The sequence below is a fragment of the Mastigoproctus giganteus genome, chromosome 5, assembly GCF_048544385.1.
Source record: "Mastigoproctus giganteus isolate SK-2022 chromosome 5, ASM4854438v1, whole genome shotgun sequence".
NCBI lineage: Eukaryota > Metazoa > Arthropoda > Arachnida > Uropygi > Thelyphonidae > Mastigoproctus > Mastigoproctus giganteus.
In genome coordinates this window covers 123,682,626-123,754,714 of record NC_143579.1, presented here as the reverse complement: position 1 = coordinate 123,754,714, position 72,089 = coordinate 123,682,626, and the positions used below count along the sequence as shown (strand labels likewise).

The 72,089-nt window shown below is 38.4% G+C and overlaps 1 pseudogene across 2 annotated transcripts; it reads right to left on the bottom strand.

The window, feature by feature from the left end:
- Positions 1-20,509: 20,509 nt before the first annotated feature.
- LOC150085680 (hexosaminidase D pseudogene) lies at positions 20,510-62,597 on the bottom strand (annotated as a pseudogene). Of its 2 annotated transcripts, none has more exons than XR_016546974.1 (2): positions 62,341-62,597; positions 20,510-22,907 (listed from the first exon to the last, which is right to left on the bottom strand). The product of XR_016546974.1 is annotated as a hexosaminidase D pseudogene, transcript variant X1 (transcript). The 2 variants fall into 2 exon arrangements; XR_016546975.1 differs by lacking the exon at positions 62,341-62,597 and adding an exon at positions 62,289-62,333.
- Positions 62,598-72,089: the final 9,492 nt, after the last annotated feature.

Genomic DNA, 72,089 nt, shown 5'->3' with positions numbered 1-72,089 from the left:
CAGAAGTGATTTATCACCTTATGCTGGAGAGTGAAGCAACACTTACTTCATTCCAACGATGCTGCAACCGCTATTAAATATCTTCAAAACCACTGTTTATCCAGTTATTTTATATGCTGCAGAAATTTGGGCATCTGCTTCAGCCTCATTTCAAAAAGTGGTGTTCGCATGTGAATGCTGAACCCCAAAATGGGCCACAAATAAGCATCGCTGAACCCCTCATATGGCTGAGCAGCTAAATGTACCCAGGCTCCCGAAGGTAATTGACATCAGACATTTAATGATTGCAGTAACAGTGTTTACAGGAGTGATAAATGCACCTGAACGTCTCGGATTTCTGTCAGTGGCACAACCCTCCACCATCCTTGAGGTCTGACCCCCACACTAATCCTCAAATACAACTGTCTGAAACTTTTTTTTAATTGTTTCCTACCTGCCCAGGCACTCGCTAAAATTCAGGCACTGCTCTGTCTTGGAATTAACTTGCAGAAAATGGTACCAATTACAAATACCATTGTATTCTCCTAGAGTGGATTGCATCTGTTCAACTGGAATAAATTCTTCCAAATTTTGTGGCTTAAACTATGCCAGATTACTAAACATCAGCACTAGCAAGCCACCTCTGCAATCCCTACCACGCTGTGCATTTGAACGACAACAATCCATGGTTTGATTTTGATTCAACTTCCCTGCCATTGTTTTTAATTGTTCTTGATTTGTGCTACAATGTTCATTTTTTTTTTTTCTATTTTCCTACTTATTATAATTGCCCATGTAATTTTTCCTTTTCCCAATTTTTAATCAGATGTGTCATTTTCTACCTTAATGTAAAACTGCTGGCCACATCTCCTTGATGAGTATTACTGTTCATAGTACTATGTACCATACTTAGCAGCAATAAAGAAATTTAATTATTAACATCAACTTTTGCCCTTGGAAGACATACACAGGTCTTTAAAACATCAATTTTTGTTCCTGGCACACACACAACCTGGTCTTATTCCACCTATCCTTTTTTGCACATATATTTTCTGTTTCCCTAACAACAATATCACCAAAAATAACTATGTCCTGTGGGACCAAGCACATTCTGCCTTTCAGGTTGCCTGATGTGCAAGCTATGGAGCTGAGGTGGGCAGGTGAAAGCTTGATGGGGCCCCCTATTTAATTCCTTCAAGGGCATCCACCCTGTTCAAGCTTTCATAAATGCCTATCAAAATGCTGAGTTGATGTCTAATATCATCACACTGTTTATATTGAAGCCACAAAGCCCCTCCCCCAACCAGATGCATCATATCCCATTCCAGGAGTTCACAAACATCAAACAAGCAGTACATTTCATAAGGCCATAATCTGGAGGCCAACTACCTTCCTCAGTTTTCCACCAAGCCACAGCACTCCTACTATTTTGAATTACTGAATTCCTATACTACGAATTACTGAGTTTACATTATCAAGATTATACTATACCATTACTTTTTTAAAGTTATAAATTAATTATAACTGGTAATAAAATTATCTGTTAATGCCAATGTACCTTATTCAAGATACCTATTTACCACAATTAAAAAACTAGAATTTCCATATGACACACAATATCTACCCTGATTTTTGTGCTTGAACAATCACGCCTTTTAAATTGACTTCTGTTAAGTGTTTTTCTTTTCAGGACAGCATTACTGTGCACCATTACAGTACTAGTTATAAGATATGATATTTGCACCAGATCACCGATACAAAGGTTCTACATAAATTAAGTCATAGCTTACAAAATCTCTAGCTAAATTTCAAAATAAACTAACAAACGTGACTAGGACTATGTGTCTAAATCCACTATACTGTCACCAGGACTGGCTTTAAGCTGGAGGGTGGCCTGGTTCCAACAGCTATTTTTTTTTTTTGGTAGTTGTTGGCGCATCGGCTTCTGTAGTCATAATGCACCTCCCAAGGGGTTTTTGCAGTACTTTGATCCAAGCCCAAGGCGGGATTCGAACCAACGACCTTTTGTTGCCAGGCAGGCACTTTACCCACCCGGTCGGCCGGTTCCAACAGCTAATCACTAGGCCCATCTTTACAGGCGATAAACACTAGTCTATATATATATATGACAGATTGTGCCACATAAACATGTATTCATTATGCACAGAAATGACAATTTATATCAGCAGTTCCCAAACTTTTTTGGCCACTGCACCCTTGGTTCCATAAACTCATCCCCAGTGCTCCCTACCCTAGCCAATAAAAAGCATTATTCAGACTAGCGGTTTGCACAACCCACTAAGGAAGATAAAAACACAATAAAGTTCAAAACAGTAACAATTAATTGCAGATTTATTCAAAATCTGATTAAAACGTTTTAGTTTAATTAATTCAACAAAATTGATGAACTTAATAAATTAATTAAGGTTGCCAAGCTCTGTAGCCCACATAATCTTGAGTCTTTCATCATACAGTCGTCCCTCCACCAATCTCACCATTCAAGTTGCTCATCTTTGGACCCTTTCAAGAATTAATAAATTTATTAAGTTCATAATTTAATAAAATAGCAAATGCTTAAAAATTCAAACCTCACCTTGAATAAATCTGCATGGTTTAATTAGAAAGGATTGGTTAATATTTAAGTTGAATAGTTGAGTTAAAAAGACGTAATCCAACGAAAGTCCCCTTAAAGACTATTGGCCCACTATATTATTTATTTAATTTCACTTTTTTTCCCTACTTTAATGACAACCAAGGATTAGATGTGTAAAAACGTGTTTCCTTGCGTCTATTCTAATTTCCAAAATAATACTTCATTTTTGTCCCTCCCTTAGTCTTTTTAACTCAACTATTCAACCTAAATATTAACCAACCCTTTCTAATTAAACCATGCAGATTTATTCAAGGTGAGTACCGCTTTTTTAAGCATTTGCTATTTTATTATTAGTCCATCTACACGGTATTTTAAGATATCTAAAGCTTTGCATTGCCATCTTTAATAGATATTTTTACGTTATAATCAACACCTTATCTGCACCGCTCCTAATTCTTTAATTTTTTAATCTTTAATTCTTAATTTTTAATTTCTTCAAAAATTTCTTATCCTCTTCCTGATGCCTTCAGACATGTCTAAACATAAAAAAAACACAACTTTCTAATATACTCATTAAATATTTCTCCAATAAGCTGCACATCTCCTTCTCACAAAAATGTCTTTATCACAATATTATTCCTAAATTTGGCTGGCTTTTTCCTAAAAATAGTTGCAAAAAATACCCCCCACATTATTCACCGGACATCCATTATGATCATTCGAGAAGAACTAAGAAAAAGATTCAACAAAAAACAATCTTTTAAACAGCATACACCAACTTAGATTTCACCTTAAAAAAAAATGATACCTCATGCCTGGACTGAATTTACCAATTATAATAATATATGTATTAACGCTACCATCCAAAACACAGAACAAAGACATAACAAAAAATGGATTACCTTAACACCAAGATCCTCCCCAAAAATCACCACCGTTAATCTATCTTCCAAATCATTCACACCTTCCGAATTTTCTGGCCTGGAATATGGCTTTAATTTTGCCGTTAAAGATCAACACTACCCTATTAAAGACTGTATAGTAGAACTCCAATCCAAGCTTGAACATCACCCTGACAAATGGCACCTAATACACCAAACTAATAGTATCATAAACTCCAAACTCACAACCCACTCTAACATGAAGAAGCAACAACTCCTGGATATACACAAACTTAGCAAAACTGCCAATGTCATCATTCAAAAAGAAGATAAGGGAGATACGATTGTCATACTAGACAAAGATACTTACACTGAAAAAATAGATTCTATCCTAGCAGATCAAGACACATATATAAGTAACAACAACCACAACATTACAAAACTCAAAAACAGACTAGACAATTCTTAGGAAATTCAGACAAAATAAAGAAATTAACCTTTTCACATTACAACAAATAGGAATCCGCAACAATATCCTTCCCCATATGTTCAGGATCATTAAGTTACATAAACCTGACCATCCATTAAGACCAATAGTTTCATATAACAAATCAGCTTTCGCTAATTTATCTACCTTTCTAGTCAAATTCATATCCCCTCTTACTAGATTTTCCACCTTTAAAATTAACAACACCAATCAAGGCTTCCAAAAAATCAACAATATCATAATATCCGACAGTGACATATTAGCGTCCTTTGACGTCACATCCCTTTATACCAATGTCCATATACCATTCACCCTACAAGCTCTACGTGAGTTTCTAGCAGCCGATGACACCTTAACAGAACGCACCTTTCTCTCCATAGACCACATCCTTGAACTCACTATACTTTTATTAGATGCCAGATACTTCAGATTTAACAATAAAATTTTTCAACAAATATTTGGCTTACCGATGGGCTTAGGTATCTCGGCCCCCTTGTACGAAATTTACCTGGCAGCCATCAAGAACCAAATTCTACACCCCCTTTCCCTCTGAATTAAAATTATACATACGCTACGCTGATGACATCCTTGTAATAGGCAATAGACCTAGCATCGACAATCTCTTTTCAAAATTTAATTCTGTACATGACAGGCTTAAATTTACCCTTGAAACTGGACTAAACCAGATCAATTTTCTCAACCTCACCATCTACAAAACAGGCACAAAACAAAGTACAAAAATTTTCAGGAAAAACACACATACCAGTAAATACTTACATTTCACTTCACATCACCCCCTTAACACTTAAAAAGCCGTCTTATACAACCAAATCTACAACGCTCTAAAATTTAGCTCTTCACAAGAAGACCTATACAACAAAATCCAATATCTCACCGATAAATTCATAGCCAGAGGTTACCCCCACAACTTATCTTACATACAATTGCCATCGCCAAAAATTAAAATTAATAACCCAATCAGACATAACAATACAAACATCCGCAGAGTCCTTCCCTATCACAGTGAACTAGTAGGACAGGTCCAGCGTATATTCAGCAATACTGATATCTCTCTCGTCTTTTCCGCTTACAATAAACTCGGATCTTTCTTCAGCTCTTACAAAGACACACATAAATATCCTACCAGCGATCTTAATAATATAATATACCTTATTAATTGCCAGCCAAACTGCAACACCTGTTACATTGGAAGCACTACTACAAAATATGGCTCATTAAAAACCTCTAACACCCACGCATATTACCACCACTACAGTCTTACGACTAACCAAACCGTTACAGAACTCACAACTCACGCTAAAACCCATAACCACACCCCTCTTATCGATTCTGCCATTTCTATTATTAAACTCAAATCCAGCTATAGGATTCTCCAATATGAAGCACTAGCCATCAAGTGGTATCGACACCATTCCAATCATAAAGTCTTAAACACTAAACTTCCCTTCAACCTTTCACCGATTTGGAACCTCTCGCGGTTGAGGTTACCACATGTCAAAAAGTGCATCACGAGAGTATAAAAATTTTCTTAAATATTGCGTGCATTCTCTACCCACTCAATTGCCAACTGAAGATGTTGTAATCCAACGAAAGTCCCTGTAATGACTATTGGCCCACTATATTATTTATTTAATTTCAACTATTTTTCCCTACTTTAATGACAACCAAGGATTAGATGTGTACACACCTGCTTCCTTGCACCTATTCTAATTTCTGAAATAACACTTTATTTTTGCCCCTCCCTTAGTCTTTTTAACTCAACTATTCAATCTAAATATTAACCAAGCCTTTCTAATTAAACCAAGCAGATTTATTCAAGGTAAGTACCTTTTTTAAGCATTTGCTGTTTTATTATTAGTCCATCTTCATGGTATTTTAAGATATCTAAAGCTTTGCATTGTTCATAATTTAATTAATAATAAATTAATTTATGGATAATTAAAAATTGTTTCTGGATTTCATGTCTGGCAGTGGGGAGTAGGCCCTCCCAATACCATTACAAGTTATTCTTAAATTTTCAGTATATATAACTTTAAAATTGGCCAATCAGTACTTTGATCATAGACACAATACACATTCTGATTGTTACTACTGTTATCTCTAAATTATCCTCAGGGATAATTAAAAAAGTAACATTATGTTACTTTTTTAATTAACCCTGATGTATCCCCATTAAAAACAAAAGTTTCCATATTTTATCACTTGGAGGTGCTAGCAATCCAAGCCTTTCAGTAGTTTCATTTGACGGGATAACAATGCTGTGCTTGGTCTTGACCTGTTCATTTCACAGGTTGTTTTTGTGTAAATCACATCTGGGGTATGTCATGCTTGTACCCCACAGAGACAATTAAAGGGTTTTTTTATTACATTTTCTTCAGTTCTAAAGCTTTGCATTGTTCATAATTTAATTAATAATAAATTATTGATAAATTAATTTATGAATAATTAAAAATTGTTTCTGGATTTCATGTCTGGCAGTGGGGAGTAGGCCCTCCCAATACCATTACAAGTTATTCTTAAATTTTCAGTATATATAACTTTAAAATTGGCCAATCAGTACTTTGATCATACAGACACAATACACATTCTGATTGTTACTACTGTTATCTATAAATTATCCTCAGGGATAATTAAAAAGGTAACATTATGTTACTTTTTTAATTAGCCCTGATGTATCACCCATTAAAAACAAAAGTTTCCATATTTTATTTTTGTTTTTATTTTATATTTTACTTTTTGTTCTCTATTTGAAATGTTAATAATATTCCTTTACCTCTCTATACTTATTCCTTTTTTTTTTTTTAATAAGGAATCGTGAGTGTTAAAGGTGTATTCGACCTGTGAAAGAACATAGATGAGGTTCATTGAATTTTATTTAAATCAGATATATAGTACTGGTATTCGCCATATAGTGCAAGCCAGCCACAGGCTTTGGCTGCCTGCAAAAAAAAGAAAAAAAAAAACACCCAACCAAGTAGATAAAAAAAACACAAATTATATGCTTCCCTCCCCACATAGGTAAATATCCAGTTGACCATTGAATTTATTCAAACTGTCATCCTGAACTATCTGTGAGGGCAACTTGTTCCAGCAATCAACGACTCGCTGGGTAAAAGAAAACTTCTTCAATCTAATCTAAACCTCAACCCCTGTAATTTGAATTTATGACCCCTAATTCTGGAATTCTTTATACCAGTGAGAATTCTGCCTTCATTCATTTTACTAATCCCTCTCAGAGCCTTGTAAACCTCAATCATGTCACCTCTGAGGTGCCTGGTTGCCAAGCTCTGTAGCCCACAAAATTGGAGGTGCCTCCGTAGCCAGGTGGGAAGGAGCAGCAGTGCATAGCACACACTTCTTGATTAGACCGGGGTTCGAGCCCATCACCACCAAATATGGAGGATGCGGAAAGGTCAGGGAATGACCACCGCATATCCCAGAGCAATATGGCCTTAGTTGCTAATGCTCCTAAAAACCAAATAACAAACATAATCGGAGTCTTTCATCATACGGTCATCCTTCTGCTGATCTCACTATTAAAGTTGCCCCTGTCTTTGGACCCTTTCAAGATACTTCAACAATGAAGAGGAAGAGGGCTTTGAAGGTGGTGAAGAGGATGGATTAATCTCCGATTTTCAAAATATGATCAAGAATCAAGGACAAAAGAAGAATCTGAATGTATTCCCCAACCTTCTTCATTGACTTTTGAGGCTCTTGTTTGTTTGTTTGTTTTTTGGTTTTTAGGAGCATTAGCAACCAAGGCCATATTGCTCTGTGAATATGCGGTGGTCATTCCTGACCTTTCCGCATCCTCCATATTTGGTGGTGACAGGCTCGAACCCAGGTCCAATCAAGAAGCGTGTGCTACGCACTGCTGCTCCTTCCCACCTGGCTATGGAGGTGCCTTGAGGCTCATGTACATGTTTCTAACATGACAGATCATGAAGAATACAAACTCAATGACAAGGTACAGGGTTCAAAAAAACTGAAAACTAAATAGTTCCCACAAAATTATATGGGAAAACTGACTTCATATGGAGTGGAGAAAAGGAGAAGAGTTCTCGCACTTCCAGAAAAAAACTTGGTGACTCACCTGCCAGAAAACAAAGGAGAAGTGAAGAAAATAAATACTAGATTTCGTGTCTGGTCATTATTCTTTATGGAGGATATTCTACATTATCTAATCTTGTACACTAACCATGAAATCCTTTCTCAGAGATCAAAGCACATTACAGACTAACCTAAAGAAGATATATATGAAGTTGAAACAGAAGAAGAAAGATGTCGGGTTATGCCAGTTTGACCAAACTTGACACAGGAAACAAACGTGACAGAAATTTGAGCTCTAATTGGCTTGTATTACTATGCAGGAGTAATGAAGCAATGACTAGGGAATTATTCCACTCCCAGGTATTCAGGGAATGGAATAATTCCCTGGAATTATTCCAAACTGCTATTCAGTTATTCAGTTTTTCAACACAACTATGAGTGAAATTGACTTCGTCGTCTTAACAAACTGTCTGCAGTTTGATAATAAGTCTACAAGACAACAATGATATGTAAATGATCGTTTGGCCCCTTGTCGTGATATTTTTGAAAAATTAGTAAAATAGATGCATAAACTTTATTCTCCATCTGAATATACCATACTCAACGATCAGCTGGTGGGTTTTAGGGGGAGATGTCCACTCAAAATGTACATCCTTTCAAAGCCTGATGAATATGGCCTAAAAACTGTTATGTGCTACAATGCAAAAATCAATTGTGTCATAAATGGCAAAGTGTACATGGGAAAAAATTCAACACCACTGGGGACCTTGCCAATCCCCAAACATTACACGACAAAATTGACCTCTTCATTTCATGAACAAGTGGATCTGGTTTTTTAGGAGCATTAGCAACTAAGGCCATATTGCTCCGGGGATATACAGTGGTCATTCCCTGACCTTTCTGCATCCTCTGTATTTGGTGGATCACGGGCTTGAATCCCGGTCTAATCAAGAAGCGTGTGCTACGCACTGCTGCTCCTGCCCACCTGGCTACGGAGGCACCAGGATCTGGTTTATATCAGTCCAGATCCACTTGTGTATAATCTCACTGCCTCTACTCCGCCAGCTAGTAATCAGTAGGAGTTATTTGGGTTTTTTTTAGGAGCATTAGCAACTAAGGCCATATGGCTCTGGGATATGCGGTAGTCATTCCTTGACCTTTCCGCATTCTCCATATTTGGTGGTGACGGGCTCGAACCCCGGTCTAATCAAGAAGCGTGAACTACACACTGCTGCTCCTTCCCACCTGGCTACGGAGGCATCAGTAATCGGTAGGAATAAAGTAGTATTTGTGCAGGAGCACTGTCAAAGCCACAATATTTCAAGCAGCTAGGTATATCCTTGCTGTGTGTATATATACCATATCCAAAAATTTCAATATGTGATAAGTGCTCTACCCTAGTTTTTACTTTATCTATTGAATGTATCATGAATAGTCAAACTTTTTTTTTTTTTCTTATAACAACCCCAAACACAAAAGGTATTAGAACCTAGAGTACTTAGTACCATACACGGGTTGAAGGTGAACACTGAAGATATTAACATTAAATTTGAATTTCTGAATTTGAATTTTTGAATACATATGAAGGAAGGCTGTTCAAGAAAACAGAAGTTGAAGGAATAAATCTGGAAGAAGAAAAGTTGGTCAGTAAATGGATGCTGACTGGTTTTTTGAAGAGAATGGAGAACCTATAAATGCTGGGTCAGGTGAATCGAAGCCTTCCATCTTTTTTTATCTTCCCAAATCTTATCTTCTATCATTCTCTCCCACTCAATTCCCTTTGTTTCCACATACATGGAAGTATGTACAGAAAAAGGCATGCAGCAGAAACCGATATCTATGAGACAGAGAGCAGAGAGACCGTGTAAGAGACAGGTCATTAATTAACATTGAAGATTTTAAACCAGAGAGGATCGAAAAGAGAAGAATCCAAATTAGTTTGGCAAGTCATTTAACAGGGACTATCAGATTAGTAAGTCTTTAACAGGGCATACACACAAGTACACCTTGGAAGTGGAAGGAATTATAGAGTGAAAAATTAGGGCAACTGAGATGAGCAGCGATTGAAGCAACCAATAATAGGAATTCTATCAAAAATTTGCTCATATCCATCCACTTCCTAAAAAAGGGTGACAAATCCCTCCAGTCCAATTATTGTTTTATTATTACAGTATACTATGAACTTACCTCTACTCTTTCGAAGATAATGGAGAAATCCATTAATGCCAACTCCAGAACCATCCTAAAACCTTCCATCTAATCAACAATCACAATATATTACTCAGCTAAGGAAAAATTCAATGGAAATGTTTGGTGAAACTGATATTTGCTGCTGAAATTTCTAAAGACTTTTGATCATGTTTCACATTAAGGTCTTCTAAACAATCTTCCATCTTTTGGATTGCTGACTGTGTTCTGCAATTGAGTTGTTTATTTGGGGATTTATTAGGTGCATCGGCATCTGTGGCCATAGTGCACCACTGCATTTGAATATCCACTTTTCTCTCTGTATCTGGCTCTTTATTTTCTAACTTCTCCACTATTGCTGATGTTCCCCACGATTCAGTACTTCTCCCACACTTTTCCTCTTGTATATTAATGACCTTCTTCCACTGACTAGAAATCCTATACATAAGTTTTGCTGATGATAACACATTGTGTTCTACCTTCCAGTTTGAAAACCTTGCCTTGCACAAACAGCTTCAACTTCTTGAATAACTACCACCAACAATTCCTTAAATGTTGATCTACAGGTAATTCAAAAATAGCTTAGTTAATTTCAATCATTCTAAAACACAGTACAGTCATATCTCACAAAAAGGAGTCTACAGCTCCTATCTTATCTTCAATGATACTCTGATTTCTAAACAAGATCCCGTACTCTGTTAGGGATTATCCTGACTTCTAACCTCTCTTGACATAAAAACATCACAAATATTGCTTCATCTGCATCTAAAAACTGGTTTTCTGTTTTGCTCTCAGTATTACTTTTCTTCTAAACAACTCTTTCTCTCTCCCCACCCAAATCTCAAATTTACCTTACCATGAAATACTGTTCCAAAACTTCTCTCGGGCTTCTAGACTCCATTCAAAAGAAGTCAGGTTAATTAATGACACACCTCTTAGATCTCTCCACTTTGTCTCATAGACATTCTATTTTTGTTGCATGCCTTTTCTATAGCTACTTCTATGGGCACTGTTCTGAATTGGCTCCAATTCGGAAGAATCTTTCAGACACACTCTCTTCCAAACCAGTCAAAACTCATGCTGCAGTCAGAATCCATTTATTATCTAACTGCAAACTCACAGAAACAACTTTTCTTTCTCATTTTTCTCTTCAACTTCTGTTTCCTGGAACAATCTTCCTTTATATATCCATAGACTAATTTTCCTGAAAATTACAGTCTATGGATATTCATGTCTAATGTCAACAAGTATCTTCAGTCTTCTCAACCTCCAAATCAAGCAAAGGGTTAAAATTGAGCTGTAAGAAGGCAAGGCAAGTGAGGCACTTGCCTCAGGTGCACAAAGCTGGAGGGGGGGGGCAGAAAAAGAGAAATTAAGTAAACTTAATTTAAAAAACTTTTTAAATATTATTACTTTATGAAAAATTATAATCACATAATATGTACATTGCACCATGACAAATGTACAATGTAAATGGAAAATAAATAGAATACATCCTAGAGTAATTATAAAGTATAAAAAGCTTTTTATGATTCCTCACTGCTGTGCAAGTCCAGCAACAGCAGCATTTTTGCTTCCAAGAATGATTTCCATTTTGTAGCACACACTTCTTAATCAGACCGGGGTTCAAGCCCCTGACCACCAAATATGGAGGATGCAGAAAGGTCAGGGAATGACCACTGCATATCCCCGGAGCAATATGGCCTTAGTTGCTAATGCTCCTAAAAAAAAAACAAATTAACATAAAAAAGGAGATCAGACTAAGAATATGTTCCCTGTGATATATTAATTTTGTTTACAGTTTACATAAATTTAATACATTTATTTATGTAGTTTTATTTCAGTCTATCGAACAAGATCCTGCATTATGAACAGTATGAATTGTAAATGTTTGAGTGGGAGAGAGTACTGTAAATGATAAAAACACACTGCAGTAGAAAATGAAAAATGCATTCAATGATGGGAATATGCCAATAGCTGACATCTGCGACATCATAAGTTCGGCACCAGTATCTAATAGTAACAATGTAAATTATACAACATTAGATTTACAACTTTCTCCAGTGCAACTTTCCTAACAGTGGGGTAATTTTCCTTGGTGATTTTAATGTTCACAACTCCAGCTGGCTTGCGTTTTCTAATCACACTGACCCAGCTGGTCGAGATGCTGAGGCTTTTGCAATTACTAATGAGCTTGCATAGATTGTTCATTTACCTACAAGAATACCAGACAATCCTAACCATACAGCCAACACGCTTGATCTTTTTCTCACAAACAACCCTTCTAAGTAGATGGTCGAAGGGAGTAGTCCTTTTATGTACCTCAGATCACAACTGGTGATTGTCTCTTCTCCAATGGAGCCTTTATCTCATAATTATTCCCAACCTCGTATTGTTTGGTATTATAAGAATGCAAAATGGGATGACCTGCAAGATTTCTTTTCCTTGGTCAGATTACTGTTTCAAAAATTCTGATGTCAACGTTTGCTCAGATCGTATCAGTGAAATTATTCTTGTAGGAATGGAATCTTTTATTCCACACTCCGCATTAAAATCTTGTCCTTTATCTAAACCTTGGTTTTCCAATAAATGTGCTAAGGCTGTTCAAGAGAAGAATGTTGCATATTGTAATTGGCTTGTTTCCAATTCTTCAGTTTCATATTCTGCCTACAAAAAAGCTCGCCACAATTGTAAAGCAGTTATTAATCAGTCCAAACCAGATTTCGAACAGGCTAAGAGTAGAAAACTTGCTTCTTGCCCGGATGGTAGCCGAGAATTCTGGTCTTTTGCCAAAGCTACTGGCCGCAACTTTTGCCAATCTCTGCTCCCACCTCTGTCAAAACCAGATGGTTCTGTTGTCACTTCGGCCAAGGATAAAGCTGACCTGCTAGCATCCCATTTTTCTTCCAAATCATGTATTAATGATAATGGTAAAACACCTCCCACCATTCCTAGTACACTCCATTCAATGCCTCCTGTGGTCTTCCATCAAAAGGATGTTAGAAGGATTTTGATGAATCCTGATGCTAAGAAAGCTCCAGGTCCTGATGGTATTTCTCCACTTGATCTCAAAATCTGTGCTCCTGAACTTTCTCCTGTTCTTTGCAACCTTTTTTTCACTTTCTTCTTCCAAAGGTGTTTTTCCTTCTGCTTGTAAATTTGCTCATATCCAGCTAGTTCCTAAAAAGGGTGACAAATCCCTCCCATCCAACTATCGTCTCATTGCAATTACTTCTACTCTTTCTAAAGTAATGGAGAAATCAATTAACCACCAACTCTTAAACTACCTAGAAACCTTTCATCTGATCAACGATCGCCAGTATGGATTCTGTCAGTGTCGATCCACTGGTGATATTCTGGCTTATGTTATGGACAAATTCAATGGCAAAGTTCAGTGAAACAGAAGCAGTTGCTCTTGACATCTCAAAGGCTTTCGATCGTGTTTGGCATAAAGGTCTTCTAAACAAGCTTCCATCTTAAGTTTGCCAACTGTTTTTTTGTAATCGGTTATTCAGTTTTCTCTCTAATCGCTACTGAGGGTGATGGTAGATGGCTCTCTGTCTTCTAACTTCTCCACTAATGCTGGTGTCCCCCCCCCAAAGTTCAGTTGTATATTAATGACCTTCTTCCATCGACTGGAAATCCTATCCATAGTTTTGCCGATGATAGCACATTGCATTCCACTTTCAATTTTGAGAAACCTTGCCCTGCGCTCAATCAGTTTCAACTTCTTGAATATCTGCTATCAATTCCTTAAATGCCGATCTCCAGGTAATTCTCCAGTGGGACAAAGACAACTTAGTTGATTTCAATCCTTCTAAAACTCAGTATCGTCTTATATCTCGCAAAAAGGATTCTTCTGCTCCTATGCTTATCTTTGGTGACACTCCGATTTCTAGGCAAGTTGATATATCTCTTTTGGGGATTACCCTGACTTCTAATCTCTCTTGGCACAAGCATATTACAAATATTTCTCTCTCTGCATCTAATAAACTTGGTTTTCTCCTTTGCTCTTGGCATTACTTTTCTTCAAAACAGCTGTTCACTCTGTGCAAATTGCAACCCCCCCCCACCACCATGGAATATTGTTCTCACATCTGGGGTGGTGCCCCCAAAACCCCTCTCAGGCTTCTAGATGCCATTCAGAAAAGGGCAGTTAAGTTAATTGATGACTCCTCTCTAACAGAGTCTCCCCACGCTGTCTCATAGACATACTGTTTCTGCTGAATGCCTTTTCTATAGATACTTCCATGGGCACTGTTCTTCTGAATTGGCTTCTATTATTCCTGCAGTCTCTTTCTCTTTTTCTCTCGTCCAAACACGTGCCACCACTAGACAACATCCATTTACTGTTCAACTTCAAACTCACAGAATTAACTTTTCATCTTCCTCGTTTATTCATTCAGCTGCTGTTTTCTGGAACAACCTTCCTTTGTACATATTTCCTGAAAATTACAGTCTACAGAAGTTCAAGTCTAATGTCAACAAATATCTTCTTTCATCTTCTCAACCTCCAACCCAAGCATGGTACCAAGTACTATAGGTTCTAATACCTCTCATATTTGAGGTTTTCATAAAAAATAAATAAAATTAAATTAAATTATTGTTGCTATTAACCAGCAACTGGATTGTGAGGTTACAACTTCGCCTTCAGTACTGATTATTGACAATGATGAGACACTAGACACCTTCACTATCATGCCTAAAACTAATATGAATGGTTGCAATCAGCAAAATAATTCCTCTGCAAGGCAAATCAGTGAAATAAATTTTAACAATCCATCATTCTGACCCAGTATAAACAACAAAATAAGATGCCACCTTATTGAACATGGACCTGATCAGGGAAAATCTGCAGATTTCCATGAATCAACATCAGAAGATAGAAGAAAATTTTCAGGAGACTGAGTTTTTAAAAAGCTTTTTTAATGATGAAACAACAGAGCATTCCCATACATGTTATTTAATCATTGCTTTACCATGCCTAATACTGCAATCAGAAAGTAGGATTTAATGACTGGAAAAGTTTAAACTGTGTTGTTAAACATGAAAATTCAACCAATCATCGTGAAAATTTCTGTAAATAGAAATCCTAAACAAAAATGGAGACAAATTCTAAAAATAATTCTTGATGCCATGATGTTTGGTGGCAAAAACAATTTACCACTTAGAGGATCATGTAGCAATAGCAAAAACTCTAATTTAGGAAAAAATTCTTAATCTATTGGAACTTATATGTCATTATGATGTTCAACACTAAACTGCATATTGTTAACTCACAAAATAGGTTCTGTGAGTTATTTTTCATGGCTATACAAAATGAATTTATTGGCTCACTGGCAAATCAAGTTTTTAATTTTTTTTTTTTTATGAAAACCCCAAACACGAAAGGTATCAAAAACCTATAGTACTTAGTACCATGCATGGGTTGAATTATGTCCAAAATAAAAAAAAAGCTAAATATTATTCCACTTCTGGACTGCACACCAGACATCTCATCAAGAGCAATTGTCCCGTGTATTATGAGATACATGACAATCGATAATGGAATTTCATCTACAGCAAAAAGTTTCATAGACTTAATTGAAACAAAAAAAAAAGAAAACAGGAAGTCGATTAGCCGGAAAAAAAAATAAAGGAGTTCAAAAATGATGGGCTTTATTTTCAAACATGAGCGCAAGACTATGATAATGGCACAAATATGTCAGATGTGTACAAGGGCGTCAAAACTGTCATTTTGCAAAAAATAGATTAACAAATTTTGTACCATGTTTGGCCCATTGTCTAAATTTAGTCAGAGTATGTGCAGTTTCCATAAATTCTACTATGGTTTCATTCTTTGCCACTGTACAACTGTTATACATGTTTTTTGTTTTTTTTTCATTCAATCAGTCACTGGGATATTTTAATGGGCATGTTAAAAGTATAACTAAAAGGTCATGCTGATACTAGATGGTCATGAAGAGCTAATGCAATTGAAGCTTAAATTCACAGATTACAGAAATGACCAAGGCTCTAAAAAATGTCAATGATGCATTGAAATGTTCAGAAGCAGTATCAATGGCTAATGGCCTTCTTAAAAAAATTAACTATGAATTTTTGTGCACTTTATCCATATGCCACAATACCCTGACTCATTAACAGAGTGAATAAAGCCCTATAAGCAAAAGTGATCACTGTTTCCCAGGCTTGTAAAATGATCAATAGATTATGAAATATTTTACAAGAGATGCGTGGAAGAGATAATATGGTCAGTATTTTTACAGATTGTAAAAAAAGGCTGAAAATATAGAAGTACTAGCAGAATTTATTAAATCCAGAAAGGTGAAAAGTAAAAAAGGCAGCAACTTTATGAGTGTGAAGACAAATCTAATTTACCAGTTGAACAATCTTTCAAGTACAAATAAAAACTGTATTTGACACCATAACAGTTGAGTTAAATGAGATATCTTCTGATTTTAATTTTCTTTCAAGTGATTCGCTGTTAAAACAGACACTACTAATCTTCAGAAAGCAACTGTGGATTTAAGTCTCAAATGTCACAGTGATTTGAATGCCTCAAAAATTTCATCAGATTCAGAGTTTTAAACATCAGGCATTAGTGTTGTTTCCAAATGTTTCATGTGTAACTAATTCAGACCATGTCCAGTTAATTCATGATATAATTTAGAAATTGCATTAAGAATATTTCTTGTGGCTTCTTGAAAAAGAAGTTTCAGTAAGATCAAATTAATTAAAAACTACCTTCAAGCAACCAAGGATCGAGAGAGATTAAGTCTAGCACTTAACCCGCTATCCACCATGCTCAACAGCAGTAAGTACAGATATAACCTCAACAAATATGTCCATCTTGTTGAACATGAAGTAACAAATACTATTAATTTTGATGTAATTATTGATCATCGTGCCTCATTAAAAATGTGAAAAGCACAATTCTGAAAAATAATCATAACTACAGCTAAACTTTATTTGTGATTATTTAAATAGTTCAAATACTCCAGGCCCATTCGTTACTATTTAAATAGTGTTATGTGCACTGTGATGCACACCTTATATGTAATAGTTGACTTTGTTTGCAGATCTTATGATTAAAATAAATAAATGCACAGTAAACCCTCTATGTAACAGACCCAGATATATCGGATTTTAGATTTAACGGACCAGGAAAATAATACAGTAATGTACATATTAATCTCGACCATATTATTTTTTTTTTAGGTTATACAAAACTTCAGTGTTATTATTAATTAAAAATTAATAATAATTACCTATTTTTATTATTGTTTTGATAATTACCTACTTTTATTTTTATAATCAATTTTTTTTTTTATTCTTTCTGAAAACGTGTTCAAATAGCTGTTTTCCCAGATTACAGATAAGAGCAGACGGTGACTTGCGAGCTGAATGTGACTCGGGACACTAAACTGCAGGTCTACCGACTCACTTTGTTTCTGTCTCAGTCTGCCTCAAGTTATCGTGCGGTCAGGTTCCATACAGAGTGTTTCTGTATTTCTGAATTGTGACTTTATTTATTAAATAATTTTGCAATCCTTACAATTTAAAATGGCATTACATGATAGAGGAGTTAAAGGAAAGCATGTGAACTTAAATGTGGCATAGAAATTAGAGCTAATTGAGAAATTATCACAAGGTGTCTCAGTAACACGTGAAATTTACAGCGTAAAAAAACAGTTTCTGATATCCATAAATCAAAGGCCAAATTGCAACATAATTTAATATTGTACAATACTGTATATTGTATTAAGGCTTGTTTTTTTTACAAGAACAATAAAAAATGCCCCCCCTCCCAGTTACATTTGATTTAACGAACTTTCGGCATTAATGGACACCCCCTTCTCCCCTACTAGTCCATTAAATCAGGAGTTTAATGTATATCTATTATCATTATTATTTTTGTTATTTATGGTTGGTTGGTTTTTTTTTTAACAAAGTAACTACAATAAATTATATGGAGGAGGGAAAATTTTATATTCTTGCCTTGATCACAAAAATAGCTAGTTACGGTTCTGGGTTAAAAGATCTAATACTTTGAATGTCAAATCTTTTTCTAGTTCTTCACTGCTTTTGACCTTGTTACACTAAAATACAATTTCAGCTACCCTTGTGGCAGCTTGAATGGAGAATGAAATATTAAGTACATTTAACAAAACTTTTCAAGGGAACATTTTTCACAAATGCATACTGCTATGAACTTATATTTAAGCTCATATTCATTATGAACTTAATAAGTTCATAACAGTATGCACAAATTCAAGTAGTACACATACAAACTGTGTCAGCATCTCACAAGGATTACTGGCTAAAAAATTAATGATTTTTAATAAAATTCTTATAATAAAACTCATTAGAAAAGGAACTAATCAATCAATTTTTAAAAGTCAGTCAAAATTGACTAAATATAAGGGTTATACAAAATTAAAATTATACTATTTTTGACTTATGTAAAACAAACTGGAATTCCAAAAAAATAAAATGAGAAAATTGATTTGACAACAACCATAAGCCATCTACAAAGAATAAACAAGTATCCCTAACTAAATAGCTTGTTTCAAAAGAAAAGATAGGTTCTTATCAAAGTTATAATTTGTTAAAGAGTTTATTTGATAATATTGTCCAACATGTCTAATAATTTGTCTAATTCCTCCTTAAATTGATTCGAGCTACTCATTTCCACACCATCAGATGAAAGTTTATCCCAACAAACTACCCACTGGCTCTTTATCTTTTCACCAGAAAGGTTTTATATATTTCACTTTTTAGCTCTAAAGAAGTTGCTTATTTCTTAGTTCACTTTACAATAAATAAGAAATAAAGGTAATAATTACTATACTATGTTTTTTTCCACTACTGATTGGCAAATTCGTGCATAAATAACAAAGCTGCTCATTCTGATGAAATGAATTCGGTCAAGGAAGAACCTGCCAATACTGTATTTGTGAAAAGCCTACTATCTTACAAAGTAAATATATTATATATGCCAGCTGATAAAAGCACTGACAATTTGGCAGAAGCTGCAGCACTGACTTCTGATTACAATAAGGTTTGTAAATAAAAGAAAAATTATTCATTTTGTTGTATATAGCAGCAGTTCCCAAACTGTGCAGCACAGCAAACTCACAGGGGCACCACAGGATATTTTAAATTTGAGGGGAACACAGCGATACTCCACATTGTTTGTTTATTTGTTATTTGGTTTTTAGGAGCATTAGCAACAAAGGCCATATTGCTCCGGGATATGCGGTGGTCATTCCCTGACCTTTCCGCATCCTCCGTATTTGGTGGTGATGGGCTCGAACCCCGGTCTAATCAAGAAGTGTGTGCTACGCACTGCTGCTCCTTCCCACCTGGCTACGGAGGCGCCTTGATACTCCACATCTGTCAGACACCACATGAACTACTAGTTCGAGGTAGTTCAAAGTTTCAACATTACTTATTTAGTTGTTTGGACCTAACTACTTAATCAACAAAACTGTTAGGTATTTCTTTTGGACCTAACTACTTAATAAACAAAACTGTTATGTCTTTTGGCCTAGGGGCGCCGTGAAAAAATTACTGAGACACTAAGGGCATCGTGAACCGAGAAAGTTTGGGAATCTCTGCTACACAGAATTAGGATGGATCCAACTAGTTCTAAGCAGCTGAATTATTTCAACATTTTGACAACAAAAATTTCAATCTGAGAGCATGAGAGGAAAGGGGACCACTTTTCATTTATTAATTTATAATGTTGACATATATCAACATTATAAAGATCAGTGACTTGATTTCAGATGCTAACCTTATTTTTGATAATCAAACTGGCTTTTTTTTTAACTTAATTTTGGAATTTCTAATTAATAAGAGAAAGATTATAAGCAAAGAAATTCTATGCATTTTGTTCGAAAAAAAAAAAAAAAAAAAAAGAACAAAAAATGTAAAGCACGTAGCGAACAAGTCTTGAAGTTGTATAGAGAAGTGTTTTTTAATCATTCCATTTTCAGCAAAAGTTAGCCTGAAAATTATAGCTAAATTATAAAAAGTCATTAGATCTAAATTTGTACTACCTCGTACAGTATTTAATTCTAAGTGAAATGATTATTTCTACAAAATGTGAAGTTGAATAAATTCTAGAAATGTACAAAAAAAAAAAAAAAAAAACACATGATGGAAACATTAGTATCAGCCAATACTTAGCCACATTCCTTATAATTTTACCACTACTGATTAAACTGCTAGCAGCAGTACAAAGCATTCCTTAAGTTGCAAATGATAGAGGAAGGGAAAATAAAACAATCACAAAACAGGTCTGTGCACAGTTATGAAATGCATTTTATCTTTCTTGTCCTGTCAAGTATTATAACATCTTCCAAAAAAATTACAGCTTCAACTAGTATTGTCCAATTTAAACATTATTGCACAACTGTACAACACTTTCTGTCCAAGTACAGAGTTGAAGTAGGAGAAGAAATTGGAGCACAGCTCCCACTATATATCAACTACTGGTATCCCAAAACACCAGTATTAAACGAAATAGAGAAATCTGGGGGGGGGGGTTAATTATTCCTGTTAACTGACTAAGCAGGTGCTTTTCCTGGAGTGTTTTCTTCTCCAAGTCCTACCGAAAATTTCTTCAGAGTTTCAAGTGGTGGCAGGGGTCGTCTTGGCCATGTCTTGGCCTTCTTCAAGTTCATGCCATCTTTCCATAATTTCTCCATCTTCGTAATGTATGGAAAAATATTTTGTTCTATCCACTCAGCAACTGTATACTCATCATAAACTTCACGTAGGGCATCTCTTGCTGTGCGAACAAGTGAATTCAAAGGATAATAGATGGAAGAATAGTCTGTCAACCCTTCGTCAATCCGCATAGGACTAGTAAGATTGTGACGAATATTATATTCTGTCAACCACGCTTTGTGTACAGTTACATCATACAAATAATCATTAACTCTCTTAATAGCTTCACTATGGTGCTGTGTCAACCTAAATACAGCAGACCCAGGGAAGAAACAACTAGATGCTCTCTGCCACAAATATGGATCACTGTCAAAATCTACTTGTCCCCTCTGATGTACAGTACACTGCAGAATTTGATGGAACTTGGAGAATAGCTGTTGTTGATTGAAATAGCCATGAGAAACAGTAAGAAGATTAACAATTAGGGAAGGGATTCCAGCAGGAAGTAGCTCACACAGTGCTGCCAGATGATCATACCTTTGCCAGCCAGTAATCACAATGCCTCGAAATGCACTAAATTTTTTGTATTGTTCATTCATAACTTCCAGCCATGCTTCATGATTTTCTAAATGCATTTTGATATTGGGTACAGTTAATGTCTCACCAAAGGCACCTTTAAAGGCACTTGCCGCCCAGATGAAAGGAAAGACCTCACTGTACATCATCCATACATTATATGGAACAAATCGGTAAATATCTTTAACATATGTCCACACCATAGGCTCAACCAATGTTCCCAACTGAAATTCTTTAAGCTTTTCCGTTGGCATCTGTCTTAACATATCATCCCACATAATGGGTATAATGTTATGCTTGCTCCTAACATACTGTGCCACACGGGCCACATGTGAAAGGAAAAGATTGTCACGATCTAATCTCATGCATTTGCTACAGTAACCCAAATGAAATACTTCATCACAGCCAACATGTAGCCACTTTATATGTGGATGAAGAGCAACAACTTGATCAATGAGATGCTGAACAAGGGTAAAAGAATCATTACGTGAAGGGCAAAGTGCCTGAGGATAGTCATCAACCTCACGGAGGTCACGAAATTCTTGGAGCTTCAAGACAAATTCTAGATGGCCAAAAGTTTGTACAAGTGGAATAACCTCCAAATTGTATGTGTGGGCAAGACCTAGAATAGTCTGTATATCCTCTTTGGAGTATGCATTTTTTGCTTGGACTGTCATCAGTGGTCCCCAAAAGGGAAACATATCCTCATATTCTAAAAGAATAGCATTAGCTCCAGCATCTTTAAGAAGAGGAAAGAGTTGTTTATAATAGGTCACTTTAGGAGGAGCACCCTTGAGGTCAAAATGTACCACACGCAAAGGAGGAATAAACAAAGTTCCGTGACTTCTTGCTGCTGAATCTTCACCAGCAACAACCTGCCATTGTTTGCCTTGCCAAGCTTGATTCTGAGACTGATAATTGCCATTCTGGTTCTGCTGCTGCTGTTGTCCTTCTTTATAAATATGATTTCTGGATCCCCAGTTTTCTTGCTGATTAGACTGGTGACTTGTATCCCGTCCTGTTGACTCTTGGTGGGCTTGATTATACTGAACTCTATTGGGATTATTTGATATGGAATTTTTATCGCCATTCAGAGGTCTTGCTATACCTGCTCTTATTTCGGGTACTCCTTTACCATTAGTTACCTGGAAATCTACCGAGTTCTGTGCTTGCTTATTCAACTGCACTAAAGCAGATAGATTTCGGCGTGGAATAAGTGTCTTCTGACTCCTGCTGGTTACTCCATTCATACCAAGAGGAAAATCATGCTTCTCTGCTGGAATGTTCCGTATTACAAGATCGCTGTGGCTCCCCACGGAGCCATATTGTAAACATATGATAAGAACTGTTGTCACCATAACTGCTGCAAGGAGGAAGGATTTACGTCGCCACAAGGACAGCACAAGATGCTGGGGACAGTGCCTTGCCACTTGGATCAGCATTATCTTGACACTTTCTAAAGAAAAAGGAAAACTAGACATTAACGAAACCAGAAATTAATCTGATGAAAATAAGATTCCTATACATGCACATCCAGGACTCAACGAATACAGTTAATCAGTTAAGCAGATTGCTACTCAATCTTTAATTATACATGCAATAATCATAATTTTCTAGTTTATAATATATAATTTTTCATCTGTCAGATGAGACCAAGTATTTGTTGAGCTCTGTATGGATACAGAGGGTAATTACAAATGATGTTGCAAATTTTAAAATTTATTATGGAAAAACAAGCAAAGATGTTAAAAAACAAGATATACACTAATAAAGAAAAGCACAAAGGTTTTTTTTTTTATCTAATAAAGTTCATATATCCTGTTCTTGAAATTAACATTTCTGGATTCAGTGGAATAAAATCTTCATTTCTGATATTTTCTCTCACAGCCAATCCAATTATCAGAAAATTCTCATTCAAAAACATTAATATCATTGATTATATATTGCTTATTGTACGTTACCACAGTATCATTGTGGTAACGTACTGTTATCCCACCTTGCTGAAAAAAAATCATCTGGTCTATCTCCTAGCAGTTGCAGCATCTGCCACATCTCAAGGATATTGCAGTAAGCAGTATCAATTTTTTTTTTTTCTGTTAGGGTGTTATCACAAAATTCTTTTCTGTTATCACAAATCAACAATACCTTGGGAAAAGTTTCTTCATTAACATGAATTTTTTTTTTTTTCTGTTGTATTTGTTAGTATTTCTCTAACATATATTATTTTTTAAATACAGAACATGTTCTAGATATACAGCCCTATACATCTAGAGAAGAGGTCAAAAACCTATGGCCCTGATGCCAAGGGCATGTTACTAGATATTAAACTGAATAGTACTACAAGACTATTATATTTAATCTGAACTGCTTTATGCATTGCTATAAAAGTTACCAAGTTACAATTTAATTTCAAAGTGAAGCACCCTAACTGCATTTAAAAAGCCCACTCTCGGATTCATCACGAGTACACCCCCCCACCTTTTCGGAAATTATCAAAAAGATGATTTTCATATACAGAGAGTATCTGATTTGTTAAATTCATAGTCAGACCAGGAATAAAAATAAAAAAGGTAAACTGCAGCCATTATCAACCCACTGCAGAATGGAAGCCTCCTCAACAATCGTACTGAGGGACATGGACCATAATCTACCACGCTGGTCCAGTGCGGGTTGGCAGATCGACTGTATTTAGCAGTCAGGAGCTTGAACCCCAGTCTACTCAAAGAGCGTGTGCTACTGCACTCCCACTCCTGACCACTCGGCTATGAAGGCTTTACTAATGCTATTCATATTTTATGTAGACAGATGCTCATTTTCCAGTGACTGTTAAATGGGCTTTCCCATTTAACAGTTTATATAGTACCTTTGTACTATATAATATAGTACAAATAGTACCTTTGTACTATTTTTTATATAGTACCTTTGTACTATATAAAAAAATTATTTCTTATACTCTTTACAGTTGTTATATCTGTTCACAGAAAGAATAACCAGCTTAAAGTGGTGTGTCTACATCCAGGAAATGCTTGGCTATTTCAGAACTTTGAAGATATTTAAGCCAGACACTCATCTGGAGTTGTTCCATCTTCTGTACATCTGCTCGAAGTATGCCATCCTGTATTTCTTCTTGAACTCCAATGTTTATTAACTGTGTGATATGCAAATCATATATAACCACTGCAAATAGAAATACTTCAAATACAACAGAAAAAATTCTATTGATTTTGTAGGCAGCATATCCTTGCATCATTCCAGTTTCGAGAGTGGACTGCAAAACACTATGTGCTCTTTGCATTCAAAACCCTAACTTATAAAGCACTTTGTAATCCTTAAACTTAAATTTGTAATTTTAAAATTATACTGTAATTCTAATACTGTTCATCATCATCATCAGCCATTTTCAATCCACTGTAGGATGAAGGCCTCTCCAGCAACTTTCCAGTTCCTTCTGTTTTGTGCAATGGCCATCCATTTACTGCCCACAAACTCTTGAATTTCATCTGTCTATCTCCGTTGTTGTCTTCCAGGTTTTCTTTTAGCTCCTTTTGGATACTATTTTGTTATTTTCTTAGTCCATATGTCATCCTATCTTCGAGCTGTGTGTCCTGCCCAAGTCCATTTCAGCTCTTTAGTTTTGATAAGAATGTTCTTCACTTGTGTTTGCTGCCTAATCCACGTGTTTCTCTTCTTATCCAACAGTCTGATATCAAATATAATTCTTTCCATCCTTTGCTGTGTTGATTCCAGCCACTCTTCCATTCTTTTGGTGGTTGCCCAAGTTTCACTTCCATAAGTCATGGCAGGGAATATATATTGGCTCATTATTTTACATTTCAGACAAATTGGGATATTGCTCCTCAGTATGTGACTATAGGAGCTTAGAGGGGAACAGACATTCTGTATGTTATCCTCTAACAGACTTCCATCAGTCTAAAACACTGATGGACAGAGTGGCAGATCCAGAAATAAATGACAGGAGGGGCACCATTTGTGATAGGGGGACCCATTTTGTGCTTTGCTTGTGCACATATTAATGCAAAGAACAAAACAAATATGACACTCAAACATAATGTGACTAGCAGACACAGGCACACAGCTAAAGCCTGAATTACTTTTAAGTAAACGTTACACACAACCAAACTGCGTGATGCCTCGAACTAGAATGGCAATCACATCAGCATCAGTGTTACTAACTGTAGCCAATTGAAAATAGCTGAGCCACAATTCAAAAATAGATAAATTCCTATGTTAACAATGAAAAAAAGAAAAAAAATTTTGTAGCTAAAGGGAATTTAAATGATTGGTGTATATTCTCAGAAAAGCGATGGGGAGTACGTGTCCCAGTGTCCCTACCCTGAATCCGCCACAGGATGGATCCAATATCTTTCTATTTTAGAAGATTTAGGCGAAGTCCAGCTGGCCTACCTCCCTAAAATCTATTTGTGCACACTTTCTCATTGGTAAGTCCTCTTAAGTCACTTTGGTGACAACAAATGTGTAGAGTGGTTCTCTTCAAGACACCTTGTCAGAGAGTGAAGAGGAAAAGACCAAACCCTCCAGCACATTATGACAACATGATGAAACAAATAGCCCTCAGTCCCCAGTGGCTTTTACTCTCCCTCTTACGGCAGCGAGAGAATCAGAGTGGATGCAGAGGAAGTTAAGAGAGAATATTAGAGCTGGAAAAGGAATTAGAAAATGTGAATTGAAATATCATTGGCTTGACTGAAATAAGACGAAGAAATTAATCACTAATAAGTTTTTGGAATTGGTGAAAGAAACGAAAGAGGTGAAAGGCTTGTGGAATTTGCAGAATCTCGAGGAATGTCAGAATTGAACACTTTTTTCAAGATAAGGGTGAACAGAAAGTGGACATGGAAAAGCCCAAATGGATTAACAACTAATGAAATTGACTTCATCCTCACTAATAGAAGATATATTGTGAATGGTGTTACCGTCCTGAATAAGGTAAATGTTGGATATGATTACAGAATGATAAGATGCACACTTGATATAGATATAAGAAAGGAAAGGAAAAAACTGACTCCAGTAAATAATACGGACTTTGAGATAACAGAAGAGGAGAAAAAGCAGTACATACTGCAACTTAACAACAAGTTTGAGCTTCTGCAGATCTTTCAGGACCGAGATATTGGGAAGGAATACAACTTTCTGAAAGTTATAAAGTCCAAGAAACCTATAGGTAAAAAGAAATTCAAAGAAGAAAAATATGTCAAGAAAACTTGTCACGATGAACCGAAGACAACAAATGATGAGAAAGATAAACATTGGCAAGGAGTGTATCACAAAGGCGGGAAAGTTACGAACGGTAGCGGAGTTGAAACACGTGGAAACCCTTACCGATACTTTTATGCAATTACAAGGCCGAGTAAAGAATAAATACACCAAATTAATCAGAAAATCACAAAATAATGTTATACTACTAAATTTAAATCAAAAGTTTTAGAAAAACAATAATTTCAAATCAATAAATAAGAAAAATCCACTTAGCGGCTTTGAACACGACCGTCTCCTAGTAGCGATGCAAGGAGTGTATCGATATCAGGCAACAACTCGGCGTTCTTGTGGGCCTATATGAGAGCTTGAAGGACAGGGTGGATGCCCTCGAAGAAACTAAATTGAGGGGCCCATCAAGCTCTCAGCTGCCCACATCAACGCCAGAGCTTGCACTTGGGCATCGCGTGACACAGAGACAACCCCCAAGGCAAAACGCGCTGGTCCCGAAGGAACTAGTAGTTGTTGGTGACTCTATTGTCAGGGAAACGGGGAACATGCTTTGTAAAAAAGATAGGTGGAACAGGACCAGGGTATGTCTGCCAGGGGCAAAGGTTGATGACGTTATAGAGCGAATATCATCTTTTAAGGGCACAAAAGGTGATATAGTTGTACACGTTGGCACTAATAATATTAAGAGTAGGAGACCAGCAGAATTATTTAACAAGTACAGGTCACTGTTGAACAAAAGCCGAGAATTAGGGTTGAATTTGAAAGTGTCTGCAATTCTGCCCGGACACGATAGGAGGGAGTATATGATGAGAGCCTTGTCGATCAATTCGGCCCTGGAAAGATTGTGCAAGGCTCAAGGGGTAGAATTTTTTTTCAGCCTGGACTGTACTTGTTAACAGGAGAGATTGCTTCTACAGGGATGGGATACACTTAAATAGAAAGGGTGCAAGAATATTTTCTGATGCTATCGAGGCAGTGTTAGGTGGGTCGGAAAACTGCTAGCTTGGGGGGAGACAAAGACCAATAGATTGACAGTAGCCACTGGCAGAGGTGAAAGAGATTCTTGCACTGCTTCTATTAGAATGAGCAGAAGCCTGAAAAACAAGATGCATGGTATTTCAGAGACTGCTGGGAGCCATTGCGGTACAAGTAAACACATGGGTTGTGTTAGGGTAGTTAAGAATAGAAACAGGTGCAGGTATACTTGCATGTACACCAATGCTAGGAGTTTAGTAAATAAATTTGATGAATTTGAGGTATTGCTCAAAACATCGAAGGCAGATATTGTTGGGATATCAGAGACGTGGTGTCACACAGATATAAGGGATGCAGAACTGCAATTTGGGGAGTACAACGTCTACAGAAAGGATAGACAGGATAGGAAGGGGGGAGGAGTTATGCTATTAGTTAAGAAACACATAAAAACCAAGGAAGTGAAGCCAGTCGACATCGCTGGACAGTGCAGTGTTGAGTCAGTTTGGTGTGACATAAACATTGGGAGATCAAAATTGAGAGTAGGAGTGTGCTATAGGCCTAATGACTCTGATGAGTATAATAAGGAACTGTACAGGGAAATAGAGTGGGCCAGTAAATCAGAGAGTCTTATAATGGGAGATTTTAATTTCCCAGATATTGACTGGAATTTGGGGGCTGGTTACTCACACAATAGCAGGGCTTTTGTGGATTTATTGGATGATTGTTTTCTACATTAGCATGTTCGGGAGGCAACTAGAGGGAGTAATACTCTTGATTTGATTATCAGCAGTGATTCTTCATGCATTAAGAATCTGCAGATAAATGAACCACTAGGTGCCAATGATCACAGTGTGCTGAAGTGGGATTTACTCAAAGAGGTAACTACCATTAGGGGTAAAGGGAAGGGTTATTGCTTCCGTAAAGGCGACTACGATGGACTGAGACAGTATTTAAATTCTATACAGTGGGACCAACTGATGATGTTACCAACAGCAAATTCAAAATGGGAAGCATTCAAAGAACTTATCTTGGAAGCTACTAGGCTTTACATACCAACTAAGAAATATTGTTCAAGGTTTAAGCCAAAATGGATGTCAGATGAACTAATGAGGCATATGGCAGAGAAGAAAAATGTATGGGATACTTACAAATTAACACATGACAGAAGCCTATGATAGATACAAGTTGATATGCAACCATGTTACAAAGGAGGTTAGGCAGGCGAAGGCAGATTATGAGAAATCCTTGGCAAAGGATGCAAAGAAAAACAGCAAAGAGTTCTTTACTTATGTAAACTCTAGAAGGAAGGGGATGAATCAGATTGGTCCACTTGATATTGATGGGTCAACTGTTGATGATCCTGCTCAGGTAGCTAACAAACTAAATGAATATTTTGCATCAACATTCACACATGAGGAGTTATTCAGCGAGGGGAATGCCAGAGGTGTATTCAACTCTAGCAGTAAGCTACAGAATCTTGAAATAACTGGGAGTAAAGTGGAGGAGAAACTGTTGAAGATAAACACAAGAAAGGCACCCGGGGTGGATGGGATCTATCCAGTTATATTAAAGGAGGCAGCAAAGGAAGTAAGCAAACCCTTAGCCATAATTATGAGAGCTTCCTTGGACTCAGGGGAGGTACCCATAGACTGGAAATGTGCAAATGTGACCCCAATTCACAAAGGAGGATCAAAGGCTGACAAGTAATTATAGACCTGTGAGCTTAACTTCTGTTCCGGGAAAATTAATGAAGGCACTGGTTAAAGAAGCACTGCAGGATCATTTAAACAAGACATCAGTTATAGCTCAGACACAGCATGGTTTTGTTAAGGGAAAGTCTTGCCTGACCAATTTGATTGGATACTATGATGCAGTCACAAAAGAACTGGATGCAGGGTATAACTTTGATATTATATACTTGGATCTTAGAAAGGCTTTTGATACTGTTGCACATGGAAGACTGCTACACAAATTGGAGCAGTATGACATTGGAGGCAAATTGCTGCTATGGATAAAGGGGTGGTTGAGGGGGAGAAGACAGAGAGTGGTAATCAATGGACACTGCTCATCATGGACTGATGTTATTAGTGGAGTCCCTCAGGGCTCAGTGTTGGGTCCATTATTGTTTTCTGTATTTATAAATGATATTGATGATGGTATATCGGGCTTAATGTCCAAGTTTGCAGACGATACAAAGGTTGGCAGGGTTGTCAAGGACACTACTGACACTATGCTGCTGCAACAGGATCTGGAAAGGTTGAGCAGATGGGCTGAGAGGTGGCAAATGAAGTTTAACATTGACAAATGTAAAGTACTACACATGGGAAACAGCAACCCCAGAGCAACGTATCAACTCTGTGGTACTACACTGACAGTGGTAGAGAATGAAAGGGACTTGGGGGTGGTTGTGCAGGCAGATATGAAGTTCTCTGAGCAGTGCAGAGGGGCTGCAAGAGTAGCTCATGGAGTATTGTCAATGATATACAGGAATTTTTTCCAGCAGGGATAAGGAGGTGATTATTCCATTGTATAAGGCAATGGTCAGGCCACACTTGGAGTACTGTATACAGGTCTGGAGGCCTCATTTCAAGAAGGATGTTGTTGTTGTTGTTTGGTTTTTAGGAGCATTAGCAACTAATGCCATATTGCTCCGGGATATGCGGTGGTCATTCCCTGACCTTTCCGCGTCCTTCGTATTTGGTGGTGACGGGCTCGAACCCCAGTCTAATCAAGAAGCGTGTGCTTTGCACTGCTGCTCCTTCCCACCTGGCTACGGAGGCGCCTTCAAGAAGGATGTAGAGCTGCTGGAATGAGTACAAAGAAGGGAAACAAGATTAGTGAATGGAACAAAGGGGTGCTCTTACGAAGAAAGGCTTAAGTTTTGCAAATTACAGTGTCTGGAGACTAGGCACCAGCGAGGTGATCTGATAGAGGTGTATAAAGCCTTGAATGGTTTAAGCATGCTCAATGCTGATGGGATTCTTCCTCTAGCTCAGAAAAATCACCTGAGAGGGCATAAATTCAAATTGAGGAAAGACATATGTGGGATAGACGTGCGGAAATTTGCCTTTAGCCAGCGGGTGGTTGGTTGGTGGAACAGACTTCCATCCCTTGTGGTGGAGGTTGATAGCCTAAATAAGTTTAAGGCTCAGCTGGACAGGTATTTTGAACGAACAGAGGGTTGAAGTGGAAGTGGGGTTTTTTTTTTTTTTTTTTTGGCTGATGCTGCATAAGCTTGCTTTCTTGCATCAAATGCCTCTACTAATGCTAATGGACAAAATTGAGTATACTGAGTTATGCGAGACTCAGAGAGGACATAAGATTTAACACAAGAAAAGTAGAACAAGCATTAAAGAAAAACAAAGCACTTAAATTAGCAGTCATGAGCAGTAATACAGAAATACAAATGATACTGAATCTGAAGAATAGTGATGGTGTACTTATAAATAGCAGAGAAGGCATAATTCAAATAGCCGAGACTACTATAAAGTATTATATAAGGAGCAAGGGAATGATGCCAGCAGTAGAAAAGACGAACACAAATTTGCAACACATACGACATACCTGATATCCTTCCTGATGAGATATAACATGCATTGAAGAAAATAAAGAATTAAAAAGCCCCGGGTGAAGATGAATTTGCTGTAGAGTCGTCAAAATAGGGAGAAAGAAAGAGACATGAGACAGAAACTTGCAGACTCTTCACAAAATACATTAGGAAAGGCGTGACCACCTAATTGAGTGGAATAATGTAATCATAATTTTGCTGCATAAGAAAGGAGACAAATCATAAACTGGAAATTATAGACTAATTAGCTTGTTGTCCCACATCTACAAGTTGTTCACAAGGGTCAATCGCTAACAGATTAAAAAGAGTACTTGATGAGAATCAACTGAAAGAGCAAGCTGGTTTTAGGACAGGATTCTCAACTATGGATTACCTTCACATAATATCACAGCTAATGGAGAAAGCAAATGAATACAGAACACCATTACGTCTGGCATTTGTGGATTATAAAAAGGTATTTGACTCCTTCCTTATCAGAGAAATTAACCAAGGAAAAACCACTTTAGTATTAGCAGCAGCAAATGATGCAAGAAAGCATATACAACCATCACAACAAAAAAAAATAAATAAAATAAAATAATAATCCCATTTCACCTATCCATTCTATCTAACAGTTTCTCTAGTTCCTTCTTGAATTTATTCACACTTTCTACTTCCACATCAGATGGAAGTTTGTTCCAGCAATCAATCACCTACTGGCAACATGCAAACTTCTGCAACCAACCTTCCTAAATTGAATTTGTTACCTTATGTGCATAGTCTGAACAAGAGGAAGAATCTCATCAACACTGAGCTTACCCAATCCATTCAAAGCCTCGAACACCTCAATCAGATCACCTCGCAGCTGTCTTGTATTGAGATACTGTGATTTGCACAAGGATAAGAAGTGGTAAGAGCACTCCTTTATTCCCATCACAAGATCAATCTTGTTGTCCTTCTCTGTACCCACCACTCCAGCAGCTCTACATCCTTACTAAAATGAGGACTCCAGACCTGTATGCAGTACTCAAGATGTGGCCTAATCATTACCTTGTACAATGGAATAATCACCTCCTTATCACTAATTAAGAGGCACCTGTATGCACTGCTCAGGGAACTTCATATCTGACTGCACAATTACCATCAGGTCTTTTTCATTTTCCACTATCCGAGTGTAGTACCACACAGTATGTTAATCTGGGATTATTGCTATCCATATGCAATAGTTATCATTTGTCAATGCTAAACTTCAATTGCCATTTCTCAGTCAACTGCCAAATTTTTCTAGACCTTGTTGCAGTAGCATACTATCATTACTGTCATTCACTACCTTTCTATCAATATCACTAATAACAACTGTATTAATATCACTAATAACCATTGTATCAATATCACTAATAACCACTGTATCAATATCACTAATAAATACAGAACACAACAATGGGCCTGGCACTGAACCCTGTGTAACCTCACTAATAACATTAGTCCACGAACACAGTTTCCATTGATAACAACAACTTCTCCAACTCAACCATTCTATTACCCACAGCAGCAACTCATCCTCAATCCCCACCCTGCTCAATTTGTACAGCATCCAGGTCCTTTATAACTGCATCATAGTATCCAATCAAGTTGGTGAGACAAGACTGCTCCTTGACAAACCCATGTTTTGACAGAAGTATAACTGCACTCCTGTCTAAATAGTCCTGCATTACTTACTTAACCAGTGACTTCATTATTCTCCCAGTAACAGAAGTTAAGCTAACAGGTGTATAATTATTTGTATCACCCTTTGTGAATTGAGGATGCATTTGAACATCTCCAGTATGGGAACTTTCCTGCATTATGGCTAAGGGTTTGTTACCGCCTTAGCTACCTACCATCAGGGATAAAGGGAAGGGTTTTTGCTTTCGTAAAGGTGACTACGATGGTCTGAGACAGTATTTAAATTCTATACAGTGGGACCAACTGATGATGTTACCAACAGCAAATTCAAAATGGGAAGAATTCAAAGAACTTATCTTGGAAGCTACTAGGCTTTACATACCAACTATGAAATATTGTGTAAGGACCCATCCTTACAATAATAATTAATAAAGTCTTGTTAAATATTGGGAGAGTTAATTGTAGAGTAAATAGTTAGTTTTCAGCTCAAATATCATGGGTTAGGAAACACTGGAATTTGAAGGTTATTCCAGACACTCCCAGTTAGTTATATCTCGTTTGTAAAGGATTCCTTAAGTGAGTCGGTAAAAGTAATAGACCGAAACAAATCCCACTTAAGACAGGAGCATATACTCAACAGAAAGGGCACTGAGTGCGGAAGTACCCTCTTAAAAATTTCACAGTGCGACCAATAGCAGGTGTGGGCGACGTAGTAATGGATGTGAGTATGAGGTCACATGGAAGGCCTGGAACTTTCCTAGCTGACCGGAACTTACGTTTAGCTTTCTGGAAAGTACCAGAAATTTCTAGACCAACGGAAGTTCAGACATAAAGGATGGAAAAACACGCCCACGGAAATGAAAGGAGACGAATAAGAATCACGAAGGACAGGATGTGGAAGTCAACGATTGGCCAGGAAGAAAGCGGAGGGATTTTTGAGAGAACGTAGAGAAGGGCCTGAAAAATTGATACTGGGCAGATCCGAGGAGTTTTGTTTTGGGGTGATTCGGAAAGAGTCGTGGTCTAGTTTGGGTGGTGGATGCAGTCCTGGGGCAGATGGAATTTGTAGCGGGAGAATTGTGATAAGAACTCTAGGTAAGACTAGAGTAGGAAGGAATGTTCACTTGTAGATATTGAAGCAGTATGGAGGGAGAAAGGAGAAACACACTCAGAGAATTCTAGAGGTAAAGTTTAATCAAATGAGCTGTCGAGCGACTGGCCTACTCGGAAAGCACCTCAGTCCACGGAAAAAAATGCAGACTAAGAAAGAATATAGGATCCTGAATTAAATCCAGCCGCGTAGTACCCGGTAGGGAAACATCAGAAAGATTGCCGTGATCCCCGGATGGGCGACCTTCCGCATCCAGTCCACGCCTAAGGCAGATAGGAAAGTAAACCGAGCAAGAAGAAAAGCCCAGAAAATCACGTAAGTGTTAGGAAGTTTTCTGAGAATAAATGAACCTAAATTAGTAAGGGAAGGACTATAGGAGTATGCTATATAGTTATGGAGGGATGTCTAAGTGATAAATATATATATAAGTGTACTAATGTAATACATAAAGAAAGATAATCAGCTTAGAGGGTGGCATAAGAGTAATGTAATTAAGGTGTAAGTAGTCTATAACTGGAAGTGAAGTTCTGTATTAATGTTTGATAGAAAGAAATGACCTATTAAGTAATTAAGAATTGTTAACGATTGGGTAAAGGTTTCCTAACTAGTGTAGAGTTAAAAGTTGAATTCTGAATTATTGTGAATGTTGATTTATGGTGAATATATCTGATTGGAGTAGGAATTGATTAAACAAGTAGGCTATTATGGAGTTGTGGATTAATTGATTGGAAGGGTACTATTTAATTTGGTTGATTAATGTTGACTGTTAACTTGGCTATAAGGAAATGTTTGATTGAATAAATGTACTTTCCTTACAATTTTGGAAAACGAACTCTTAATGAATTTGTTAGCCAGCTCATTGGCTGATAGTTGGTCGTTCATTTATACAGACTGTTTAGGAGTAGAGAGAGAGGGATTGTGTGAGGTGAATACCATGACCTATCGAAGCCTATGTAGAACATGAAGAGACACAATGTTATAATATATAAGATTATGTATTAGAAATGGATAATTGTTGGTGAAATGATTGATTTGATATCACGATATATACACATTTAAACGTTAGTATGATAACAAGTCTCCAACTAAATATTGTATTCAGTTAAATGTTATTGCAAGTTTTCTTATGTATGATATGTCAATAAACAATGTTATATTCTACATTCATGTGTGTGTCTGTCATTCCGAAACTCAGCCAGTCCAGTGGAAGAATACCTAATATAATTGAGGTCCCCTTGAGTCTGGGATTTTCTGAAATCAATCAAGTCAGGTGTTAAAGTGGGAGGGGTTAAAAAAGGGGGATAAATAATATATATATCTATATAATAAATAAATAAAAGAAATAAAAATAAATATAAAAAATCCCAACCCCCACAATTGTTCAAGGTTTAGGCCTAAATGAATGTCAGATGAACTAATGAGACATGGCAGAGAAGAAAAATGCATGGGATACATATAAATTAATGGGTGACATGGAAGCCTATGATAGATATAAGCTGGTCTGTAACCAAGTCACAAAGGAGATTAGGCAGGAAAGGCAGATAATGAGAAATCCTTGTCAAAGTATGCAAAGAAAAACAGAAAAGAGTTCTTCACCTATGTAAACTCTAGAAGGAAAGGGATGAATCAGATTGGTCCACTAGATATCGATGGTTCAACAGTTGATGATCCTGCTCAGGTGGCTAACAAACTAAATGAATATTTTGCATCTACATTCACACATGAGGAGGAAGGGGAATGCCAGAGATGAAGTAAACTGCCAGTGAGCTAGATGATTTTGTAATAACTGAGAGGAAAGTGGAGGAGAAATTGTTGAGGATAAACATAGAAAAAGCACCAGGGGTGGATTGTGATTGTGATTTGGTTTTTAGGAGCATTAGCAACTAAGGCCATATTGCTCCGGGATATGCGGGGGTCATTCCCAGACCTTTTCCGCATCCTCCATATTTGGTGGTGACGGGGTCGAACCCAGGGGTGGATGGGATCTATCCAGTTATATTAAAGGAAGCACCAAAGGAAGTAAGCAAACCCTTAATCATAATTATGAGAGCTTCTTTGGACTCAGGGGAGGTACCCATAGACTGGTGATGTGCAAATGTGACCCCGATTCACAAAGGAAGATCAAAGGCTGACACAAGTAATTATAGACCTGTGAGTTTAACTTCTGTTCCAGGAAAATTAATGGAGGCACTAGTTAAAGAAGCACTGCAGGATCATCTAGACAAGATTTCAGTAATAGCTCGGACACAGCATGGTTTTGTTAAGGGAAAGTCTTGCCTGACCAATTTGATTGGATACTATGATGCAGTCACAAAAGAACTGGATGCAAGGAATAACTTTGATATTATATATTTGGATCTTAGAAAGGCTTTTGATACTGTTGCACATGGAAGACTGCTGCACAAATTGGAGCAGTGTGGCATCGGAGGCAAATTGCTGCTATGGATAAAGGGGTGGTTGAGGGGGAGAAGACAGAGAGTGGTAGTCAATGGACACTGCTCATCGTGGACTAATGTTATTAGTGGAGTGCCTCAGGGTTCAGTGTTGGGTCCATTGTTGTTTTCTGTATTTATAAATGATATTGATGGTGGTATATCAAGCTTAATGTCCAAGTTTGCAGACAATACAAAGGTTGGCAGGGTTGTTAAGGACACTACTGACGCTATGCTGCTGCAACAGGATCTGGAAAGGTTGAGCAGATGGGCTGAGAGGTGGCAAATGAAGTTTAACATTGACAAATGTAAAGTACTACATAAGGGAAACAGCAACCCCAGAGCAACGTATCAACTCTGTGGTATTACACTGACAGTGGTAGAGAATGAAAAGGACCTGGGGGTAATTGTGCAGGCAGATATGAAGTTCTCTGAGCAGTGCAGATGGGCTGCAAGAGTAGCTCATGGTGTCTTGTCAATGATATACAGGAATTTTTCTAGCAGGGACAAGGAGGTGATTATTCCCTAGTATAAGGCAATGGTCAGGCCACACCTTGAGTACCGTATACAGGTCTGGAGGCCTCATTTCAAGAAGGATGTAGAGCTGCTGCAACGAGTACAGAGAAGGGCAACAAGATTAGTGAATGGAACAAAGGGGTACTCTTAAGAAGAAAGGCTTAAGTTTTGCAAATTACAGTGTCCGGAGACTAGGCACCAGCATGGTGATCTGATAGAGGTGTATAAAGCCTTGAATGGTTTGAGCATGCCCAATGCTGATGGGATTCTTCCTCTTGCTCAGAATAATCACCTGAGAGGGCATAAATTCAAATTGAGGAAAGACAGATGTAGGATAGATGTGCGGAAATTTGCCTTTTATCCAGCGGGTAGTTGGTTGGTGGAACAGACTTCCATTCCTTGTTGTGGAAGTTGATAGCCTAAATAAATTTAAGGCTCAGCTGGACAGGTATTTTGAATGAACAGAGGGTTGAAATGGGAATATATTTTTTTTTTTTTTTTTTTGGCTGATGCTGCATAAGCTTGCTTTCTTGCATCATGCTTCTACTAATGCTAATGCTAAAAGTGGACCAATGTGATTCAACCCCTTCCTTCTAGTATTTACATAAGAAAAGCAGTCTGTTATTTTTATTTGCGTCCTTTGCCAAAGATTTCTCATAATCTGCCTCGATTGCACACTACTTTATATCTATCGCAGGCTTCAATATCACCTGATAATTTGTATAGGCAGTGCCAGGTTATGGCATGCGGTAGCAAGGCCCTTGCCTAGGGCACCATTCTTTAATGGGCACCAAAAAAAAACCAGAACAATGAGACAACAATATATACATCCTTAGTATATGGTGCCGAAAATTCATTCTACCTCGGTGCAGAAATACTTTGGTCTGCATTTAGGTCTAAGCCTTGAACAGTATATCTTATTTGGTATGAAAAGGCTAGTGGCTTCTATGATTGTTTCCTTGAATGCTTTGCATTTAGAATTTGCTGATGATATCATCATCAGTTGGCCCTATGTATAGAATTTAAAAAGTGTCTGAGACAACTGTAGTCATCTTTATGAAAGTAAAATCCTTTCCCTTTGCTCTTGATGGCAGTTACAGCTTTAAGTAAATTCCACATCAATACATTGTGATCACTGCCACCTAGTGGTTCTTTTATCTGGATATTCTTAACACATGAACGATCACTGCTAATAATCACATCAAGAGTATTACTCTCTCTTGCTTTCTCCACCATGCTGCAGTAGAAAACAGTTATCCAATAAATCCACAAAACTTTAGTGTGAAGTGCATGAGTGACCAACCTACAAGTCAACATCTGGAAAGTTGATATCCCCCATTATGAGACATTTTGATTTTCTGGTCCACTCTATTTCCCTATATAGCTGCTTGGTCATCACAGTCATTAGGCCAACAACACACGTCTACTCTCAACTTTGTTTTCCCAATGCTTATATGCTCTTACCAAGAAAGGCTTAAGTTCTGCAAACTGCAGCCCCTGGAGAGTAGGCTGTTTGTTTGTTATTTGGTTTTTTGGGAAAATTAGCAACTAAGGCCATATTGCTCCGGGATATGTGGTGTTCATTCCCTGACCTTTTCGCATCCTCCGTATTTGGTGGTGACGGGCTCGAACTCCGGTCTAATCAAGAAGCGTGTGCTACACACTGCCTGGAGAGTAGACACCTGCAAGGTGATCTGATTGAGGTGAATAAGGCCTTGAATGAGTTGAGCAAGCTGAATGCCGATGGGATGGGATTCTTCCTCTTGCTCACACTAAGAACCTGAGGGGGCACAGTTTCAAATTGCGGAAAGATAGTTGTAGAATAGATATGCGGATATTTGCCTTTAGCCAGCAGATAGTTGATTGGTGGAACAGTCTTCCATCTTTTGTTGTGGAAGCTAATAGCCTAAATAAATTTAAGGCTGAGCTGGAAAGACATTTAGAACAAATGGAGAGGTGATGGGGTTTTTTTTTGGTTGATGCTGCCTAAGCTTGCTTTCTTGCATCATATGCCTCTACTAATGCTAATATCACGCCAAACTGACTCAACATTGCACTTGCCATCCATGTCAACTGGATGCACTGCATTAGATTTTATGTGCTTTTTAATTAAGAGCATAACCCCCCTCCTATCCTGTCTGTACACATTGTACTCCTGATATTCAAATTCTGCATCCCTTATATCTGAGTGACAACATGTTTCTGATATCCCCACAATGTCTGCATTTGATGACTTGACCAGCACCTCAGATTCATCAAATTTATTTACTATACTCCCCTAGCACTGATGTACAATCAAGTATACAAGTACCTATTCTTATTCTTAGTTACCCTAGCACATTCCATGTATTTATTTGTTCCTTGATGACTCACAGCAGGCCTGCTGTGAGTCATCATGGAACAAATAAATGACCTGCTTTATGTAAAAAAAAAATGGCATATCCCTACAAGACTAATAAAGATATTAAAAGTCATGCAGGAATGACCAATGTTTCTTTATAATCCTGAAACTTATTTTGGATTGTATCATTCAGCAGTCTAAAAGTTTATTAAAGTGTTGAAGAGAGCTAAAATAACTGCATGCTGATCTTGTAACAAAGTCTGCAAAATAAAAGGGCACTAATAAGTTAAAACAATTATGCTGAAATTCTGGGGCTAAAAAAAGGCCTTAGGAAGTAACATACAAAGAATCAGATGACCAAAATGTTCATTTAGATGAAGGTTCAGCAATGACATTTTTGATGTGCAAACATCTTTGGTGGCACCTACTAAATTTAGGACAGTAGAAAAACAATTTGTCATGATTTTGCAATGCAGCAATGATGTCATTTCTGTTTCATAATAAAAAAAAATGGAGTCGGGAGAAGAGATCGCACAAAGGATCATGGGAGGTGATCTTGGATGTGCTCAAAGCTGGCATAAACCAGCTGGTGGAAGAAAACATTTATGATTTGGGGCACACCACTTAGGTGGCTTTGGGCTAACCATTGTCACCCATGGCAGAAACCTTGTGGAAACCGGAGAAATGGATATCTTGCAAAATTTAAGGTAAAGCAAAGGATCATGTGAGGTGATCTTGGATGTGCTCAGAGCTGGCATGAACCAGCTGTTTGCAGAAAATCGTGTATGATTTGGGGCATATCACTTGGGTGGCTTTGAGCTAACGATTACCACCTGTGGCAGAAACCTTTTGGTAATCAGAGAATGAGAAATGGATATCTTGAGAGCAGTGTAGCAACATAAACTAGCTCTCAGCACATCCAAGATCATTACATTGCATGCACTTCAGCCTTACCAGTTGAAGCGCATGTAATGTAGGCATTAGAATCCCCGTCTGTATTACTGATGCGGTTGTTTATTTCCATCAAGAGGCGAATCATAAATGTTTTTCTGCAACCAGCTGGGCCGGTCAAAAATATCTGAATTGGTTCACTACTGGGAGATAACAGACTTCAAATTACATGTATGAGTAGAATCTTTTGCTTGTCAACTGGCCATTCTCATTAAATTGCAGATGTCCTCATTGGTCATCAAGTTTTTGCATTTCTTTGCAATTGCGATGAGTGAGCGTGGCAAACTTTACATCCTCATTCATCTCGCTGTTTGGATGATTGTAAAAGTTATGAAAGGGATCTTCTCACAGTTGCATTACAAGACTATGCAGGTCATTACCACATGCTTCGTCAGGGTCAACATCGTTGTTGTTTTGACATATCATCTAACATATTTCAACGTTACTAAGTTGTTTGGACTAACTACTTAATAAACAGAACTGTGAGGTATTTCTTTTGACCTAGGGATGCCATGAAAAAATTAACGAGATACTAAGGGTGCTGTGAACCAAGTAAGTTTGGGAACCTCTGGGTTAGTGAGCTAAAAGATTTTGTAATAACTGAGGGCAGAGTGGAGGAGAAATTGTTGAAGTTAAACACAAGAAAGGCAGCTAGGGTGGATAGGGTCTATCCATTTATATTAAAGGAGGTGGCATAGGAAGTAAGCAAATCCTTAGCCATAATTATGAGAACATCCTTGGATTCATGGGGGCAGGTCCCCATGGGCTAGAGATGTGCAAATGTATCTCCAATTCATAAAGGGGGAACAAAGGGTGACACAAGTAATCACAGACCTGTTAGTTAGACTTGTATTTTGGGAAAATAATGGAGCTACTGGTTAAAGAAGCATTGCAGGATCATCTAGACAAGACTACAGTTATAGTTCAGACAGCATGGGTTTGTTAAGGGGAAAGTCTTGTCTGACCAATTTGATTGGATACTATGATGTGATCACAAATGAACTGGATGCAAAAAATAATTTTGATATCATATACTTGGATTTCAGAAAAACTTTTGATACTGTTGCACATGGAAGACTACTATACAAATTAGAGCAGTATGGCATTAAGGGCAAGTTGTTACAATAGATAAAAGGATTGTTGAGTGGGAGAAGATAGAGAATGGTAATCACAATGGACACTGCTTTTCATAGACTAATGTTATTAGTGGAGTCCCCCGGGGTTCAGCATTGCACCCATTATCGTTTTGTATATTTATCAATGATATTGATGAAGCTGATACAAAGGTTGGCTGGGTTGTTAATGACAGTATGCTACTGCAACAGAATCTATAAAAGTTGGGCAGATGGGCTGAGAAATGGCAACTGAAGTTTAACAATGACAAATGCAAAGCAAATGACAAATGCATATGAGTAGCAGTAACCTCAGAGTAATGTACCAACTCTGTGGTACTACACTCAAAGTAGTGGAGAATGAAAAAGACCTGAGGGTAAGCAGTCAGATATGAAGTTTTCTGAGCAGACAGACAGGCTGCCAAGCAGGTAATGGGGGTCTTGTCAATGATATACAAGAATTTTGCTAGCAGGAATAATTTGATTATCCCCTTGTATAAGGTAAAGGTCAGGCACACCTTGAGTACTGTATACAAGTTATACAAGTCTGGAAGCCTCATTTTAGGAAGGATGTGGGAGTTGCTAGAATGAGAACAGAGAAGGGCAACAAGACTGGTGAGGGGATCAAAGGGGTACTCTTACGAAGAAAAGCTTAAGTGCAGCATCTGGAGACTAGGCACCTGTGAGGTGATCTCATTGAGGTATATAAGACCTTGAATGGATTAATGAATCCCATCAGGCTCAATGCTGATGGGTATTCTTCCTCGCTCAGATTACAAACCTGAGGGATCATGAACTGAAATTGAGGAAAGACGGTTGTCGAATAGATGTGCAGAAATTTGCCTTTAGCCAGCAGGTTGTTGATTGCTGGAACAAACTTCCATTTGTCGTTGTGGAAATTGATAGCGTAAATAAATTCAAGGAAGAAGTGGACAAGCTTTTGGAGCAAATGGAAGTGTGAAATGGGAAGTTTTTTGGGTTTTTTTTTTTTGGCTGATGCGGTATGACTTACTTTCTTGCATCATATGCCTCTGCTAATGAATCGAAAAAGTTAGTAAAATCAGGCAATCATAAAATGTATACATGCATACCCCTCAAGAATTTTATTTTCACTTTAAACATGAATGATCATTTACATAAAATCATTTAATTTCATCTCTTTAGGTGAGCAAATGTGGCATTTTGTAGCATCATCCTTCAGTTATTTTTATAAACATCATATTACTTAATGTTAAATCAGGCTGCTTTTCAATATAATGAAATGCTATATCTAAGGTGTATCTGGCTGCCACGTGAGAAATTTTTGACTCTGGATTTGATTCAATCTCTTCATATTTCAATGCATCTGTTTCCATCATGGTGTGTGTGTGTATATGACTTCTGACTTCCCCATGTTATGGCTTCTTGCTGTAAATCTTTAGAACTTTCAATTTGCCTGAAATCAGTTTAACAACTATGTTCTTTATTACCTTCTTGTAGTTCCAGGCTTTTCATTAGTGTTATCAACATCTCTTTGATGTTGATGGCTTTTTACGATTCTATAGGGTCTTTTTTGTATCTTCTATATATTCTAAAATTCAAGTAAAAACTCTGTTGATCTAGTGATGAGCATGATCAAAATAATTAATTATGAACTTTCAAAAACTGCATTGAAATCCATGTGCATGTGTGAGTGATAGAGAGAGAGGCAGAGTGGCATAAGATGATTCATAATATCAGATCTAATCCACTGTCATTTCATTATTTTTAATTTGTAATCGAATGCTTAATATAATTATTTCAATAATTGACTACACTGGTCTGCACAGATTTTGATGTTTCCAGAATTCATGGTTTCTGGTTTACTTTATGAATTCTAAAAATTCACACCATTTTTACCTATCATGTATAGCATTTTTACAAAGAGTACAAATCATTTTTTTATATAAACATTCCTTGTATATGCAATATGCATACTACTTCATTTGTGAGCGACAGGTATACGTGTGTGAGATTGATATCAGTTAGCTCTATAAATCTACAAAGTATTTCTTCCAATGTGATTTTCATGATCTGTGAGTTTGATAATGACAACTTGACATGTGTGAACAATCCAAATATATGTTGTTACAAGTGCAAAGGATTGGTTCAAGAGTATCCATGTAACAGTTGAAGGATTTTGGGCTGCTAGAAACAGATATGTTTTTGAAACATTTTTCAATTTTATTGACCTATTTAGCATATTAAATCATATTCGATATATAGTTTTACAGCCCTAGTCACGTGCATTAGTTTATTTTTAAATTTAGCTAGAGATTTTGTAAATTACAACTTAATACAAGTAGAACCAGTGTATCGGTGATTTTGCGTGAATATCATATCTCATAGCTTTGTATTATAGTGCGTGGTAGGGGAATTCTAGTCTTAATTGTGACAAATAGGTATCTCAACAGTTCAATTCACGTAAGTTAGTGTTAATAAATAATTTTATTCGTTTTTATTAATTTTATTACTTTACAATCATAATGGTACAGTATAAACTCAATAGTGTAATATATATGTCAGGGAAACAGGGAACATATTGTGCAAAAAGGATAGATGGAACAGGACCAGGGTATGTCTGCCAGGGGCAAAGGTTGATGACGTTGTAGAGCAGATATCATCTTTTAAGGGCACAAAGGGTGATATTGTTGTACACGTTGGCACCAATGAGATTAAGAGTAGGTGACCGGCAGATTTACTAACAAGTACAAGTCAATGCTGAAAAAAAGCCGTGAATTAAAGCTGAATTTGAAAGTGTCTGCAATTCTGCACAGACACAATAGGAGGGAGTATATGATGAGAGCCTTCCCAATCAATTCGGCCCTGGAGAGATTGTGTAAGGCTCAAGTGATAGAATTTTTCTCAGCCTGGTCTGTGCTTGTTAACAGGAGAGGCTGCTTCTACAGGGATGGGATGGAATACACTTAAATAGAAAGGGTGCAAGAATATTTGCTAATGCTATCGAGGCAGAGTTAGATGGGTCGGAAAACTGCTAGCTTGGGGGGATACATGGACTAATAGATTAACAGTAGCCGCTGGCAGAGGTAAAAGTGATTCTTGCACTACTTCTATTGAAATGCAACTGAGCAGCAGCCTGGAAAGCAAGGCAATGGGGATTTCCAGGACTGCTGAGAGTCATAGTGGAACAAGTAAATACATGGGCTGTGTTATGGTAACTAAGAGTAGAAACAGGTGCATGTATACTTGCATGTACACCACTGCTAGGATTATAGTTAATAAATTCGATGAGCTTGAAGTACTAGTCAAGACATCAAAGGCAGATATTGTTGAGATATCAGAGACATAAGCAGTGCAGAACTGGAATTTGGGGAATACAATGTGTACAGAAAGGATAGACATGAGAGAAAGGGAGGAGGGGTTATGCTGTTAGTTAAGAAACACAAAACTAAGGAAGTGCATCCAATTGATGTTGGTGGACAATGCAATGTTGAGACTGTTAACATAAACACTGGGAAAGGAAAAATAAAGAGTAGGTGTGTGTTATAGGCCAAATGAATCTGATGAGTATAATGAGCAATTGTGCAGAGAAACAGAGTGGGCCAGTAAATCAGAGTGTCTTATAATGGGGGATTTTAATTTCCCAGAGATTGACTGGAATTTGTGGGTTGGTCACACACACACTAGAAGGCTTTTGTGGATTTATTGGATGATTGTTTTCTACAGCAGCATGTTCGGGAGGTAACTAGAGGGAGTAATACTCTTGATCTGATTATGAGTAGTCATCAAGAATCTTGATCTGATTATCATGCATCAAGAATCTGCAGATAAAGGAACCACTAGGTAGCAGTGATCAGTGTGCTGAAGTGGGATTTACTCAAAGAGGTAACTACCATCAAGGATAAAGGGAAGAGTTTTTGCTTTCGTAAAGGTGACTACAGTGGTCTCAGACAGTATTTAAATTCTATACGGTGGGACCAACTGATGATGTTACCCACAGCAAATTCTTAATGGGAAGCACTCAAAGAATTTATCTTGGAAGCTACTAGGCTTTACATACCAACTAAGAAATATTGTTCAAGGTTTAGGCCTAAATGGATGTCATATGAACTAATGAGACATATGGCAGAGAAGAAAAATGCATGGGATACAAATAAATTAATGGGTGACGTGGAAGCCTATGATAGATATAAGCTGGTCTGTAACCAAGTCACAAAGGAGATCAGGCAGTCAAAGGCAGATTAAGAGAAATCCTTGGCAAACGATGCAAAGAAAAATAGAAAAGAGTTCTTTACCTAGGTAAACTCTAGAAGGAAAGGGATGAATCAGATTGGTCCACTGGATATTGATGATTCAACTGTTGATAATCTTGCTCAGGTGGCTAACAAACTAAACGAATATTTTGCATCTACATTCACACATGAGTTGGAAGGGGAATGCCAGAGATGAAGTAAACTCTGGCAGTGAGTTAGATGATTTTGTAATAACAGAGAGGAAAGTGGAGGAGAAACTGTTGAGGATAAACATAAAAAAGACACCTGGGGTGATTGGGATCTATCCAGTTATATTAAAGGAGGCAGCAAAGGAAGTAAGCAAACCCTTAGCCATAATTATGAGAGCTTCTTTTTACTCACAGGAGGTACCCATAGACTGGAGATGTACAAATGTGACCCCAATTCACAAAGGAGGATCAAAGGCTGACACAAGTAATTATAGACCTGTGAGTTTAAATTCTGTTCCAGGAAAATTAATGGAGGCACTGGTTAAAAAAGCACTGCAGGATCATCTAGACAAGACTTCAGTAATAGCTCGAACACAGAATGGTTTTGTTAAGGGAAGGTCTTGCCTGACCAATTTGATTAGATACTATGATGGCTAACAAACTAAATGAGTATTTTACATCTACATTCACAGATGAGTTATTGCGGAAGGGGAATGCCAGAGGTGAAGTAAACTTCGATCCCACAAAGGGGGATCGAAGGGTGACAAGAGTAATTACAGACTACTTAGTTTAACTTTTGTTACAGGTAAAATAATGGAGTCATTGGTTAAAGATGCATTGCAGGATCATATAGACAAGACTGCAGCAATAATTCACAAACAGCATGGGTTTGTTAAGGGAAAGTCTTGTTTGACAAATTTGATTGGTTATTATGATGTGGATACAAAGGAAATGGATGCAAAAAATAATTTTTATATCATATACTTGGATTTCAGGAAAGCTTTTGTCACTGTTGCGCATGGAAAACTACTGTACAAATTGGAGCAGAATGGTATCAAGGGTAAGTTGCTAAATGGATAAATGAGTGAGAGAAAACAGAGGATGGTAATCAATGGGTGCTGCTCTTAGTGGATTAATGTTATTAGTGGAGTCCCACAGTGTTCGGTTTTGTGTCCACTGTTGTTTTGTATATTTATCAACGATATTGATGAAGATATATCAGGCTTAGTATCGAAGTTTGCAGATGATGCAAAGGTTGGCAGGATTGTTAATGATAGTAATGGCAGTGTGTTACTGCAACATGATCTAGAAAATTTGGGCAGATGGGCTGAGAAGTGGCAACTGAAATTTAACATTGAAAAATGCAAAGTACTGCATATGTATAGAAGTAACCCCAGAGAAACGTACCAACTGTGTGGTACAACACTTAAGGAAGTAGAAAATGAAAAAGACCTGGGAGTAATTGTGCAGTCAGATATGAAGTTTTCTGAGCAATGCAGACAGGCTGCCAGGGCAGGTCATGGGGTTTTGTCAATGATATATAGGAATTTTGCCAGCAGGGAGAAGGAGGTGATCGTCCCTCTGTATAAGGCAATGGTCAGGCCACGCCTTGAGTACTGCATACAGGTCTGCAGGCCTCATTTTAGGAAGGATGTAGATTTGCTTGAGCGTGTACAGAAGGGCAACAAGATTGGCAAGGGGAATGATAAGACCTTGAATGGGTTGAGCACACTGAATTCTGATGAGATTCTTCCACTTGTTCAGATTATGAACCTAAGGGGACATAAATTGAAATTGAGGAAGGACAGATGTAGAACAGATGTGCAGAAATTCGCCTTCAGCCAGCGGGTAGTTAATTGCTGGATCAAACTTCCATCTGCCATGGAAGTTGATAGGTTAAATAAATTTAAGGAGGAACTGGACAAATATTTAGAGGGGATTGTTTTGTAAATTTATTATTTTTTTTTTGGCTGATGCTGCATAAGCTCATCCACTTGCTTACTTGCATCATATGCCACTACTACTACAAGAAATCATAGACCTGTGAGTTTTAACTTCTGTTGCACGAACATTAATGGAGGCACTGGTTAAAGAAGCACTGCAGGATCATCTAGACAAGACTTCAGTTATAGCTTGGACACAGCATGGTTTTGTTAAAGGAAAGTCTTGCCTGACCAATTTGATTGGATACTATGATGCAGTGACAAAAGAACTGGATGCAGGGAATAACTTTGATATTTTATATTTGGATCTTAGAAAGGCTTTTGATACTGTTGCAAATGGAAGACTGCTGCACAAATTGGAGCAGTGTGACATTGGAGGCAAATTGCTGCTATGGATAAAGGGATGGTTGAGGGGGAGAAGACAGAGAGTGGTAATCAATGGACAGTGCTCATCATGGACTAATGTTATTAGCGGAGTCCCTCGGGTTTCAGTGTTGGATCCATTGTTGTTTTCTGTATTTTTAAATGATAGGTTATATCACGATGATGTTATATCAAGCTTAATGTCCAAGTTTGCAGACAATACAAAGGTTGGCAGGTTTGTTAAGGACACTACTGACAGTATGCTGCTGCAACAGGATCTGGAAAGGTTGAGCAGATGGGCTGAGAGGCGGCAAATGAAGTTTAACGTTGACAAATGTAAATTACTACATATGGGAAACAGTAACCCCAGAGTAACATATCAACTCTGTGGTACTACACTGACAGTGGTAGAGAATGAAAAGGACCTGGGGGTAACGGTGCAGGCAGATATGAAGTTTTCTGAGTAGTTCAAACGGTCTGCAATAGTAGCTCATGGTGTCTTGTCAATGACATACAGGAATTTTTCTAGCAGTGATAAGGAGGTGATTATTCCTTTGTATAAGGCAATGGTCAGGCCACACCTAGAGTACTATATACAGGTCTGGAGGCCTAATTTCAAGAAGGATGTAGAGCTGCTGGAACGAGTACAGAGAAGGGCAACAAGATTAGTGAATGGAACAATGGGGTGCTCTTACGAAGAAAGGCTTAAGTTTTGCAAATTACAGTGTCTGGAGACTAGGCACCAGCGAGGTGATCTGATAGAGGTGTATAAAGCATTGAATGGTTTGAGCATGCTCAATGCTGATGGGATTCTTCCTCTCGCTCAGAATAATCACCTGAGAGGGCATAAATTCAAATTGAGGAAAGACAGATGTAGGATAGAATAGACGTGCGGAAATTTGCCTTTAGCCAGCGAGTGGTTGGTTGGTGGAACAGACTTCCATCCCTTGTCGTGGAAGTTGATAGCCTAAATAGGTTTAAGGCTCAGCTGGACAGGTATTTTGAACGAACAGAGGGGTGAAGTGGAAGTGGTTTTTTTTTTTTTTTTTTTTTGGCTGATGCTGCATAAGCTTGCTTTCTTGCATCAAATGCCTCTTCTAATGCTAATGTTAAAATCCAAGTATATGATATTAAAATTATTTTTTGCATCCAGTTCCTTTGTGACCACATCATAGTATCCAATCAAATTGGTCAGACAAGACTTTCCCTTTGCTGTGTCTGAACTTAACTGCAATCTTCTCTAGATGATTCTGCATTGCTTCTTTAACCAGTGACCCCATTATTTTCCCAGGAACAGAAGTTAAACTAACATGTCTATAATAACTCGTGTCACCTTTTGATCCCCCTTTGTGAATTAGGACACATTGGCACATCTCCTGTCCATGGGGACAACCCTTGAGTACAAGGAAGCTCTCATAATTATGGCTAAGGGTGTGCTTATTTTCTTTGCCTCCTCCTTTAACATAACTGGATAAATCCCATCCACCCCATGTGCTTTTCTTATGTTTAACTTCAACAATTTCTTCTCCACTTTGTTCTCAGTTATTACAAATTGATTTAGCTCCCTGCCAGAGTTTGATAAATGTCTGGTATTCACCTCCCTGAATATATCCTCATGTGTGAATGTAGATGCAAAATACTCATTCAGTTTATCAGCTGAGCAGGACTGCTAAGCTTTAAAGCAGAGGGATGTTTCTCCAATTTTTTTTAATGTGAAACATTCTTGTGGGCACCTCAACCGAGTAAATCTGATTGGTCACGAAAAATGTGACAAAGTAATGATGTCATCTGCAGCTTCTACCTGAGGCAAATTATCGTAACCTTTATCATACTTGTATCAGTGCAACAATCCAAGTATCTCTAATTAAACATTGCAACAATACAAGTATTTGTAATCAAACACTGCAGCAATACAAGTATTAGTAATCAAACATTACAAAAATACAAGTACTTGCAATCAAATTCAGGGCTGTTAAAATTAAAGTAACCCTATGTAGAGGGCTCTGGAGCAAGTTCTAAGGTGTGTACTGAAGAGAAATTTGGACAACATGTACAATAAAGAATGCACTCGCCATTTATTGGAAAAAAAAAATTGTTATAAAATTTGTCACTATATGGCACTGTGGCAATACAGATCACTTGAACAGTGCTGCAATTGTTCAGTGCGTCCTCCATTTTGGTCAACAACAGTTTCCATTTCGAAGAAAAGCATTTTCTACAGCAGAACATAAGTCAACTGGAATAGCCAGCACATTTCACCCCAGGGGCTCACATCTGGTGAGTATGTGCTTGGCAAACGTTGGGTCCTGAGATGGATATCATCATTCTTCTCTTTCTTGCTTTCTTGGTGATTCCCTTCTACTTTTTTCTCTCTCTCTCTCTCAGAGTAATGCGGGAATTTTTTTTTTTTTTTTTTTTTCAGCTGGTGCAGCATAAGCCTTAGGCTTACTTGCACCATATGGCTAATAATAATAATAATAATAATGATCTCTAATGCTCTCTTTCAGATCTGCTAGAGTTTGACATCCTTCCCGATACACCTGGTTCTTCAAAAAACCCCACAACCAGAAGTCGCATGGGGTGAGGTCCGGTGATCGGGGTTACCAAGATGTCTGGAAACAACAGCTGATGATCCGTTCGTCTGTAAAGTGTTGCATTAGCAATCTTTAGACACAACAGTGAATGTGGGGTGGCCTTCAGGATACCATCTTGCATGAATATGGTATCCTGAAGGCACCCACGTTGTTGCCACTCTGGTATTGCGAAATTTGCCATTTCATAATATAAAGTTCAGTGATGGAACAGGTGCGGGGTCCAGTCGGTGTTACCTTTTAAAAAAAATATGGCCCAATCATGAATGCGGCCATAAATCCACACTACACTGTCACTTTGGAGAATGCAACGGGACCTCTTGGAAAACTCAAGGGTTTCTGTTGCCCAAATGCGACAGTTCTGTGTATTCACTTGTCCATTTAAGCAGAAGTCTGCTTCATCAATCCAAAGGATGTTCCATGGCCAGGTGATATCCACTGTCATTCGCGCCAGAAACTGAAGTTCGTATGTGAAACGAATATCTGCATCACCATGCTTTATCTGCTGTAGCATGTGCATCTTGTAAGGATAGTACCGAAATACCTGACGCATTACTAGCCTTACTGTGAAATACAGCATGTCCACTTCACGAGAAACAGCTGGCACACTTGCACTACAACATGGAGATTGACTTGATAAATTCACGACAGCCATAGCCACATCTTCAACACGAGAGGAGTCCACTCATTTTCGACTTCTACCTGGTTGAACACCAAGATATCCTGTTGCTTCAAATTTTGCAATCATTTTTGTGGACAGCACAGACATAGGTCCACGCTTTATGCACTTCTGACATCAGAATTCTCTGATAGCCACAGCTGCATTGTTGCTGTTCTGATAGTACAGCTTCACTAATAGCGCTTTTCCTGCAATGTTGTTGGCATTGCTGCTGTAGTGTAGGCAAACATGTACTGTATGATTTTGAAGAGACTGCTTTAGCATTAGCATTAGTAGAGGCATATGATGCAAGAAAGCAAGCTTATTCAGCATCAGCCAAAAAAAAAAAAAAAAACCCACTACTCTCATTTCACCCCTCCGTTCGTTTGAAATACCTGTCCAGCTGAGCCTTAAATTTGTTTAGGCTATCAACTTCAACAACAAGCGATGGGAGTCTATTCCACAAACCAACTGCCCGCTGGCTAAAGGCAAATTTAAGCACATCTATCCGACATCCGTCCTTCCTCAATTTGAATTTATGCCCTCTCAGGTGATTATTCTGAGCAAGAGGAAGAATCCCATCGGCATTGAGCATGCTCAAGCCATTCAAAGCCTTATACACCTCTATCAGATCACCTCGCCGATGCCTAGTCTCCAGGCTCTGTAATTTGCAAAACTTAAGCCTTTCTTCGTAAGAGCATCCCTTTGTTCCATTCACTAATCTTGTTGCCCTTCTCTGTACTCGTTCCAGCAGCTCTACATCCTTCTTGAAATGAGGCCTCCAGACCTGTATACAGTACTCAAGGTGTGGCCTGACCAATGCCTTATACAAGGGAATAATCACATCCCTGTCCCTGCTAGAAAAATTCCTGTATATCATTGACAAGACACCATGAGCTACTCTTGCAGCTCGTCTGTACTGCTCAGAGAACTTCATATCTGCCTGCACAATTACCCCCAGGTCCTTTTCATTCTCTACCACTGTCAGCGTAGTACCACAGAGTTGATACGTTGATCTGGGGTTACTGTTTCCCATATGTAGTACTTTACATTTGTCTATGTTAAACTTCATTTGCCACCTCTCAGCCCATCTGCTCAACCTTTCCAGATCCTGTTGCAGCAGCATAGTATCAGTAGTGTCCTTAACAACCCTGCCAACCTTGGTATCGTCTGCAAACTTGGACATTAAGCCTGTACACCATCATCAATATCATTTATAAATACAGAAAACAACAATGGACCCAACACTGAACCCTGAGGAACTCCACTAATAACATTAGTCCACGTTGAGCAGTGTCCATTGATTACCACTCTCTGTCTTCTGCCACTCAACCATCCCTTTATCCATAGCAGCAATTTGCCTCCAATGCCACACTTCTCCAATTTGTGCAACAGTCTTCCATGCGCAACAGTATCAAAAGCCTTTCTAAGATCCAAATATATAATATCAAAGTTATTCCCTGCATCCAGTTCTTTTGTGACTACATCATAGTATCCAATCAAATTGGTCAGACAAGACCTGCCCATAACAAAACCATGCTGTGTCTGAGCTATAACTGAATTCTTGTCCAGATGATCCTGCTTTGCTTTTATACAGTACAGTAGAGCTGAGTAGTGGCACTGTGGCGATAACTTATGATTATGCAAATAACATAAGTTATTTGTATAATCGTAACTAAGACAGTTACGCGCCATACATTGACAAATTTTGTATCTAATTTTTTTTTCAATAAATGGCAAGTGCATTCTTTATTGTACCTGCTGTCCAAATTTTTCTTCAGTGCAAGCCTTAGAACTCGCTCCAGAGTTCTCTACATAGGCAAGCGCCTCCGTAGCCAGGTGGGAAGGAGCAGCAGTGCGCAGCACACGCTTCTTGATTAGACCGGGGGTTCGAGCCCGTCACCACCAAATACGGAGGATGCGGAAAGGTCAAGGAATGACCACCGCATATCCCGGAGCAATATGGCCTTAGTTGCTAATGCTCCTAAAAAAAAACCAACAACAATCGCTACATAGGGATACTTTAATTTTAACAACCCTGTACTTGTATTTTTGCAATCATACTTTCTGCAGCTGCCAACTGATTGCAGCTATTCAAAGGGCTACAATGAAATGGGTAATTACACAAGTTGCTTGGATTTCGCTAACCTCTTTGAAGCCAAAGATGTTTCACATAAAACCATCTACCACACATGGTCAGCACGTGTGCCATTTTTTTTTTTTTTTGTTGTGCATGTAGGCATGATTTACTTACACAGATGGGTTTTTGAACTGTTAGAAAAAATGAGTCAACTCGAAATTGATGATTTTGGGCAATTTCATGGACTATCTGTGCAGACACTCCCTTTAATATCACTGCACACATAGCTGAGATAGTCATATGGCAGCATTACAGCTTACGAAAATATCAATCATTTACTTCTGTCACGTCTACATCAAAAGATATATGCATTTTTTAAATTCCTTCTTTTTATACAATATCAGCATACATGGTTGTAATTATTACGCACAGTATATATTACTTAGATATGTTTCCCACTCAATGATTTCCTTTTATACTCCAGGTTGCTTTCCTGTTTAAGGAACCAACAGCAATCTCCCATCATGGCAGAGTCCCAGTGACCTTGGTATCGTTTTTCCATTGCAGATATGTTCTGGTGGAGGCACTCTCCTCGTTCATCCCTGACATCTGCTAAGTTTCAGGAAAGAAATCCAGATGGGAATGAAGGAAATGCATTTTCAATGACATTCAGCACCCCATGTTCTTGTAACATTTCAACAAGTTTGTCACCAGCTGCTCATAGTTCTCTTCTTTTCTCTTTCTGAGAAATCCATGTACCACAGCCTTAAAAGATCTCCATGCAGCAAATTCAACATCATTCAGGTTTCTTTGAAATTCTTCATCTTTTAGGAGCTTTCTTATTTGAGGACTATAAAAATTCCTTCCTTCAGCTTTGCATAAGATAAATTTGGAAACATTTTCAGTAAATATGCGAATCCTCTGCTTTCTTTATCCAATGCCTTTGTGAAATTCTTAATCAGTCCAAGCTTGATGTGTAAAGGGGAAAGAAAAACCTTTTGTGGATCAACCAATGGAACATACTTTACATTTCTTTTGCTGGAAATATATTCATCTCTCTTGTCCCAGTGTTGTACCACGTAGTGTTTGGATGTTGCATGACTATCCCACAAACACAGGAAACAACAGTATTTAGTGAAATCACCTTGCAACCCAACAAGCAGTCTAAATCACTATGAAATCACCACAAATATTCCAACCAGTCATTGTAACATATAGCAGCAAGAATCTGGGACATACTATCATAAGTTATTATGAAGCAATAAAAAGGTAAAAAGCTAAACTGCAGCCATTATCAACCCACTGCAGGATGGAAGCCTCCTCAATAATTCATGTTGAGGGAAATGGACCATAATCTGCCACGGTGGTCCAGTGCGAGTTAGCAGATCGACTGTATTTAGCAGTCATGGGCTTGAACCCCGGTCAACTCAAGGGGCGTGTGCTACTGCATTCCTGCTCTTTACCGTTTGGCTATGGAGGCCTATGAAGCAACACTGCTTTCAAACTTAGTTTTGACACGTCAATGAACAAATGCCATTCAGAGGTATTGTGATCAATGTTCAGTTCATGCATAAGACCAACGACTTCTTTGCAGACATGCATGCTGTTTTTCATTGCAAAATATCTTGAAGACTCTTCATTTGGCTTAGGGTATATTGTAATGTTTGTACCTTGTGGATGACTCATTTCTTCGAAACAACAGATGAAATTCAGGGATAAAGGAAAATCACTCTCTCCTAATTCTCTACTAAGATGCTTACAGTAGAAAACAGGTTGACCAGAGCCAATGTCCGTGTCAGAAATATGATTAATCTTTGCCAATGGCTGTGGACACATAGATAGCAGCTGACCAGCGTGACACCTCGGTACAGTAATGTATAGGTTGTATAGGTTTTACTTCTTTTTGGCCATTGCTGACCCACTGCTGGGCAACGGCCTCTCCCAAAAACCTTCCATCTTTTTCTATCCTGCACCGTGGTTGGCCAGCTTTCTCCTGCAGGGTTTTACAGGCACCACTAAATTTTAGAATGTTTTAGCTCTTAATTTGTGGAATTAATCCCTTTAACTCTTAAAAGCTAAAGGGATTAATTTTTGATAAAATGATTAAGAATTAATCTCTTTAGCTCTTAATTCATGCTTTCTACAGCATCAGCTTTATTGCCTAAAGGCAAGAGGCGCGCACAATGAGTACTCAGGTCTCGAAATCAGTTCATTATGTGGAAATTTTCTTCATTATATGGAAAGTATTTTCAATGAAATCAAAAAAAATGTTCACTACACAGAAAAATTCACTATATGGAAGTTCGTTAAAGAGAGGTCCTACTGTGTGTGTGTGTGTGTGTACATTTTTTTTTTTTTTTTTTTTTTTTAAACAATCTTTAAGGTGAAATTACCAACATGTACTCCCACAGATTTAACTGTCTGCCTGTCAGGTATCCTTGCTGTTTACCAATGTTAGGACTAATATGTCTGTCCTTCAGGCATTCTTGCTCATTACCATTGATAATCATCATCAGCCATTTTCAATCCACTGCAGGATGAAGGCCTCTCCAGCAACTTTCCAGTTCCTTCTGTTTTGTGCAATGGCCATCTATTTACTACCCACAAACTCATGAATTTCATCTGTCCATCTCCTTTGTTGTCTTCCAGGTTTTCTCTTAGCTCCTCTTGGGTACCATTCTGTTATTTTCTTAGTCCACCTGTCATCTTGTCTTCGAGCTATGTGTCCTGCCCAAGACCATTTTAGTTCTTTAGTTTTGATAACAATGTCCTTTACTTGAGTTTGCTGCCTAATCTATGTGTTTCTCTTCTTATCTAACAGTCTGATTCCCAATATAATTTGTTCCATTCTTCGCTGTATAGTTCTCAGTTTCTCTTCCATTCTTTTGGTGAGTGCCCAAGTTTCACTTCCATAAGTCACGGTGGGGAGTATACATTGGTTCATTATTTTACGTTACAGACAAATTGGGATATTGCTCCTCAGTATGTGACTATATTTCCTGAATGCTATCCATCCAAAATTTATTCTTCTCTTGACTTCCATCCATTTATCATTATTACAGCTAATGACTTGTCCCAGATAAGTATATGACTCCACCTTTTCAATTACTGCTCCTTCAATCATTATATCCCTTTCTGTGGCATACTTGTTCATCATTACTTTTGTTTTACCCATATTTATCTTTAGTCCAAAATCCTTACTAACTCTGCATAACTGATTAAGATTTTCCTCTAATTCTTTGGAATCGTGGCTTATGACCACAATGTCATCTGCAAATCGTAAATGATTTAGGTACTCGCCATTCACATTGACTCCTTTCTGCGACCAGTCTAATCTTCTGAAAGCTTCCTCAAGGGCAGCAGTACACAACTTTGGAGATACTGTCTCCTTGTCGAACTCCTTTCTCAATTTTAAATTTATTACTGTCTTTGTCTAGTCTAATAAAGGAGGTAGCATTCTCATATATTTTCTTCAAAATCATAACTGATGGGGTATCTATGCCTTGTCTTTCCAGTGGCTGAAACATTGCCTCCATACAGCATGAAGGCATTTGACTCCATACAGCCTTATGCTGTATGGAGTCAAATGCCTTTTCATAATCCACAAATGCCAGGCATAATTGTGTTTTATATTCATTTGCTTTCTCCATTAGCTGTGACATTATGTGAAGGTCACCCATAGTTGGGAATCCTGTCCTAAAGTATCTTGCTCTTTCGGTTGATTCTCATCAAGTATTCTTTCTAATCTGTTAGTAATGACCCTTGTGAACAACTTGTAGATGTGGAATAACAAGCTAACTGGTCTATAATTTCCAATTTATCTCCTTTCTTATGCAACAAAACTATGATTGCATTATTCCACTTCTTAGGCGCCACACCTTTTCTAATGCATTTTGTGAAGAGACTTGCCAGTTTTTGTGTCATGTCTCTTCCTCCCAATTTTAACAACTCTACAGTAATTTCATCTTCCCCCGGAACTTTCTGATTCTTCATTTTCTTCAACGCATGTTCTACCTCATCAGGAAGGATATCATGTATGTTGTTATGTGTTACTAATTTGCATTCCATCTTCCCCACTGCTGGCATCATTCCCTCACTCCTTGTATAACTCTTTATAGTAGTCTTCTGCTATTTGAATTATGCCTTCTCTGCTATTCATAAGTACACCATTGCTATTCTTCAGTTTCAGTATCATCTGTCCTTCTGTATTACTGCTCATGACTGCTGATTTAAAGCCTTTGTTTTCCTTTAATGCTTGTTCTACTTTTCTTGTGTTAAATTTTCTTATGTCCTCTCTGAGTGTCTTTCTAATGGCTTTGTATAACTCAGTATATTCAATTTTCTCCATGTCGGTGTTTTTCTTGCTCTTCATTTGTCGTCTTCAGTTCATCATGACAAGTGTTTTTGGCTGATTTTTTCTTCTTTGGATTTCTTTTTACCTATAGGTTTCTTGGGCTTTATCACTTTCAGAAAGTTGTAATATTCCTCATCGATATCTTGGTCCTGAACAGTCTGCAGAAACTCAAACTTGTTGCTAAGAAGCTCAAACCATTGCTAATACTAATACTTAATATATCATACCACAGATCCCTTTAGTGTAAATATTGTTACTGCAAAGCTCATAATTCATATAACAAAAAACTAATTAGTAATTTTTACTATTATTGTATTGCCATACTATTTAAATATCTCTGACCTCCAAAAAAAAAATCTACGGGTCAAAATCTGAGAGATATGCAGATATACTATTCCAGAAGATGGGAAACATCAAAAAAGGCAGTGAATCAGTCTGGTGCAATAAAAATAGTGTAATAGCAAAACAGATTTATGCGCAAGACCTAATTACTGTACTGCCTATGATGACATCATCCATTATACATGATACTGGAGTGAGCAAGCAAATTACTGTCTTAATATCATGGACTTTTTCCTATAAAGGAAGAGATTGGAAGAAAGATTGGAAGAAAGGAGGAGAGAAAGGCAGTGAATCAGTCTGGTGCAATAAAAATAGTGTAATAGCAAAACAGATTTATGCGCAAGACCTAATTACTGTACTGCCTATGATGACATCATCCATTATACATGATACTGGAGTGAGCAAGCAAATTACTGTCTTAATATCATGGACTTTTTCCTATAAAGGAAGAGATTGGAATGCACATGATAGAACACTAACCTATATGTCACATAGGTTAGCATATCAGCATTTACCAAACTTCATATAGGGACCACTTCTGTATTTGAGAGAGCCATGAATCAATTTTATATCCCAGGGGCTCATATCTGGTGAGTATGGGCTTCACAAACCTAGGGTCCTGAGTTGGATAACATCATTCTTCTTTCTTGGTGATTCCCTTCTTTTGACTCTCTCTCAGGGTAACACAGGATTTTTTTTTTTTTTTTTTTTTGGCTGGTGCAGCATAAGCCTCAGGCTTCCTTGCACCTTATGGCTAATAATAATAATAATATTTAAGGTCGAAGCCAAAGACTACAAAAATTTTAAACTATGAATACATATAATAATAACTACTTTTAAATACAGTGATATTTAGATATAATTAACATACATAGGATATAATTAACATACATAGGATATAATTAACATACGTAGTTTATGCATTACATTGCTACAGGTATGTTTATATTTCCCATCATTGTTAATACGACTGTTGCCTACTGTAAAAACCTCTGTTTTATTGCAAAGTACTGCAGACCAATTTCATAAATTACATGGACCACTGATGGTATGCAGACCACAGGTTGGGAAACAGAGATGTAGATTGTATGCCAGTTCAAACTGTTAAGAATGGCACCCAGAAGATTGATATTCCTGACTTCAATTTTTAAAGTTAGGAGCCATTAACTGGTAATAACTATAATGTTTCAGTAAAAAAAAAATCCAAGGAAATTACAATTAAGATTAAAGGGAAGGGTTTTAGTTTTCTTAAAGTACCTCACACATCCAGTGCAATTTGGTGGTGGCAACTGGAAGTCCTAAAGGACACAAAGAAAAACATACAGTACAAAAAAATCATTCTAGACATTTCACTCCAGTTTATAACTTTAAAAAGAGATGTAGACTATGAACTAAAAATTGATAACCAAAGATTTGATGAAACTGTTATCAGAAAAGAAGGATATCAAGAGACCAGTCAATATGGAATAAATATACCAGCTTGTAATCGGGTTACTCATTGAAGTGAGACTAGCTAAATTAAGACTGAAAGAGGCTTGGCAGAGTTATTTGCATATGTAAACATTAAAAAGAGGAACAAACCATATTAACCCATTACAGGGAAGCACGTGGTATTGATATGATAAGATAACCCCCCACACACACCTTCAAGATGGCTGATGAGCTTAACAAGTTCTTTTGCATCCATTTCTTTTTTTCTTTTTTTTTTTATGAAACCCCCATTCCAAAACTTAATAGAATCTACATTGCTCAGTATCATGTATGAGTTGAACAGTGAAAAGATGGAAGAAGAAAAGTCAGTTCTATGAGATTGAAGTTGGACAGTAAATGAATATCAACTGGTTGTGGCATATGTTCAGACTGATTTTGAAGAAAGAATGAGAATAGCATAAGCCAATTCAGAAGAAGAAGAAGAATGCCCGTGGTAGTATCTATACAAAAGGCACGTAGAACAAACAGCACATCTTTGACACAGAGAGTGGAGAGACAGGTTATTAATTCATCTGTCTCTTTTGAACAGAGTCTAGATGCCTGGTGGGGTTGGGGCCACCACAACAGATGTGGGAACAATATTCCATGGCAAAGCAGATTTAAGATTTGTACCGAGAAAGTATTTGTTTAGAAGAAATGCAGCACCGACAGTGAAAGAGAAACCCCAGTTTTTTAGACACAGAGAAATCAATATTTGTGACATCCTCACCAGGAGAGATTACAAGAGGTTACCTAATAAAGATATATGATCTTGTTTAGAAATCAGTGTCATCAAAAAAAAAGCATAGGAACAATCGATATCTTTTTGCAAGATGTAAGACAGAACTTAGTTTTAGAAGGATTGAAATTAAGTTATCTTTACCCCATTGGAGTAATTACCTGGAGATCAGCATTTAAGGAATTGGTGATGGATATTCAAACAAGTTGAAGCTGTTTATGATATTGGAAGGAGGAATGCAGTCATCAGGAAAACTATGGATGTTTTTTTAAATAAGTGAACCTTGAGGAACACCAGCATTCATGGAGAAGTTGGAAAACAGAGAGCATCTACTGTGACCTGCAGCAAGTAGTCAGAGAGAAAACTGGATACCCATAATGCAAAGTATATGCAGTATTTTACATTTGTCAATGTTAAACTTCAGTTGCCACTTCTCAGCCCATCTGCCCAAATTTTCTAGTTCCTATTGCAGTAGCACACTGCCATAACTGTCATTAACAACCCTGCCAACCTCACTATCATCTGCAAACTTTGATATTAAGCCTGATATACCTTCATCAATATCACTGATAAATATACAAAACAGTGGGCCCAAAACCAAACCCTGGGGGACTCCACTAATAACATTAGTCCACGAAGAGCAGCACCCATTGATTACCACTGTCTGTCTTCTCCCACTCAACCACCCTTTTATTCATTGTAGCGACTTGCCCTTAACACAACACTGCTCCAATTTGCACAGTATGATCCATGCACAACAGTGTCAAAAGCTTTCCTGAAATCCAAGTATATGATATCAAAAATATTTTTTGCATCCAGTTCCTTTGCAACCACATCAAAGTATCCAATCAAATCTGTCAGACACGACTTTCCCTTAACAAACCCATGCTGTGTCTGAATTAGTACTGCAGTCTTGTCTAGATGATTCTGCAATGCATCTTTAACCAGTGACCCCATTAATATTCTAGGAACAGAAGTTAAACTAACTGATTTGTAATTACTCATGTCACCCTTAGATCCCCCTTTGTGAACTGCGATACATTTGCATATCTCTAGTCTGTGAGGACTTCCCCTGGGTCCAAGGGTGCTCTCATAATTATGGCTAAGTGTTTGCTTACTTCCTTTGCTGCCTCTAATATAACTGGATAGATCCCATCCACCCCAGGTGCCTTTCTTATGTTTAACTTCAACAATTTCTCTCCACTTTGCTCTCAGTTATTACAAAATCATTAAGCACCCTGCTACAATTTGATAACCTTCTGGCATTCTCTTCTCTTAATAACTCCTCATGTATGAATGAGGATGCAAAATACTCATTCAGATTGTCAGCCATCTGAGCAGGATCATCAACACTCAAACCATCAATATCAAGTGGACCAATCTGATTCATCCCCTTGCTTCTAGAGTTGATTTAACTAAAGTTCTTGCTATTTTTCTTAGCATCCAGAAATTCTTGCTGTTTTTCTTATTGATATGGATACAAATTTTATGATAAATGAAATCTGCTTGTGTAACAGTAACCGACAAAAACAAGCAATCGGTGTTGGAAACTGCCTGCGAATTTTATATGCTATATGTGTTAAAGAATAGTTTAATTTTCATAAAATCATTCGGATTATAACTTCGAATCAATTCTTAAAATCACACTTTACATTATATTTTCAGTTAAAATAAAGGTTTAACATTTGAAACAAAATTTAGAAATATCTGGATGAAATGACATTTGAGATAGCCATGAACCCATTTTATATCCTAATATATTTAAAACACAGCACATTTCAGAGTATACTGCTGTATGTAAAGAAGGCAAGATGAAAGTCACTTACATATTAGCATTAGTAGAGGCATATGATGCAAGGAAGTAAGCTTATACAGCATCAGACAAAAAAAAAAAAAAAATACTGAAGGTCTACAGCGAGTTTTCCTAATGCACTTCAGCATGCTCTTCGAAAACTCAATACACGCGTTCGCTCAATATCTTATATTTATTAGTTAATACTCCACCGCCGTATATCAATTTTACTCACAAATCACTAGGGTTTCTATAAACCGATGGGTGTTTTTTTTTTTTTTTTTTTTTAATTAAATATAACGGAAAACTAAAAAGCTTCCCACAGAAAACTTATGGATTAAACAAAACATTAACAAACAACGTAAACTGAAAGTCTCTAACTCGCATTAAATTACTCAAGGACCTACTTTCCGAGATGAATGAGTAGCTAGCAGACAAGAGCAAGTGAAAAATTCCTACCTCAATGATATCAGTGACACTTATCCCGGTTCCAGTTTCGCTACTGGAAACTGGCTTCAGATTACTGCAACGCAGTTTCCTTTCGACGGGCTTTCCGCATACCACACATAAATTCCTAAAAACATGTTTCTGCATAAATCCTTAAAGAAAATGCACAATATTACAATACCACAAATTAAAAGGACTCCGCACACAGAAAGACCCGTATCCTTTAATTCTCCCTCGCCAACGCTACCTCTGCTATCATTCCGACACAACTGAACACATCCGTCTCTAAGGGTAAAACGCCCTCCCTCGGGAAAAAAATATTTATGTTAGGCTATTATTCTTGGGAAATTAGTTTAATTCCAAGAAGGGCAACTCGTTATGAAGGAAGACACAAACTAAAGCTATTGGACTTCACGCATCTTAGTTTCATTAATAAATGATTAATTAAATATTGTGATTTGATACGTTTGCTTCAGATTTTACGCTTAGATGAAGGGGAAAAAAAAAACCTTGTAAACTCCGACATAGTTAAAAGTGGTGTTTTTCATCTTCATGAAGCTGTTCTTGACTGCAAATACACTAGCTCCAATAGAACAAGAGTTAGCCTTGCTATATTGTAAAATATTAAAAAAGGGCTATTAAGCATCAGTTTCTCAAAGGATGTGCCGCGTTACACTAGTGTGCCGCAAAATTTTCCAAGTGTGCCGCGAAATCTTAAAAAAAAACTAGCGTCGTTTTTATTTTAACATCATTGTCCGAATATTTTATTTTGGTTGTAAGAATTGTTTGCATAACACAAATATAATATAAGTATAAATAAAAAAATTGTTAATATTATTTTTCGTTCTATTTATTTAATTTAGAAATTTCTTCTTCTATGACTACGTAGGTGTGCCGCGAAATTTTTCTTCTTTGGAAAATGTGCCACGAGAGTAAAAAGATTGAGAAACACTGATATATATGAAACTCGTCTAGTATGTACCAAGCTACCTTTCTTTCTGTTGATGTGTATATCCATCTGCTATATAACAATCCAACCCTTGTCCCACATTTAAATGCATTTCTGTGGAATATTGAGTCCTCAGATAGATTAACAGAAATACTACGAACCCCTTTACCACCTAAAGTTAGCCCTCTTGACAACACGAACATCGCCATGCAGACATATCCTAGCAGAAACATCATCACTCTTGCTCAACTGCTTGACCGTAAGGGAATATGCCGCATACGGAATATACAGTAGTTGGTGAATCAAGCTTTACCCATCAGAGCTGTAAAAAACAGCCACATCTAACAGCGACTAAACTAAATACGCCCAACAAATTACCTTCGGAGCACATTGTGATTTTTTAATTTATCATACCATTTTATGTTCTTCACCGGAAGAATATAAATTATTGTTTAGAAACAGAATTTAACACTTTATTTAGCGGTGCTAGAAAATTCTTGACAGAACTTATTCAATGTGTGTTTCACTTGAATGATTAATGTGTCACACTCGGAGAGAAAAGTAACAATGAACATACTCTAACCTTTCCTCTGACAAAAAAAATTAATCTTCAATGGTTTTTTCTTGAGAGCCAATTTCATTTCATTGCCAATAAACTGCAGTGGCAGTCAAAAAAGAAAACGAGTGAAGGTGGATTCTCCTGAAATACTCTTTGAGATAAACGCAGAGATAAAAATCACATCAGCATTAGTATTCGTAATGGCAAATGACGCAAGAAACAAGATTAAATAAGCATTAGCCAAAAAAAAAAACACTAGATGGAAATTTTTTCCAACAATCGAAAAAAATAACACCTCACTGAAGGCAAAACTTCTGACATCTACTCTGCAACCATATTTCCTTAATTTTAATTTATGTTCACTCGTGTGTACGCCTAAGCAAGAGGAAGAATTCCATCAGAATAGCATTGAATTTACTTAATCCATTGGCTATAATCTTCAGAATCCACGCTGAAATTTGTAGAAATGAAGCCTTTCCTGGTAACAGCGCCCTTTTGTTGCTCTCTTGTTGTTGTTAAATGGTTTTTTAATGATATCAGCAGCTTAAGCTAAATTACTCCACATACACTCATTGATCAGTGAATTGGGGCCACCCTATCCATAATAGACTAAGCCATATAGCTCACTACATAAAAAGCCAAATAGCCTCGTACACTATCGTAATGGTAATTTACATCAGATTGTGCAAGTCAAAATGATAAATTAACAGTTATGGGACACAGAAATGTATCACAGAGTTTCAGAAGGACATGATTATCTGAGTTCGGGTATTGGGTACTTCCATATCAGGAATGCCATATCTTGTTGATTGTACAATGCCCACTGTAGTTAAGGTATACAAAGAATGGTGTTGAAAGAGGGATATCACCTCCGGCCTACAGAACCGTAACGGATTAGGCAAGCGGAAGTTCGTGGTGAATGAAGAGTGCAGCATGTTTTACGGGCTGAAAAGGTTACTCTGCGGCAAAGCAAATCAAATCACATTATTTATTAGAGTCACTCGTAATTGATTACATCTACCCATGTGTTTTGTGTCTGTAAATTGCGTGTGTTCTCTGGTTGATTTGCCTGTTTTGCTGGACGAAAAAACCCCAGTTACTGGGGAGAAAAACCTTGCTATCTACGCCTGAGACCAACTAACTCAGCCACGGAGTGAAAAGAGCCCATTAAAATTTCCTCGCGTCATCGACGGGATTCGAACCCAGGCCTTTTCCACCCGGTGTGTGGAGGACGGTGACGATACCACTGTGCTACCCGCGCAGACGTGTAGTTTAGGATAGTACACGGTATATATATATATATATATTTTTTTTTTTTTTGCCATATTGTATGTCAGGGCGCATCTAATGATATCCAAATCCAGCGCGAGGACTTCCGACAGAACCTGGAGTGCGTGGGTGCTGGATGTGGAGACAGCTCATGTGATTGTCAGAATTATTGACCGCTGAATACTGTCTAAGGTTCTTCTATTTACCACTGTGGTTACCTTTTTCTACCAAACTGGTGAAGCATATGTGATGACCGGGATTAAGTTAGATTTGTACCCCAAGTCAGAGTGGGGCATGCCCATGCCCCACCAGAAGGAAAAGTGGGAGCGGCGAGGGGGGGAAAGACGATAAGACGTCTCCCCCCCGGGTAAATGGGTATTAAAGATGAAGGAGGATAGGGCGCCCTCTTCAAGTCGTCAAATGGCGTTTGGCAGCTGCACTGTGTTAAGTCTCTTTTCTTCAGTGTCCAGTCGATTTCAGTCCAGTCGCTCATGGGGTAAGTCCCGTCCTTATGTTTTTCACTGTAGTAACTCCATTGGATAGTATTTTATGGTCTTGTACAGTTTAACTTGTGGTTGTCTTTCATCAGACAGGATTTATGGTAATTAGTAGTTTTCTCCTGTCGAAGAGGTCCTGCGCATATTGAGAAAGTGCTCTGTGTTCCTCTTCTGTGTCAATGAAATGGGATTCCAGTCCTTTCGGAAGGTAGTGCATCTTTGTGATCAGCATGCCTCTGAGATATTCGTATTCTGGATAGTCGTAGACCAAGTGGTTCCATTTCTGGACCTCCCCACACGTGCAGTTGGGGTCCTCAAACCAAACTATTAAATTTAGGCCACCCGAATAATTAAATTCATCTGCCGTGCAGTGTCTGTTAATTGCCCAGTTTCTGGGGAATTTTCGTTGGGGGTTCCTGAACAAGGCCGAACCCGAGCAGCTTATCGATAAAGGGACCATGACCAGTAAGCAGCGAAGTCAAGTGCATCCCCGGAAAGTACCAGGCCGTTTGCTTGGGGTATATTTTGCTGAGGTCAGGGAGGATTTTCGTGTGATTTCTCCTTTTGTTGAATCGGTCCATCTTTGTTGCCACTCCCAGGCCTGTAATCGGACTTTTTCTATTTTTATACTACTCGCTGGATCAATTATGAAATCCTGGAAGGTGACAGCAATCCCCCCCCTAGCGTGCAGGAAGAGCAAGCCATTTTACATCCGCCAAATCGAGGGGAAGCGCTCCAGCAAGCACCTGCAACGTTGGTGTGCTTACTGTTCTGCATGCTCGTGTGGTTGTTAATAAAATGGTCCTTTGTATCATATCCAGAGTTCTCCTATTCACTAGTTCTCCAGAGTTCATATTCAGATTCATATCCAGAGTTCTCCTATTGGCCTTATAATACAACATGATGTTTAGGTGTGTGTGTGTGTGTGTGTGTGTGTGTGTGTGTGTGTGTGTGTGTGTGTGTGTGTGTGTGTGTGTGTGTGTGTGTGTGTGTGTGTGTGTGTGTGTGTGTGTGTGTGTGTGTGTGTGTGTGTGTGTGTGTGTGTTGCCTATGCGGAGCCGGGCTCCGCTTGTTTATAGGACTTCTTTCTTCTTTCTAACTGGCAATTTAGCAAGTGGGGGAGCAGAGACAAGAAGTCTCTACCCCTCTCCTGCCACAAGGAGGCGTGTCAGGTTCTACTGTCACCTGGCCGAGTGTCCTTGAAAGGTTCAGGGGCACTCAATTTAGGGGGAATTAAGGAAGAGGGTTAGAAAGAGGGAAAATCCAAGAGAAGGACCGCCCTAAGAAGAAGTGATGAGAGTTGCAGTAAGGATAAAATTTCTCTCACTCAGGGTGGTGAGAGAGAGAGAGAGAGGAAAGTTTGTTGTCTTCAGTCAGGTTCAAGGTTAGTAGTTATTTGACAAATCCGGTTGTCCTCTCTACTAATGGCTTCTTTTCTCTTAAAGGACTTAGTCACGAAGGTGTTGAACGCCTTGAAATTGTCCTCGCTTTTTGTCAGCTTTGCCTTGTCAATTGGTAGTGTGGAGTCTACTAAGGAGGACAGCTCCTGCCTTAAATCCTGGTAACAATGACAATCGTTGAATATATGGTCAACAGTTTCAGGCTCGCGGCAGCGACATTGGGGTGCCTGTTAGGCCCAGTTGTTATAGTTTGGTGTTTATACTGCCATGGCCCGTCATTAGGAAGGAGGCATATAGGCCTGGCGCTAGCCATAATTTTTCCTTCTTGATTAGCTCTTGCACATTCGGGATGTATTGTCTTGTTGTTGTTCCTCCCTCATCTTTTCTCCCTCATGTCATTTCTCCCTCATCACATTCCTTATTATTGCTATTTCCGTTTTCTTTTCAGCCTGCAGGCCAATAGTGATGTCATCAATAGTCGTGGGTATTCCTTTGTTTATTCTGTACTTCAGGTATCTGAATTGTACTTCTAGATTTGCTGGCACTTTCCCTAGTAGAGCTTGTAACGCCATTGTTGAAGTTGTTCGGCATGCCCTTGACATGGTTAAGAGCGCCAATCTTTGTGCCTGTTCCAGATGTTCGGTTATTATCACCTTGTTTGCTCTATATCCCCACGCGCCTACTCTGTAAGTAAGAATAGAAAGCAAAACACAGTTATAATATAAACTTAGCGTGTGGGCTTTTAGGCCCCATTCTCTTCAGGTTATTTTCATGAGGGCCATGAGGAAGGTCTTCTCTTTTAAGTATTTCGTGAATTTCCCTGAATTTCGTGTGTGTGGGAGGAAGCTGAGTGTTTCATCCGCATTACACCTCGGTATCTAGTTGTTCGTGTATATTTTATTCTTTGATCTTTGTACTTAACGAGTGGTGGGCGCTCTCTATCGAGTTTCCCCTTGATGAGCATTTGCGTCGTTTTTTTTTTTTTGTGGATACATTCAATTTGCGTTTATCCACCCATATGTTGTTGTTATTTGGTTTTTAGGAGCATTAGCAACTAAGGACATATTGCTCCGGGGATATGCGGTGGTCATTCCCTGGCCTTTTCCGCATCCTCCGTATTTGGTGGCTCACGGGCTCGAACCCCAGTCTAATCAAGAAGCATGTGCTACGCACTGCTGCTCCTGCCCACCTGACTACAGAGGCGCCATCCACCCATATGGCAAGCTCTTCTAGGATTTGGTTTGCATTATTTTCTATCTTCCTCCTGGAGTTGCCGGCCGTGACAATAGTGAAGTCGTCTGCAAAAGCTATTAATGTTGTTGATTGGAAGGTCTTATGTAACCAGGTGTCGAAAACAAGTTTCCAATAGAGTGGACCCAAGACTGAACCTTGTGGGCATCCCCTTATGATTTTTCTTCTGATTTCCTGAACACCGCTCCGAACCATCACCTCCCGGTCACAGACATAATCAGAAAGCAAGGAGAAAAGTGGAGCAGAAATGGCGGCTTCCCTGAACCCCGCGAGGGCACTCTGCCACCAGAGTGTGTTAAAGGCCCCCGCAAACTCCATGAAGATGGCTACGAGGTACTTGCTGTTAGAGTTATCTCTTGTGGCAATCAATTCTGAGATGGCATCTTCTGTGCTGCGCCTGAGGATGAATCCCTAGTGCTTTGATGAGTATCGGCCTTTTGTTTTGTAGGTGTGAATCAGTCTGGCTGCAATGACCTTTTCCAGAACTTTGTCCCATGACCGGGAGGAGGGCGATCGATGGTATGTAGTAGGGTCTTGCTGAGGTTCGTGGGGACTTTTCAGGATGATTTTGAGGTTTGCCAGCTTCCAGGTCCTGGGGAATGTGCCAGAAAGGAGACAAGAGTTGAGGGCACTTTGGATGGCGCACTTCGCCACTTTCAATGCCCTCCTCAGGACCTCCACTTCGAAGGCATCATGCCCTGGGCATTTCCCATTCCTAATAGTGGCTATGGCTTGACCTATCTCCTCCAAGGAGATAGGCCCAAGTAAGTGTCTCTGGTAAAGTGTTAAGTGTATTGAAGTCTAATGGCCAGGGGTTTCCCCCATCTCCGCGTTGCTTTCATTGTGGGTGTTCCAGTTCACTGGGAAGGCCAGAGATTTAAAAGTATATGGATTATGTGTAAGTGTAATGTTATGTATCGTTCATCTGGCCATTTAGACGCTGGACCCCTAATGAGGCCCAACGTTGCCCACACTTGGCCCCGTGGAGGCAGACCAGGTACACAGTAGTATGAAGCTTTACTCTGGCAGGCCCTGCCACCTAGTTTCATGAGATTTCTGTGGCTAGGACCAATGTAAAAAAAAAAAAAAAAAAAAAAAATTGTAATGCAACACGCGGCGATTTTCAGGGTAAGACGCTAAGAGATTATTAGAGCCAAAAGGGCATGCGTGACTTGATTTGAACAATTAAAATTTTGGTAGTGTGGGGCATACGCTATGATATTTAGTCAGAGTAGGGAGGAGACTGAAGGCTGGTGGGAAATGTCAGAAATATGTGGTCAATAGGGAAGACGGCCCCAGTGAAGGTCAGTGGGGCATGCCCATGCCCCACCAGGAGGAAAAGAGGGGTGGGCGAGGGGGAGAGAAAAACAGCAGAGCCGTCCCCTCTCTCCCCCACCCAGGAATTGGAGTAAAAGCCCTGTGCAAGTGAGCACAGGTGTAGGATCGCCTTATGGCGTCGGCAGCAAAGCTGTGTGTCATCACAGTAGTTGAAGTGTCCAAGCCATGAAAGTTCGTCATTCCTGGGACAGTCCCGACCTGTCTAGTAGTTAGTACTGTATATCCATTTTTGTGTAGGCGATGCATGAGTGGGTATCCTCACACTCGTCATTCATATTTCCGCGTCTCTATCAGATAGGTCGTTGTGCTAAGAGTCCGCGAGGTCCCTCTTTATTGAAGTTTCTTATATTCAGAAGTTGTTTCGGTAAGCAGCTCTTGCACGAGTTTATCCTTATTATTGTGGTTCCCTGTGAACAGCAATTCGTGTTTTGCGCCGGGTGAACCACTCCTGCGCGAATTTGGCTAGTGCCTTGTACTCTTCGCATGAATCTAGTAGGTGCAACTCGAGATGTCTTGGGAAGTACATGGTTGCTGTCATAAGTCTGCAGCGTAGGTCTTCATAGTTGATACATTCATACATTATGTGTGTCCAGGTTTCTGGCTCCTCACAGGAGCAACGTGGGTCCTCTAGGATTCTGAAAGATGCTAATTTCGCGTTGAACGCTCCATGGCCTGTCAGCAAATACGTTGTGAAGAGACCGGGTTGAAATCAGGGTGGGGGCTTGGGGTACACCCTGTCTATGGTGGGCAGAAATTTCTTTGTAATTTCGCCTTTGGTTGTGGCAGTCCATCGATCCTGCCATACCTGCTGTAATTGCCTGTGTAGTCTGATTTTTTCTTCTTTCTGATTCGCAGCTATGTTTACTGTAAAACACAGCTGCGAATCAGAAAGAAGAAAAAATCAGACTACACAGGCAATTACAGCAGGTATGGCAGGATCGATGGACTGCCACAACCAAGTGTCTCTGGTAAGGTGTAAGGTGTAAGGTATATTGATGTCATGCGGCACCAGGGGTTTCCCCCATCTCCGCGTTGCTTTCATTGTGGGTGTACCAGTTTGCTGGGAATGCCAGAGATTTAAAAGTGTGTGGGTATTGTACATGTGTAATGTCTTGTACCGTTGTTCATCTGGTCATTTAGCCGCTGGGCCCCTGTTGGAGCCCAACGTTGCCCCACCTTCGCCCCGTGGAGGCAGACCAGGAACCCAGTAGACTTAGTTACTCTGGCAGGTCCTGCCGCTTAGTTTCCTGAGATTTCGGCGGCTGGGACCTTAAAAAAAAAAAAAAAAAAAAAAGAATCATAATATGTATGTATATGCACATGTATATACTCATTTCACTTGTCTGCATACACCATATGTTGTATGCCTATACACACCGCTGGGGGGGTTTGATATTACATAGATGGATAGGCCGAGACTGGGCGAAGATTATTTTGAGTGTTGTTAAATTTAGTGTGTGGGGCGTTCGCATTGTATATAGATAGAGTAGGAGGGGAGACAGAAGACTGGGGGGTAAAGATAGAAATATGGGAGCGATAGAGAAGATGCCCCCAGTTGGTCAGTGAGGCATGCCTATGCCTCACCAGAGAGGAAAGGGGGGGGGGGTTCGGCGAGGGGACACAAGGAGTCTCCGCCCCGCCGTGGTAGGTTTGGAAAGGAATCGAGTCAGGTGCTCGATTCTGGTCCCCAACATGTCTTGATGGCAGTGAAGCTGCATGGTTCAGGTCCATGTGGGCTTTTGCAGATTCAGGGTTCAGTCAGTCGCAGAGTTGTAGGCCATGTCCTTTTATTCTCATTGGAGGTATGGAATTTGTTGTGGGAATAGTAGCTTGTCCCATTTAGTTTCTAGTTGTGTTGTTATTTGCTTGTTGGGCTAGTGTGGCTCGGCGTCTGTTAAACAGTTTCTGTGCGAATTCGGTGAATGCCATATATGGTCCTTTATCGTCCAGAATGAATTGCTCCTGATCCTTGGGTGAATGTTGTAGTCTTGTCACCAGCTGGCAGCGGATGTCGTCGTATTGGTGGCAGTCATACATTAGATGCGACCAAGTTTCTGGAACGCCACAAGTGCAATTTGGATTTTCAATTATTCCCAGAGTTGTTAGTTTGGCGTTTAAGGCACCATGTCCTGTGAGTAAGTACGTCACAAACAGACCAGGTGCTAACCAGGTTGGTAATTTAGGTTGGAATCTATGTATATTTGGAAAGAATTTATTTGTTATCCGACCTTTAATGGAGACATCCCATCGTGCCTGCCACGCCTGCAGCAAGTGGGTCTGGAGTCTTCTTTTTTCCGCAATGTGGTTATTTCTTGGATCTCCGTTGAAGTCAAGGTGGGTACAAGCATTGCCTTTAGCGAGCTCATGGAGGATGCCTCTTCTCACCACCTCTAGGTCTAAGGGGAGGGTTCCTGCGATGATTTGCAGAGCGTGTGTGCTCACTGTGCTGCAAGCACGAGTAGCAGTGAGTAGCATGATTCTATGTATGGAATCAAGTA